The sequence below is a fragment of the Xenopus laevis genome, chromosome 4S, assembly GCF_017654675.1.
Source record: "Xenopus laevis strain J_2021 chromosome 4S, Xenopus_laevis_v10.1, whole genome shotgun sequence".
Taxonomy (NCBI): Eukaryota; Metazoa; Chordata; class Amphibia; order Anura; family Pipidae; genus Xenopus; species Xenopus laevis.
This window is the reverse complement of record NC_054378.1, coordinates 118,630,650-118,699,065: the sequence shown is the minus strand read 5'-3', so window position 1 is coordinate 118,699,065 and position 68,416 is coordinate 118,630,650. Positions and strand designations below refer to the sequence as shown.

Genomic DNA, 68,416 nt, shown 5'->3' with positions numbered 1-68,416 from the left:
GTGTAATGTTTTTAGTAGGGATGCACCGAATCCACTATTTTGGAATCGGCCGAATTGAATCCCAAATCCTAATTTGCATATGCAAATTAGGGGTGGGAAGGGGAATCACGTGACTTTTTGTCATAAAACAAGTTAAAAAAGTTTACTTCCTTGTTTTGTGACAAAAAGTCTTGTGACAAAAAGTCCCTCCCTGTCCCCGATTTGCATATGCAAATTAGGATTTGGATTCAGTTTGACGGGCAGAAGGATTCGGCCGAATCAGAATCCTGCTGAAATCCCGAACCGAATCCTGGATTCGGTGCATCCCAAGTTTTTAGGGGGAAAATAGTTTTCTTTGTGCATTGGATTTCCTCTTTCCTGTTTTGCTTAATGGCAGCCCATGGGTAATTTCTTGATCTGCACCTGACCCTTACCTGGTCCAACCCAGACAGAACTTTTTCTAAGACCTCTGTTCATACAACCCCTGCTGTTTGGAGTAACCAGCACCAGACTGGGTTCATTATGTGCATTAACATCCCCAGTGAGGAAGGACCCCACAAAAATATTGGCCATGATCTGCTCCTAATACAGGTATGGGATCCCTTACCCAGAAACCCAATATCCAGAAATCTCCAAATTACGTGATGGCTGTCTCCCATAGATTCCATTATAAGAAAACCATTCTGATTTGTAATAATAAAACAGTAGGGGATATTGCTGATATTGGCAAACCTAAGCCATGTTGATCCTTTATCCAGAAAACCAGGTCCCAAATATTCTGGATAATAGATCCTATACCTCTATTGGTATTTAGTTCAAAGACATGGTGCCTATGCATTTCTACAATTATTTGATGTTTACATTTCACACAGGCAAAATCTATTGCCCTGTATGGAGGCCCTGCTTTCACGCTGCTGCCTTTAATATACAGTAATTATTGGGGAAATAATTTGGGGCATTGGGAAAAGCAGGGAAATGCAATCTAAAATGTTTTTACCATAATTGTGGACCTATAAATGGCCAAACATACAATTTTCATATAAAAACTGATATGAACTGCGAAAGCTTGTTCTTCTTTTGATGCCGCTGCCTTTCTATCTAGTAATGTAATATGGCTCCATACTGCCTGCGCCCATAACTGAAGATAAGAATATTGCTGCTCCCAACCAACCAGTGGCTCCAGAGCAACAGATTGCCACATAGGGGCTACAAATAGCCAATTACAGCTTTTATTTGGCCTTTTTCATGTGTGCGTTGGGCCCCAAATATTTTAACACTGTAATGTGGTTCACATATAAAACAGGTTGGGGACCCCTGTTCTATATGTACAACAAAGACCAAATGTTAGATTCTTCAAAAGAATAAACTGAGTTAGTAAAAGGCCTAACGAGTTTTGTGCCTACACACCCCTGTACATTCCTTATATAGAGGATGTGGCCAATCAAAACCATGCATACATGAACCAATCACAATTGTGTAACCAAAGTAATCTAATATGGTTATGTTCAAACAATGCTTCTCTTTTAGTTTGTATGATATCACCATTTTCTTTTTTGCTTTATTTCACAATGTAGAAAGCCTGTGTTTGAACTTAAAGAGGTTGTTCACCTTTGAGTTAGTATGATGTAGAGAGTGATACTCTGAGAAAATGTTTTCATTTTTTATTATTCGTGTTATTTTTGTTTTAGCTATTTAGCTTTTTATTCGGCAGCTCTCCAGTTGGCAATTTCAACAATCTGGTTGCTAGGGTTCAAATTCCCCTAGCAACGATGCATGGATTTAAATAAGAGACTGGAATATGAACAGGAGAGGGCCTAATAAAAAGGTGAGTAATGGAAAGTAGCAATAAGAATACATTTGTAGCCTTACAGAGCATTTGTTTTTTAAACGGGGTCAGTGACCCCCATTTGAAAGCTAAAAAAAGAGTCCGAAGAAAAAGGCAAATAATTAAAAAAACTATAAAAAATAAACAATGAAGATCAGTTGAAAAGTTGCTTACAACTGGCCATTCTATAACATACTAAAAGTTAACTTAAAGATGAACCACCCCTTTACCCAAATTAGATTACTTTGGTTACACAATTGTGATTGTTTAATGTATGTATGGTTTTGATTGGCCACATCCTCTATATTAGAAATGTACAGGGGTGTGTCCATTAGCCTATGAGTAAGTGTCCCAGTAGGCACAAAATGTGTTAGGCCTTTTTTGTCTCTTATGTTCGAATAAATTTTTATTTTTATTTTTACTAACTCTGTTTAATCTTTTGAAGAATCTCACATTTGGGCTTTGTTGTACATATATATGCAGCCAGACTGGGCTGAACTGTGAGTTTTTCTCCTTATTTACTTTTGTTATTACATCACAATATATTTTGGCAGTGCTTATAGTTTTTCTGGCGCTTTGCACCATTTTCTAAATTTTTGAACTCTGTTCTATAGAGAAGCTGCTGGCAATCCTATTGGGTTCTTCGTTTTATTAATCTGTCCCGTTGTTTTCCAGAGGGACAGATTTCATTATCACCTGCCAGGCCAACCAGAGATACGATGAGCATGTGACCTATGAATGGGTTAATATATTCATAATCATGAGCATTTAAGCAATATAATAACATAAGATTTGAATGCCCTTTAATCCAGTGCATTAAGCATGATATAGACATCACACTTCTCTTACAATCTGTCCTCCGAAAGGAAGTGCTCTCTGGTTGTCAGGGTCGTCAACACCCGGCAACTAGAAAGCAGATTAATCCTGAGACTAGATTTGTATTGTTATTAATATTACTTATCATTCTGTACAGAGCCTCTTCTCTTCATCTCACAGTCACTGGTCCCAGCACAGTGGGGATCATTTATCAATGGGCAAATTTGCACTTGGGCAGTAACCCATAGCAACCAAGCCTGCAGCTGGTAGAACAATGTCTGCAACAATTTACAAGTATCATGTCCTTGCTATAACAGTGACAGGGATCAAGGTATCAGCTCAAGGGGGGTCGTCAGCTGCCAAAACTCTGCCCTCGTCTGGAGAAGCTTAAAATAAATTACTTAAAATACCACGCTTTCAGAAATACACTGTATATAAACGTTTATAATACACAAAAGCCGTGAATATCCTGTAAATGATATCCTTATAAACGATAATGATGTCATCAGTTATAAACGGAGCTTAGTGATGTCATTTCTGTCACATGACTCACGAAAACTTGTGTATTATAATAAATAAAGTGCCCCTTGTTGGAAAATATGAGGATATTCGAAGTAACTTATTATATCCTTATATATTACAATAGGGGGTACTTTATTCACTATATAAATGTGCTTTCTATGGTTTTAGGTTGGGTACCCCACAAACATAGTTCCTTCTTCAGCAGTCACAAAGGCCTGTCTGGACAAGGAAGAACAGTCCGTTGTCCTCTCTCTGTTGTTAGTGTAGGAAATGCAGGTTGTGTAACTGCAAGCAAAGTCTGCCTGTCTGCATGGGTCAGTGACCCCCTTAGCAACTAATTAGTGTAGTCCAATGTAGCCCAAACCCAACCCAACCGTAACACCGCTCCTCCCCCCTACCCCCCGCCAGCACGTCTGTTCTCTGCTTTTGCATTTGGGGCAGGGGAGAGCAGTGATCAGGTGCCCAATATAAAGTGCCCACAGGGAGCGGGTCTAAACCAGTGGGGCCCACCAGGTTTTCTCCCGGTATGTCATTGGCCCAGTCCATCTCTGTTAGTGATTTGGTTCAGGATTAATCCAGAATTCAGCCTTTATTTCAGCAAGTCCGAATCCAAGTGCCTGGCCAAACTGAATCCTTAAAATTAGGGATGCACTGAATGCAGGATTTGGCTTTTTTCAGCGGGATTCGGATTCGGCCGAATCCTTCTGCCTGACCGACTCCGAATCCTAATTTGCATATGCAATTTAGGGACAGGGAGGGAAATCGCGTGACTTTTTGTCACAAAACAAGGAAGTAAAAAATGTTTTCCTCTTCCCACTCCTAATTTGCATATTAGGTTCGGTATTCGGCGAAATGTTTCTAGAAGGATTCGACCGAATCCAAAATAGTGGATTTGGTGCATCCCTACTTAAAATCATGTGACACAGACCTCAAATTTATTTAAACCCTTCCATGTGCAAATTAGGTTTCAAATTTGGCTCAGGATTCAGATGAATAATAGTGGATTGGGTTCATCCCTCATATATATATATATATATATTTTTTTTTTTTTTGAGCTAATAACAGAGGTGCAGTCAGTGAAATTCGCTAACCAAATCCAGTGTTTGCCCATCTAACCATCCCCCAACTACAAGTTTTTGCAGGCAGCCATGAATGGTGGGAGATGTAGTCCTAGTCCTAAATGGAATAATAAGGTTTAGCTTGTGAGGTCCCTAAGCCCCAGCTCGTATGTAACTATAGATGCCATTAGACGGCAGTAGCAGGGGGCGATGCCATTCTGTACCCTCCACTCTGTGCCAGGGCTGCGTCTCAGCTGGCAGTTACTATGCGCGGCGCATGCGCGGTGAGGGCTGTTTTCAGCACCCTGGAGAGCGGCCACGGACTGCGCCCAAGGCACAACGGGAGAAGGAGAGCGGACAGTGCGGGGCTGGCGGCACCATCCGAACCGGGGCAGGAGGACTCACCGGATCCCGATCCAAATGTCAGAGTCCCCAGAGGGAGGAGGGGGTCGGGTGCTATGGGCAGGGGGGCGGCAGTAGGGGTGGCTGCTCTGTATTAGCGCCGTTTGCTGAGAAAACTCCTGTGCCCATTGGCAGCGGATACAAACTGTCAGTTTTACCCTACATGGGACAGCACAGTCCCTAGATAAGCCCCATAGTCTGTGTGCAGGGGGAGGCCAGGGAACGTGTCTATGTGCCCCCCAGGCACTGCCAGTCTTCCTCTACCCACAACTGTCTGCCAGCAGCTCACACCAATAAGAGACCCCTCTAAGCTCAGTTCCACTGGGATTCTGCAAGATCAGAACAGAGAGACATTGCAGAGCCTGGCACGTGCCCCAAGCAGGACAGAGACTGGATATGGTGAGTACTTCTCAGTGTATGGCAACACATCCAGCTCTGGGGCAGCAAGGGAAAAGCACAGGGGGGTAACTGATGATGATGATGATGATGATGAGGATGCTTGTACTGAAGTGTGATCCTCCAGCTGTGGCCAAAATGCACATTCACCATCCCATGCAGTTGTAGTTCAGCTGTTGGGGGGGGGGGGTAGTGCAACTAGAACAGCTTGCGCCTCCACTAGACCAGCTTGTGCCTCCAGTGTCAGACTGGGACACGGGCCCACCGAAGATCCTTAGACCAGGGGCCCACCCAAAAACCTTTAGACCAGGGGCCCACTCTAAGATTATTTTCTTCCTCTCCTCACTCCACCTCTATTCGCCTATTCTCTTTTCTTTACATACTATAACCTATTATTCCACCTATTTAGCCTCTTTATTCTCATAGAAATAGGAAATGGCCCTGAAATAAGCCAAAAGTTTAGGAGCAGGAGGGCCACTGACACCTGGGCCCACTGGGAGTTTTCCTGGTATCCCGGTGGGCCAGTCCGACACTGTGTGCCTCCATGCATAGTAACTTAGTAACAGTGGTGGAACTACAGGGAAAGTAGGGTGTGCAATTGGGCCAGGGTCCGCACCCCCTCAGGCCCCCCTGGCAGCTCACGCACCGCTGCTTCCGGCCAAAAAATCACATACAAATTATGTTACTGCTTAGTAAGTTAGTAACAGTTAGGTTGAAAAAAAGACAAATGTACATCAAGTTCAACCTTTTAAGTCAATTTATAACCTGCCTAACTGTCAGTTGATCCAAAGGAAGGCAAAAAAAAAATCCCTATTTGAAGCCTCTCCAATTTGCCCCAGAGGGGGGGAAAGAAACAGTCTAGGGAAGTGAGAAGGAACCATATGAGCCGAAATGGACAGAATTTATCTGTGTGAATGGAAAACTGGAATATGAATAGAACAGGCCTCAATAGAAATAATGAAATGTAACAATAACAATACATTTGTAGCATTGTTTTCTTTTGGGGGTTTTCACTGCCGCCGGGGTAAGTGACCCCCATTTGAAAGCTGAAAAGAGTCAGAAGAAGAAGGCAAGTAATTTCTCATTGCGTAACATTAACTTAAAGGCAAACAATTGCTTTAATGTACTGTATGACCTGCATTTCTCCCTGATGGGCATCTACTGTATTATTTTTCTGTTTCTTCTTATATTTGCCTTTTAGTCCAACGTCACACAGTTTCCAAGGACTGATATGTAAAGTTCTGTCTGGTTGCTAGGGTTAGTGGCTGCAGCAACCTGAAAGCAAATTTGAAAGCTGAATTTGTATTATGATGATTATTTATTGTTTATCTTTCATTTAGGCCTCCATCTTATTCACACTTCACTCCGAAATTCATACAGATAAGCGGGTTGCTATGAACAGTGTGGGTGGATACCAGTAAATAGTTTACATTCCTTCACTGAAGGCAAACTGCCTATTGAAAACAATTTGTTTCATAACTGGTAATGGAAACAAACAAATGACATTCTGTTATCAGACACATAGGGCAGTCCTAGCAGTTTGTAAACACACATAAAAGACCAGCCTTCCCAAAATTGGGAATCTACATCTCATGATGATGTTAAGGGCTACTGAATCATCAGATAGAGCTAAAGATATGTTTTTTTTTTATTCTTACCTGCATATCGGAGCTCTTAAAGGGATACTGTCATGGGGGAAAAAAAAAAATTCAAAACGCATCAATTAATAGTGCTGCTCCAGCAGAATTCTGCACTGAGATCCATTTCTCAAAAGAGCAAACAGATTTGTTTATATTCAATTTGGAAATCTGACATGGGGCTAGACATTTTGTCAATTTCCCAGCTGCCCCATGTCATGTGACTTGTGCCTGCACTTTAGGAGAGAAATGCTTTCTGGCAGGCTGCTGTTTTTCCTTCTCAATGTAACTGAATGTGTCTCAGTGAGACATGGGTTTTTACTATTGAGTGTTGTTCTTAGATCTACCAGGCAGTTGTTATATTGTGTTAGGGAGCTGCTATCTGGTTACCTTCCCATTGTTCTTTTGCTGGGGGGGGGGAGGGAGGGGGTGATATCACTCCAACTTGCAGTACAGCAGTAAAGAGTGATTGAAGTTGATCAGAGCACAAGTCACATGACTTGGGGCAGCTGGGAAATTGACAATATGTCTAGCCCCATGTCAGATTTCAAAATTGAATATAAAAAAATCAGTTTGCTCTTTTGAGAAATGGATTTCAGTGCAGAATTCTGCTGGAGCAGCACTATTTCTTGATTCATTTTGAAAAAAAATGTTTTTCCCATGACAGTATCCCTTTAACGTTAGTAAAGTGGATGAAAGATCCTTCACACGTCCAATGTTTGTGGGAAATATCGTAATTGTAGCGTGTATGGCCACTTTTAATCTTGTGCATGGGACCAAGCGCCGACCATATGCAAATTTCCATTCTTGCAGATCCAACAAATCAGATTGATTGTCTGGGACGGACATGATCCCATTGCACTGACACACTGGATGCCCAATAAGAAGCATTTCACTTGGACAGATGGTCAACAATCTGCAATTCTGCTCCGAGTGGGTGTGTGAGGTGCAAGTATCATGTGATCATTTGGACTCTTCATGCAGATCTCATTTGTTGGATCATGTTCAACGAGTGATGTCATGAGGCTCTTTGATGCTGGGGGCCTAGGCAAACTCATTTCAATCTGGCACTGAGGCCCGGTATGCCTGGTAACTCCAACATTTATGCAAATTAGGTTACATTACAATTTGATTTCTTCTGTTCTTGGACAAAATGATATAATGGTAGCGCATAACTAGTTGGACCATGTGTAGGAACCACCAACCTGCTGTCTGACTCTTCTCTACTCTATTCATTGCCTCACCAGATGTCACAGAGTGAGTGTCTCTCCCCTTGAGACAGATGGGTTTCTACATCAGCTCCCTGTCCAAGTCTCCCTGCACCAAGACCCAGGTGAGACATTATCAAGTGGCCCCCAGTTACAACTACAAGTGGACAGACATTCACTATGAGGCCAGCAGAGGGAACATGGAGAAGCTATGCGTTTTACTCAGCACCACAGGTTTGTGTTTATATTCGTGCTCTGCCTTTGATATATAGAATGTGAGATGGTCTCCCGATATACCTGATCCTACCTCAATGGGCTGTGGGTCGTGGGAGCATTATTACAGACCCTATGAAGCCCAATATGTGTGTGCGCAGAACAGATAATCTGCTGTGGGTATATGGAGTTAAAATGATCTCGCTGTGAGGCTCAGTCTCCCCTATTGTACAAACTTATTTAGGAAAAAAGTAGTTACAAGCCCTTCCATATCTGTCATGCAAAGCACCACTTATTTTACCAAGAATTCCATGGTTTAGGAGATGTCGGTTGGTGGAAGAAAGAAAGTACATATTGCCACTGGGCAATTTCAAAAGGTAAAAAGAGACGGCCAAATATACGAGTTACAAAAATAGGTCTTTATAGTCAAAAGTATAAATGCATCTCCATAGGCCCTACACGTTTCGTACCTACAAGGTACTTAATCAGGGCAGATCCCAAGTTCAGATCTGCTGCACCAACCTGCACAAGATGCCGTGTTGTTGCTGTGTAAATAGTTCAGTGTTTGTTGCGTGTTTGGTAATGGCCCTGGCCAAGCTACACGCCAGTGATTAATGCAATACAAAAGAATGCCAATACCTTTAAATGCTACACTGCAATCATGATGTAACATTTCGGGAACACGTAAATCACAGAGGTAGGGACAGGTGTTTATGAAAACGGAATGCTGTTATATATATTGTCCATAGAGATGCCAGCACTCTCGAAATAATGTAATCACTTGCCTGGGTGCAGAGCCACAGTAGCTTTATTCAATTTGAAAAGAAGTTCACACACTCAGGTCTTAAAGGGATCCTGTCATCAGAAAACATGTTTTTTTCAAAACACACCAGTTAATAGAGCTACTCCAGCAGAATTCTGCACTGAAATCCATTTCTCAAAAGAGCAAACGGATTTTTTTATATTCAATTTTGAAATCTGACATGGGGCTAGACATTTTGTAAATTTCCCAGCTGCCCCTAGTCATGCGACTTGTGCCTGCACTTTAGGAGAGAAATGCTTTCTGGCAGGCTGCTGTTTTTCCTTCTCAATGTAACTGAATGTGTCTCAGTGGGACCTGGATTTTACTATTGAGTGCTGTTCTTAGATCTACCAGGCAGCTGTTATCTTGTGTTTGGGAGCTGTTATCTGGTTACCTTTCCATTGTTCTTTTGTTTGGCTGCTGGGGGGAGAAAAGGGAGGGGGTGATATCACTCCAACTTGCAGTACAGCAGTAAAGAGTGATTGAAGTTTATCAGAGCACAAGTCACATGACTTTGGGCAGCTGGGAAATTGACAATATGTCTAGCCCCATGTCAGATTTCAAAATTGAAGTTAAAAAAATCTGTTTACTCTTTAGAGAAATGGATTTCAGGGCAGAATTCTGCTGGAGCAGCACTATTAACTGATTCATTTTGGAAAAATTTTTTTCCCCATGACAGTATCCCTTTAAAGAATAAAAAATATATATTTAAGTTTATTACTGGGAGACTAACGTTTTGCCAGTAACATTAGTCTCCCAGTAATAAACGTAAATATATTTTTTATTCTTTAAGACCATGAGTGTGCGAACTTCTTTTCGAATTATAAATATATATATATATATTTATTTCTTCATTTATATTGGTATAAGTCATGCTTTATGCCTGGTAGTGCATCTAACCCTACATGTATGTGTTATAATGATGACTCAGGAGACTTAGGAAAACACATGTATCTTCCTGTACGATTTCCATTGCTCTTGTCTCCAAGTGCACCACTAACCACAGGTTTCTCCCATTGGGTATTTCAGACAAGGAGTTGGTTGACAGGAAAGATTATTATGGAAAAACGCCGCTGTACTGGGCGGCATACAAGGGCCAGCGCCTCGCCATGGAGTTATTGCTGCACTACGGGGCAAACGTAAACAGCTGCTGTAAGCACGGCGGGACCCCACTCCATGCGGCCATCGGCTTGTTTCCAGACTGTGCCCTTTTGCTTATACAGGTGGGGCTCAATTTCTCATTCAGTTTATATTGCCCCTGCATGTGCCACACACCGGGAATAATTCAATCACCAGTGCAAAATTTGCTCCAGTTCTAATTCCCCAGAATAAACAATTAGCCGGTGCACCTGTGGGTTAATAGACTGGAACAAACATTGCACCTGTTCATATATTACCCTCTTAATGTTCTTTGTGTGTTAATTGTACCCAATACTGTATTTTCCCTATCTGCTTCCTAACGTGTGTAAAGTGGCTGCGTAATACTAGTCCTTTATTTCTATAGTGACAGTGCATTTACACAGATTGTTCATTGTTTATATCCGTCCCTGCCCCAGGGAACTTACAATCTATCTTCCTTATCACACAACAAACATACACATTATAAGGCAATTAACCCTCTTAGTGGCAGGTTCCTTATCTGGGCACAGATCTAGAAGAAGCTCATTGACCATGGGAAGGCTTCCATACACTGTGCTGTTGTCTTCTTCTGGCCGTAATGCCTTTGGACAAAACAGAGATTCTTTCGATTGTTATTTAATTGCATGGGATCTGTTATCAGGAAATCCGTTATCCAGAAAGACTCAATTTTATCCAAATAGTCCACATTTTTAAAAATTTGGACAAAACAGAGCTTCTTTCGATTGTTATTTAATTGTACAGGCATGGGATCTGTTATCAGGAAACCCGTTATCCAAATAGTCCACATTTTTAAAAATGATTTTCTTTTTTTCTGTAATACTAAAACAGTAGCTTGTACTTGATCCCAATTAAGTTATAATTAATCCTTGTTGGAAGCAAAACCAGCCTATTGGGTTTATTTAATGTTTACATGGTTTTCTACTAGACTCAAGGTATGAAGACCTAGATTACGGAAAGATCCATTATCCGGAAAGCCCCAGGTCCTGAGAATTCTGGATAACAGGTCCCATACCTGTGATAATAAAACAGTAGCTTGTACTTGATCCCAACAAAGATATAATTAATCCTTATTGGAAGCAAAACCAGCCTATTGGGTTTATTTAATGTTTACATGATTTCCTAGTATTAGCCGCTGGTGAGATGTCGCTGACGCCCACTAAAGTCTATGGGCATATAAAAAATGTTGGCGCGCCATACAAGTCTATGGGCGTCAGTTCTGTGGCGAAACAAGGCAAAAAAATTCGCCTATCACTACCTAGTATATTTAAGGTATGAAGATCCAAATTACAGAAAGATTCATCATCCAGAAACCCCCAGGTCCTGAGCATTCTGAATAACAGGTCCCATACCTGTATATAACATTTCTTGGAGCACCACAGCTGCTGTTAGATCAGAGGGTGCCCATCCCTACAAAACAGAATTCCTTTTTGCAATACTCCACTTGTACGCAGAGCCGAAAACCCAGTTTCCTATATTGTCCCTGTATGTGTTGCAAAATGACTGACAGATGGTCCGTAACATGGAAATTCTTCTTCTCCCCAACCAGCACGGTGCTGATGTCAACCTGCAGGATAACTGGGGGGTTACCCCAATGTATCTGGCCGCTTGCAGTGGGCAAATGGAGTGCATACGGCTCTTGGTGCAGGCCGGAGCTGACATCACTTATAAAAACAAGGTATGGAATGGATTGGTAAGGGTTAACTGCATATCCCTCGTATGAGTATCAACAACATGTGGAAAGCCTCCTTGTTGAGAACAGACCATAGTTTGAGAACCAACACACAAGTTCTTCATATACAGATATTTGACCTGCAGCCGCATGCCCACATCAGTCCGATCACTGAATTCCAGGGTTCCTCTTTATATTCTTATAGATGAAAGCTGGGGGAACAATATTGGTTTACCCAGCTCTGATCAATATGTGTTGCTCACTTCATTATGATCACATAGTCCATTGCCTGCCCGGTGTTTAAATGGATTCTGTTGTGATTTTTATGATCTGGTTTTTATTTCTAAATTATACTGTTTACACTGCAAATAATTCACTCTACCATTTAAATTTCATTCCAGAACTAACAAGTGTATTTTCTTTAGTTGTAATGTGTAATGTGTAGGTGCATCTCAGGTCATTTTGCCTGGTCATGTGATTTCAAAAAGAGCCAGCACTTTAGGATGGAACTGCTTTCTGACAGGCTGTTGTTTCTCTTACTCAATGTAACTGAATGTGTCACAGTGGGACCTGGATTTTACTATTGCGTGCTGTTCTTATATCTACCAGGCAGTTGTTATATTGTGTTAGGGAGGTGCTATCTGGTTACCTTCCCATTGTTCTGTTTTTAGGCTGCTGGGGGGAGCGGAGAGGGTGATATGACTCCAACTTGCAGTACAGCAGTAAAGAGTGACTGAAGTTTATCAGAGCACAAATCACATGACTGGGGGCAGCTGGGAAACTGACAACATGTCTAGCCCCATGTCAAATTTGATCATTAAGGGGGTTATTTATCAAGGTCCGAAGTATTTCTAACATAAAAATCCAATCAACTCCGACTGCCTGAACTGACCTTATTTATTAAAAAGAAGCCGAAAACTTCGGGCAAACTTCGGAGCTTTCCCTGAAAACTCAGAATTGTTCGGAGTTCTGCGCAAAAACTAAGATTTTTTTTGCACAGAAACTACAAACTCATCGGATACCGGTACAGACATCAGCGCAGACACTGGGACCTTCCCCATTGACTTATACAGGACCTCGAGAGCTTTTAGATGCCGGGGTTTTGGATTCAGACTCATCGGACATTCGTTGTTTTTTTTTTTAGTCCAAAAACCACGAATTATTAGAATTTCGGATATTCGGATCATGATAAATAACCCTCTAAATAGAAAAAAATCTGTTTGCTCTTTTGAGAAATGGATTTCAGTGCAGAATTCTGCTGGAGCAGCACTATTAACTGATGTGTTTTCAAAAAAACATGTTTTCCAATGATTGTCTCCCTTTAATACTTGTAATTGCTCCTTGCCTTTTAGAAAACAGGATTACCTCCCAAACGCCTCGCTTCCCAAGTTGGCTTCATTGCCTGGATTGAGTCTTGTTCACGGCAGCCCCACTCTCTGAAGCATCTCAGTCGTCTGCGGATCCGAGCCACCCTGGGACCCCAACGCCTCAGAGCTGCGAGGACTTTCAATTTGCCCGAATCCCTGAAGTGCTATCTTATGTTTGAGGACCTGGTACTACAGGAACCTGTCTAGCACTGGCCAATGTATTTACGGCTGCTTCTCTGCAGTTTAAGATGCCTCCAGGAATTGCTTTGTGTTGTAGCTATGCAGAGATGATACATTTCTATATTCAATTAAAGGGGAGACTACGGGAGAAAGTCCCATAGACCTGTGGGCAGAAGAACAACCATGTAAATTTAAAGAGGCCAGCCAGTGCCAGGGGACATGGATACACTAAGTGCCCTGTGGAATAATGAATTGTTCATAGTTGGATTTATCATGGAAGACGATCTTCCAAGCACACAAGTCACTGCAGCATCTGCAGAACCTCTTGGGATTCTTCAGCCAACTACATTGTCAGCTACAGTACAAAGTCATTGCCTTTTTGTTCAATGATGTTGACTATAACATGAACCTTAATGAATGGATTTCCCAGCACTTACTTATTTAATTATGTAATAATTGGTTTGTACCAGGTGAGAATAATGAATGACAGTAAAGGCTGTTCAATGGTGTGTCTATAGAGGTAATGGGTCACATGACTGTACTCACTCCACCCCCCTGTGTGGACCATGATCCCCTGAAGTAGTAGGACCCAAATATATAAATTGCTGGGGGTTCCATGGTCGTATGGAAGGAATTCATTTTGTTTGGACCATCATGCTCATCATCACACTGAATATTTCTTATGGAAAACACATTAGGGGGCTGTAATATAGTGCTAGGGGGAGCACATTATTCATTGTAACTTTGATAGACAGAAAAGTATAAGAATATCCCAATTTTCTGCCTTTAATGCCCCTTTTTTTTTGCATATTTGCCAGTAGAAAGCGGATTGCTAAATGGTTGGTATTGACAACCTCGCGTCATAAATGGGCCCTGTGGGCAGTAACAGCTGTATTCCTTGTCTCTGGCATTCTCCATTGACTGCAGGCAAATCACAGGGTCCATAGTGGTTGTTATTAGAGCATTTACTAAGCAGAATGCTACAGCTGCATAAGCAGTATGGCCGCTCCCATGCACATATGCAGAGAAGGAAGCCTCTGTTCATGCTGTATACTGTGCCTCTCAACTGTGCCGACGGAAAGTAGGGAAGTGACCCCCCCCTCCCCATTGTAGATTTTGCCATTAGCATACCTCCCAACTGTCCCGTTTTCAGCATGACAGTCCCGCTTTCAACAGATCAACCCGCAGACCCACGTTTGTACTGGAAAGTCCCGATTTTCTCTGCACTGAGCAGCTAAAAAAAGAAACAATGTTTCTAACTTAATTGGCTTTTGGCAGAGAGCCTGGAACAGCCGGGAGATTTAGATAAAATAATTCTGTAACAATTTTGAAAAGAGCAAATAAGTAATTGTAACAATATTACATATTACAGATCCCTTGGGAGAAGTTAGACTCACAGCTTAAAGGGCAATTCCCTTTCAAAACTGTAATAACTGAAAAAAACCACAGGAATATGCCAAATTTTGTAAAATTAACGTGGTAATTAGGGGGTGTGGCCACAAAAATGAGTGTGGTCAAAAAAAATTCGCTCCCCGCTACGGTGGCAAATTTTTTTGTCCCTCTTTTTATTTCCAAAATTTTGGGAGATATGCCATTAGTATTACCAACCATTTCTCTTGTTCATATGTTTCTACATCATGACTTCTACATGTGCTCCAGTGTGAGCATTTTTGGTGGTTTTGGCTCATCAATGTTTTGCATAATTTAACCCCCCCCCAGCTTTAATTTAATTGTGTTGTAAATAAGTTCCAAATTCATCTGGTGCATTCTTTCTTGCTTTATAGTAGTTGTGCAGAGAGCCCAGCACCCATATTCAAAGGGAATATGTGGAGTCGGATATCCCTATACAGGTATGGGACCTGTTAACCAGAATGCTCGGGACCTGGGGCTTTCCGAATAATGGATCTTTCCTTAATTTGGATCTTCATATTTTAACTCTACTACAAAATCATGTAAACATTAAATAAACCCAATAGGCTGATTTTGCTTCCAATAAGGATTAATTATATCTTAGTTGGAATCAAGTACAAGCTACTGTTTTATTATTACAGAGAAAAAAGGAAATAATGTTTAAAAATTTGGATTATTTTATTATAATGGAGTCTATGGGAGACGGCCTTTCCGTAATTCTGAGCTTTCTGGATAACGGGTTTACTGATAACGAATCCCATACCTGTACATCAAAAGCTAATGTGTTGGGCAGGCTTAGGGCCAATGGTTGCACCACCAGGTGTTGCTGTGCAGTCAAGTAGCTGTTTGTTCCCCTGTACTGACCAACTGCCATTCACTCGTCTAGAAGCAGACGTTGTACATCGCTCTCACTTCAGGGTTGCTATGTTAAAGAGGCATATTTGTTCATTAATGTTAACTAAGCCTTTCTTAAAGTCAGTGAGTAAAAGGGATTGAAATTTTAAAGTGATATTTTGGTATTAACACAGATACTGACCTCCAGAATTTACTTTACTTATCCATAGTACTTACCTACCATCATATAAATGTTAAGCTAAGAGTCTGTATATTTCCCCCTGCTTGTGTCGCCTCCAGACACTGGGATTGAAGGTTAACTGGCTCCTGATAAAACTGTAATAAACAGTATGTGAGTGTAATAGAGACATTAGAGTGCAAGGTCCATCGGGCAGAGAATAATGTAAATTCTGTATATTTTATTCAAAGCGCCGTGGAATATGTTGGCGCTATATAAATAAAAGATAATATTAATCTGACTCAGCTTGCTGGTTTTGCCACAGATGAGGTGCTACTCTCAGCCCCCACCATCTATTGCAAGTAAGATTGAGGTTGGATAGTTCTACTTAGTATGAATAATGATGCCCCCCCCCAACTATCCATGAATAGACCCTAAAAACTAACCATATTGGAACAGAAGCTGTATGCCAGAAAACAAGACTCAAAGTGTCAGAAAACAAGACTAACATTGCCAGAAAACAAGACTCAAAGGGGCAAATTCACTAAGATTCGTAGTTGCGCCAGGCGTAACTTCGCCACACTTCACCAGGCGTAGTTTCACCAGTGCTCCGCAAATTCACTAAAATCCGAAGTTGCGCTCAGGGGTAGCGTAAGGTTGCGAAGTTGCGCTAGCGTTGATTCGCTTAGCGAAGCGAAGTTACACTAGCAATGGTTAATTTGCATACGGCGCCAAATTCAAATTTCAATGAAGGAATACGTACAATCACTACAAATGCCTGGGAAACCTTCAAAACATCAAATAAAATTATTTTTTTCGCCCTACACATGTGCCCACTGTATAGTTAAGTTGCCATGAGTTAGGAAATGTAGGGGGGAAGGAGGGGAGCCCCAAAAAAATGTTCGATCTTTTTCAGCCTATCACCCATAATATAGAAAAAACGCCAGCGTTTTTTGGGACTTAGAAAAAATTTGAACTTTTTTTGAAGCAATCCCTATCTACTCTATTGCGCTTCGCCTGGTCTGAGGTGGCGAAGGAAGTCTAGCGTAAAAGGTAGCGTTCAGTACACTGCGCGCGTTAGTGAATTTGCGTAGTTACGTCCATTGTGCAAATTCGCCAGGTGTAAGGGTGAGAAGTAACACTAGTGAATTTACGCCAGCGTTCGTTGGTGAATTTGCGAAGTAACGAAAATGACCAATGCTAGCGAATTGACGCTAGCGTTAGGCGCTTCGGCGCTTAGTGAATTTGCCCCAAAGTGCCAGAAAACAAGACTCAAAAGTGCCAGAAAACAAGACTCAAAAGTGCCAGAAAACAAGACTCAAAAGTGCCAGAAAACAAGACTCAAAAGTGCCAGAAAACAAGACTCAAAAGTGCCAGAAAACAAGACTCAAAAGTGCCAGAAAACAAGACTCAAAGTTCCAAAAAAACAAGACTCAAAGTGTCAGAAAACAAGACTCAAAAGTGCCAGAAAACAAGACTCAAAAGTGCCAGAAAAAAAGGTTGAAATCGTTCACAAGAGCAAGTTGTGGTGTTTTGACATAATGCTGCGCAAGGCTCGTGTTACTGAGTTCCCTCGGGGAAGCAGCTGTTGATGTTGTTTGTACCCTAGAGCAATAGTCATGGTAACAGTCTAGTAATAACTGCCCCAGGGGTGAAGCAAATCTCCTGGGGGCCATAAACTCTCATGCACCCAACTTTACCTCTGTCCTGTTTCAGCTGCAGCCCACACATGAATGGGGGACTAAAAGAAGGTCCAACCAGACTTTAGTGTGTACCAGACGGCTGACTTGGGATCAACCAATCTACAGCAGTGACCGATACACTGATACTCTTTGGAAGCTGAAATGCTACTCCATTAAGGTCAGAACTGGGCCAGCATTGAAACGTGTAGAGGAATTGTGCCTAAAGCAGATGGATCTGATGCAGTCCATGGCCATTGGCCAATAAGCTGACAATTAAGTCAATAGTGTCCAACATGTGTGGGTGGTTGGGTACCTAATTTGCGGCTTAATTTCATGACCAAACCCCCATCAGCTGTAGTTTTGAGTTGGTGTGATGTATCTTATTACTGACAAACAGAATTAGCGCCATCATTTGGGCAGCACAGGGTATTGCATATCTAAATAACTAACAACGTGGCAGCTCCTTCTCACAGAAAATCCTTCATGTAAAAAGTAAATAATGGCCAATAAACATGATAGCATTACTAATTGTAAATGGTATATTATTGCTAGTTGTTGTTCAGAGTTTCTTGCTGACTTCTCCAGGGCCATAATTACAGAGGGAGCAGACACTGCAGTTGGGGGGGAAGGCAGTTGGGTCGGGGGCCTAGTAAGGTCCTAATAATGAGCAATTTCAACATATCTTAGGGAAAGGGCTCAACATACTAATGCTTTGGAGCCCTAAATTGATTTTGCTTTGTGGCCCAGTTACATCTAGTTACTCTCTAGCCTCAATACTCTCTGACCTCTCTATCCAGGGGTTTCTCTGTAGCATCAACTCTCATTCACCCCATGCAAAAGGGCTGATAAACCACCTGAAATCAGATCCAACAGGCTAAAGATATTTCACATGAAGGAGAATATTAGGAACATCCTTTGCTCAGCCAGCTGCCCTGCTTCTAACCCTTCCTCTCCTGCACTATAAATAGTCTGCTTCTCATAACACATGAACTCGGCTGTACAGAAATATTGGTAATTATTGACTTGTTGATAGGTTAAGTCACATCAGACATGGGCAGAATGTGGGTCGTCTGTCCATGCCCCTGATCGTCTCAATGATCTGCTAAAACCTCAACCCTTAAACAAAAAGTCACACCCTTCTGCAACAGCCCCTATTGAAACTCCTGTCTGCCCCACTCATCCCACCTAGTTGCTTTGTGCACAGACACAAGTGAATCCCTAAGCCACGTTTGGTGAGTATTAACCCATCAACAAGTCAATAATTACCAATATTTCGGTATAATTTGCCCTGAGTTCATGTGTTATGAGTAGCAGACTATTTATAGTGCAGGAGAGGAAGGGTTAGAAGCAGGGCAGCTGGCTGAGCAAAGGATGTTCCTAAAATTGCATTTCCCCTTCATGTGAAATCTCTTTAGCCTGTTGGATATGATTTCAGAGGTTTATCATCCGTTCTGTGTGGGGTGAATGAGGCTAATGCTTGCCTGGATCCCTGGATAGAGAGAGGGAAGCAAGAAACTCAGGGTGACAGCAAATGACATTACAGAAACATTCTATCAACTCTAAAATGATTTTGGCAGTACATAATTGTGAGGGGCTGGGAAAGCCGTCTTTATCCATGGAGGGGTGACATTGTGGGGAATTGGGAACCATTATGTATGAAAAGTAGGAAGAGCCAACCAATAGTACTTGCAGGGCCGCCATCAGAAATGAAGTGGCAACATTTTGGACAAAGGATTATGAAGCCTGCCACCACATCAAATACCACTATTGTTGGCCAGGAGATTCCTAACAGATTTTTTAAAAAAAACATTGGTGACCAAGGTCCCCTATAAGCAAAAGTAAAACATTGGTGGCCATGGCCCCTATAAAAGGAGGAGGGCCCAATACAATTAAAAAAAAAAGAAATATATAGATATATATATATTTGTGTGGCCAGGGTCCCCTTCTTAAAGCCCTCCACTGGCTTTCTTCGTTCTTCTCTAGCAGCTATCTTTGATCTTCTCCGGCAGCTATCTTCATTCTTCTTGATCAGCTTTCTGTGTTCTTCTCCAGTTGAACTTAGCTGAACTCCACCGGGCCCAGGACAACTGTACCCCTGTGCCCCCCAAGATGGTGTCCCTGAGTCCTAACATTCCTATATAGTCTGTAAGTGCTGGGAGGTGTTTATTAAAGCTGAAAAGCCACATACTTTTTCCATACTGCCCTACTAAACCTGTTATCCCATACTCCTTCTATCCAGTTGGAGCACCTCTATGTGCAGCACTCATGGAATTAAACCCTCCCCCCCCCAAAAGACATCAGTGGGTGCTGGAACCTTTCTTGAAGCCCCATATACAGCTCTGAAGAAAGTTGGCAGAGACACAAAAGTATAAATTATATTATTTGATGATGGGGACAAAGCAGCTGTATCAATAAAATCTTGAATTTCATCTGATTACATAGACACCCAATGATAATCTTTGTGCAGAATACATTGTAGAGTTGCCACTCATGTAGACCCTTGGGAGATCCTACAGAGTGAGCAACAGGACTCCCCATATGTGTCACATTCAGCAATGTGGGAATGGTACATTTATTCCTGAAGGCAGATCACTTAGACCCTTAATGTGTACTGCACATTGCCATGTTTCTATAGATTAGAGTGCATGGGTGGGATGGTATGGGGGAGGGTAGCAGAACAAGCTCAATAATGTGCATGCAATGGGGAGCAGAAGCTGAGCAGAGTTCAAATTGAGCAGCAGGAGAGAAGAGCTCCCATCAAGCTTTTAACATTGTGTAAAGGTGGCCATAGACGTGCAGATTTACCTTCAGATCGGATGAACGATCATTCGGTGCCATCTCCCGACCTGCCACTAACCATTCAGATGAAAATAAAGTAGTAAAAGAACAGATCAGACGATATTCTGCCCCTGACGGCAATCGTACAATAGTGTTGGCCGAACAAAGCTGGTGACAGTCTCCCACTGATATCGGCAATACATGCAGAGATATTATCGGTAGCCGACAGATATTTTCTAACCTGTCCGATCGACTGAACGACCGATCACCATGGCACAAAAAACTCCACACACGGCCCGAAAATCATACGAAACGGAGATTCGTACAATCAAATCTTTGCGTCTATGGCCGCCTTAAATATTATAAATATAGCATTTGGTAAGGTTGGAAGGGGATATAATATTTATAGGCAGAATCTGGTTGAAAACATTTAAAGAAACCATAGAAACACCATAGATCTGTGTATAGGTAGGACATTCCTGGGTCATTGTAAGGGCAGAGACACACGAAGATTTGGGGAGAAAAAGCTAGAATAGTGCAGTATAGTCGGTATATTTATAAATAACGGATAATGTCCACGCTTACCCCTCAGTTGTACGGTTGATGCTCAAAGAGGTATTACCGATTCGATTCACGAGTTGATCTTCTCAGCATTGTATTCAATCAGATGCGCTGGAATTCGGAGCAGCGCATCTGATTGAATGCAATGCTGAGAAGGTCAACTTTGTGAGTAGTTCCTAAACTATTGCGTCCTTGTTAGAGGGCTACTACACTATTGGGATTGCTTTTTCTTTTCAGATTTAGGGATCAAAACACTGCTGTTTAGCGCACCTACTCTCTTGACTTTTTCAATTTGCACGTGGCCCGGTGGACCCACTTACTATAGGTGCTGCTTGAATATTACCTTCGACGTAAGCGTGGTTTCTTCACCATTGTACATATAGACTAATCTCCCTGTACTGCCTTCCCGCAATGGCAATTTTCTAGATTTAGATTAAGATTCAGAGCGATTCATTTTCCGGAGTCGACCGAAGTTGCCTCACTAGGAAACCTTGGGCAAGGTTCTAGATGACGGGGAAATTGGTCGTCCGAAAAATAGGCGATTTGTCGCAGAGTGACTAAATCTCCATGAATCTCACGTATGTCTCTGCCCTTAAGGTACAATTAATGTAGCAGTATAGCCTGAGCAGGTGTCTTCAGGTATCTCATCTGCTTTCTCTCCTTCCCCATGTGACTTGCCCAGTGGATTAATGCACTTCCACAGAAACCCACCCTCATTCTCACAGTTGCCCCCTCTCCTCATAGATTTCCCTCTGTTCCAGCAGAACTTATACCTTACAGCTGTGGCTGCCACTGAGCCCTTATTTCCTCCCCTCACATGGCCTGACACTTATCAGCAATGCCGGAGATTGATCTTGGCACTCGGGTAAAGTACAAACTGCCAGGAGCAGATGCAGAACCACTACAGGGGCATTCAACTCACATGAACTCTTCATTTTGCATTTTCTTTCTTGCCTTTTCCCTCTGTCCTTCCTGTAGAACACATGGTGCTTGAAATTTTAGGGATCATTGATTAATGCTAAAGCCCAAATCTCCAGGTCTTTTACCCAGAATTCCAGCATAACACTGTTTGCTCCATTAATATCCAGCTCACTGTTCAGTGTGTTCCCAACACAACGTATGTCACTAAGAGCCACAATATAAGCCATATACTGCTTGGCGGCACATAAAAGTGGAAGGAAAATGTTATTCCCTGTACATATTGCACTGCTGCCCAAACAACAGCCATAAAAAGACCATTTATCAGCCTACTTCTCTCAATGGATAACTCAATATAAGATCATTCTACAGGGAGAAGCCACAATGGAATCTCATTACCTATATAATGCTTTGCACAGATACACTAGTTGGACTGGATAGGGATAGGGTTGCTGGACAGAGGTGCATTGCTCTGCTGGGCTGTGCAATGTGCTTGTGAGACAGGGGCAGTATTGGGATGTGCAATGTCCTGCAGAGTGGAATGTATTGGCAGGGCCGTCATCAGAAATCAAGGGAGCCCCATACAACAAAATTTTCTGCTCCCCTCCCATCTCTGCCGACCCCCAAGACCCACCCCACACCATAGTAAAAAGGCCACACAGACATCAGCTCTAAAACAGTAACACACCCACAAGTTATAAAAAGCCATTGGTAATCAGGGGCCCCTACAAGTTAAAAAAAAATTGGTGGCCTGGGACCCCTTCAAGTTAAAAAAACCATTGGTGGTCAACCCCCCCAAGATATTAAAAGCCTTTGGTTGTCAGAGCCCCCCTACAGATTAAAAAGAACATTCGTGGCCAGGGGTTAAAAAAAGACCATTGGTGTTCAGTGGAACTTATCTTTAAAGGTCTTCTTCGGTCTTCTTATCTGTGGGTCTGTTCGTTCAATTTCGAAAGCTTCTCCTCTTCTTCCGATCCATTCTATGGCTTTCAGCTCCTTAAGCAGCTTTCGGTGAATTCCAGCTGCTTTCGGCAACTTTGCGGATTCAAGGGGGAGAAAAGCTAATCCAGGAAGTTCATCAACGCCGGGCTCCCCTTAAACCACCAGGCCCAGTACAGTTGTGCCCCCTTTATGGCAGCCCTGTGTATTGGAATAGCCTGGCACTACTACAATGGGGATCTATAGGCCTGGAACAGGTAGAGCTTTACGGGAGGTGCATTAGAGATGAACAGAGCCCTAGGCAACCTGGCCAGCCGCGGCGACAGCTGAGTGCGCAAATGCACGGATTGGTGCTAGAGTTGCCACCCGGCCGGTATTTTACCGGCCTAGCCGGTAAAATACCTGCCAAGGCCGGGGCCGGTATTACAAATTTACCGGTAATTTGTAATACCCTTTAAAAAAAGCCCCTGGCCTGCCCCCAATTCGAAAAGAACTTACCTTTTTTCCAGCGCTGTGCGATGTTGCTCCGCCTCTTTTGCGGCACGCCACATAGCTCCGCCTCCTTTTAGCATCACAGACCGCCCCCTTTTGGTGCCCGCCTCCCACTGGCCGGTAAAATTTTTTAATCACCTTTACATTAACGTTTAGACTGACGTAGAGAGTGATATTCTGAGACCATTTGCAATTGGTTTTCATTTTTTATTATTTTTGGTTTTTGAGTTATTTAGCTTTTTATTCAGCAACTCTGCAGTTTGCAATTTCAGCCATCTGGTTGCCAGGGTCCAAATTACCCTAACAACCATGCACTGATTTGAATAAGAGACTGGAATATGAATAGGAGGGGGACTGAATAGAAAGATGAGTGAAAAAAGAATGAAAATTAGCAATAACAATACATTTGTAGCCTTACAGAGCGTTTGCTTTTTAGAAGGGGTATATATATATATATATATATATATTTATGCACAACCCCATCCCTGCATGGAACAACATTACAGGAACCTCATTCTTTGCTGCTTTTATTTGTTATCCTGAGACGATTTGCAATTGGTCGCTATCATTCAGGCTTGCAACTTCAACAGCTGTCTGGTTACTAAGGTCCCTCTGATTCTAAAAAAAATGCCATTTATCTTAGTTTTAAACATTATCACTTGGAAACCTAATCAGAAGCAATTGCACTAAAAAAGATTTAAAGAGGCAGTTCATCTTTAAGTTAGATTTTATTAAGTTATAGAATGGCCAATTCTAAGCAACTTTCTAATTGGTCTTCATTATTTATTTGTTATGGCTTTTGAATTATTTCTTCTATTCTTCTTCTGACTCTTTCCAGCTTTCGAATGGGGGTCACTGACCCCATCGCTACTTTTTATTACTCATCTTTCTATTCAGGCCTCTCCTATTCCAGTCTCTTATTCATATCAATGCATGGTTGCTAGGGTCATTTGCAAAGTGGAGAGCTGCTGCATAAAAAGCTAAATAACTCAAAAACAAATAATAAAAAATGAAAACCAGTTGCAAATTGTCAAGTAACTGACAGGGGAAATGTGCTGACCTGTAACTGTACTGCATTAAAGAGGTTGTTCACCTTTACATTAACGTTTAGACTGACGTAGAGAGTGATATTCTGAGACCATTTGCAATTGGTTTTCATTTTTTATTGTTTTTGGTTTTTGAGTTATTTAGCTTTTTATTCAGCAACTCTGCAGTTTGCAATTTCAGCCATCTGGTTGCCAGGGTCCAAATTACCCTAACAACCATGCACTGATTTGAATAAGAGACTGGAATATGAATAGGAGGGGGACTGAATAGAAAGATGAGTGAAAAAAGAATGAAAATTAGCAATAACAATACATTTGTAGCCTTACAGAGCGTTTGCTTTTTAGAAGGGGTCAGCGAAAAAGGCAAATAGCTCAAAAAGTATAATACATAAATATTGAAGTCCAATTGCAAAGTTGCTAGGAATTGGACATACTATAACATACTAAAGGTTGCCTCAAAGGTGGGGTCATTAATAAATGACCCCCAGTGTCTCCTAAACTGCAAAGAGTCAGAATTGGATGCAAATGATTAATAATGGGAATGTTTCTAGGAACGGGCCAGTCCCTATCCCAATAGTCAAACCTCCAGCTCTTGTGGAACAGTAGCCGAATATAAATATGCAGCTGGCTTATTCTTTTCCTTAACCTGGAAAGTCTTTTAATAGCAAACAAAACAGCAGCACTTACTGGAAAATCCCATTGTGTTCCATTTTTGGCTGCGCCAGTCCCTGCTTGCTAAATGTGTCCCTGTTCACACGTCCCTGATAAATAGGGGCCCGTGTATGATTCCCATTGAGCCCAAGGAATGCTACAGGAATGCTCCAGACACTCTCAGCACTTCCATGTACAGCCCAGGGAACTGCAAATATGCCCGGCGGCTACACAGGCAATGTCACACTTACAGCAGGGACACCAAAGGGGTGAATGCACCGTACCAGGACTGTCCTGAAGGGGGCGCCACACTGACTCCAATCTACCCAAAATCCAGCCCAATACCCTGCAAGACTCTTTGGGGCTGCCCTGCCCATCAGGCCAGGGTGCTTTCCAGTATAGGGGTTGTTCACCCTTACATTAACTTTTAGTATGATGTAGAGCGGTGATCCCCAACCAGTAGCTTATGAGTAACATGTTGCTCTCCAACCCCTTGGATGTTGCTCCCAGTGGCCTCAAAGCAGGTGCTTATTTTTGATCTCCAGGCTTGGAGGCAAGTTTTGGTTGTATAAAAACCAGGTGCACTGCCAAAGAGAGCTTCACTGTAGGTTGACAACTCACATAGGGGCGACTAAATGGCCAATCACAGCCCTTATTTCACACCCCAGGAAAAAATGTTCATGCTTGTGTTGCTCCCCAACTCCTTTTACTTCTGAATGTTGCTCATTGGTTCTAAATCCCTGATGTAGAGAGTGACATCCTGCAATTGTATTTCATTTTTTATTATTTGTGTTTTTTGAGTTATTTAACTTTTTATACAGCAGTCCAAATTACCCTAGCAACCATGCATTGATTTGAATAAGAGACTGGAATAGAAATAGAAGAGGCCTGAATAGAAAGATGAGTAATAAAAACAGTAGCAATAACAATACATTTGTAGCTTTAAATTTTTTTTTAAATATATATATATATATATATATATACACATACACACACACACACATATATATATATATATATATATACACATATGTATGTATATAAAGAAATAATGAAGGCCAATTGAAAAGTTGCTTAGAATTAGCCATTCTATATCATAAATCCTAAGCAGTGACAGGCTGACAGGAGCATTTTGTCCTTTACATGGTTGTGGGTACATTATACAATCAGGGGTACATTATTCCCTATATTACACAAATATCAGACGCCCTTCTGGTTTAAATCGACAGTACTGCTGGGAGAAGATGTGCAGCAACAGCTTGGGTCACATAATACTGTTATGTCTAAAACACATGTTCACTACATTTGGGCAACAATTTAGGGTAACTGACATGTCCTGGTCACAAGAGCTTGCAATTTAATTGTAAAAAGATTGAACTCTTTCATAAAAAGCTTTTCCAGGGCACTGACCGTGATCCATTGGATTCAGAGAGAGAGAAAGTCTGTGAAACAGGTGCAATGATAGGAAGAGCAGTAATCTGATGAGCAGCTGCCCCGCCACCATCCCCCCTAACTGCTGCTTCAAGTGGGCCAAACATGTAACTGATGCCTCCTCCCTTTCCTCGCTGTGTTCTCCTTGTGGGTCGGAGGGGAATCTCTCCACCCTCTGCCCTTCTGGAAACAACTCGGATAATTCAGCCCATTCCATCTCTCCAGCCGTGAGGACTTAATCAGAAGACCAACCGCAAGGATTTAATGTAGCGAATGACTCCCTAAAGGCTGCACAGGCATTTCAGGCTGATTGAAGGCAAGTTCCACGCTGCTCCTCTCTTTAATCTGATTGTATTGGAATCTGGGATGTGGGGGGGCAGTGGGCTCTGATAATTTGCTTTAGATATAATCAATATATTTTGTGATTTTACATTTAAATATTGGTTATCTTTTTACTTTTATTTGCATTTGGGTGTGGCTTGTTTTACTTTAGCTCTGTGCATCCAGGTACAACAAGTTTTGATTTGAACAGAACCAACCTGTAACCTATCAGAGCTGTGGAATATCCATGGGCTTAGACCAACTTGTAGCCAATAGAATATTCCCAGGGTTAAGGTTGCCATACACGTAGAGATCTGCTCGTTTGGCGATTCCGCAAACCATCGAATCTCTCCCCGATATGCACACATTGAGGGGCCCAATGATCGGATCTTAATGCTGGCAATACGGGAGGTCAGATTGCGGGACTGCATGCGGACGCGATCCGATCGGGGAAGCCTGTCGGAGGGCCCCACACATGGGCCAATAAGCTTTTATTGGCCCGTGTATGGCCGGCTTTAGACCAACCTGTTGAAAGAGCGTTCATAGAACTCAAGGCCTCTATAATAAATGGGAGTTTGTCCTGCCGGAATGGGGGCGTCTCCAGTCATTTCAAAAGCAATAGGTGGGATTTGGCTCATCAAAAAGTGCCGCAGAGCTGCCCAAGGGTACAGGCACTGCAGAATACCCGCACACTTCCAGAAATGTACAAATTTCTACCTGCAATACAGCCAGGGTCGGAACTAGGGGTAGACAGAAGAGGCACTTGCCTAAGGCGCAACAACAGAGGGGCGCCAGGCACATACCTCTAAAACCATCTCCTGCCTACCTCTAGTCCCTGTTCACTGGTCTGTGTTGTGCTCTCCCCTCCCATCAGACACTCTCCTCTGTGCTAATGCGCACGAGTGCGAAGGTTGCAGTCTGGCGCATGCACGAGCAAGTTGCGGACTCACGCGCTCGCGTTTAGACGTGTGCTCTGGACGTGGATCGGGCTGGCCGAGTTGCCTAGGGCGCCCGGTCGGCTTGGCCCAGCACTGAATACAGCAACATACACTAGGTCAGTTGCAGTGGTGTAACTAGATATTACTGGGCCCACAGCAAATCATTTTTCAGGCATCCAAAATGTCTAGAGGTTGACCTGTTTACCAATATTTATTGAAATTGTATATGAATTAGTGTCTCATGGGGCCCCTATACCTTCTGGGCCCCTCTGCAACCACAGTTATGCCCACTTGCATATCTGGGTTGACAGTAATCCCAGGGTTTCACTTCCAAAATCCTGTAAAGCAAGATTCAGTCCAATCCAAGAACCTGCCCAAACCAAATCCAAACCATATATAATTTAGAATATTAGACCCAAGAAGATAAATTAATTGATTTAAAAAAAATTGTTAAAAATGACCAAACATGGTTGTGGGTTAAAAACTGTAGTCACAATCCAAAGAATTAGATGGTAGAAATTGGAAAGAATAGATGGTGGAGAATTTATCTTCTTGGGTCTAATATTCTAAATTATTGCACTGCACTTTACTTAAATAATGAATTTTTCTATTTATGGATGAATTTATAGCGGCACTGGCACTTTAAAATTTTATTAAAATTTTTTAGGAATTATTGTCATTAAACAAGTAGGGTGCATCAACTTTTAGAATTTTTTTGATAACTTTAGAATCATAACTATTGGTGGGGTTTCTTTTTCTTTCTCTTAAAATTTTGTTTGTTGTTCTGACATCAGTCAGACCTCAACTAATAGTTGTGAAAGATATTTTCTGCGTTTGAATAAAGGCACCTTCTTTTAGGGTTACAATGTACGCCTGGGTAGTTATTTATCAAAAGCCAAAAATATCTCATTATTTTCTGAAAGCTCCTCCCACCCGTTTGGTTTTTTTTCTGAAAATTTCCTGTGCGGAAAAAAACTTGAAAAAAAGTTTTTTTTGGATATTTGCCTGAAAACCACATTCTTCAGATTATTGCACAAAACCCAGCGCAGATCAGGATATCTTCGGGACTTCTCCCATTGACTTATATACAACCTCGGCAGGTCTGAGATGCTGGATTTTAACATTTGGATTTTTTCCATCCTCGGGTTATAATAAAAGCCGAAAAATGTTAGTGTTTTTTTCACTAAAAATTTGGATTTTACAGAAAAAAAAAACTTGAATTTTTGAGTTTTTGGCATTCGGACTTCACTCAACCTCTATTCTCCTAGTCTCTTTTCTTTACATACTATAGTCTATTATTCGATCTATTTAGCCTCTTTGTTCTCATAGAAATAGGGAATGGAGATGAAATATGCAAATGTCTAGCAGCATGAGGGACCACTGACATCTGGATCCACTGGGACTTTTCCAGGTATCCCAGTGGGCCAGTCCGACACTGGACTGAATCCATCAGCAGGCAGGTGAATACACTGAGACTATTGTGCAACTAGTTCTCTTGGTGACACGGCGTGTGCTCTGCTTGTGAAACCCAAACTGTGATGTTGTCTAACTCAGGATAAGGTTCTTATTGGCAAATCAGCAGCACAACAACTGCCCATTACACACTGAAACAATGAAATTGGCAACTGCACTTAAAGGAGAAGCAAACCCAAAAGTTAAAACAAACCCTACATAGACCCCCCTCCCTCCTCCCCCCAGCCTAAGTGTTACCCCTGGCAAATGCCCCTAAGTCTTTACTTACCCCTCGGTGCAGATTCTGTCCAGCGGAGTTCACAGGCACCATCTTCTTCTCTTTTTGGTAATCTTCAGAATGAGACCGGTGGAGCGCATGCGCAGTTGGAGCAATTTTCTGTTTAGCGACAACTGCGCATGTGTCCAGGGCCGCTCCGGCCATGAGGCAAGGTGAGAATCTTGCCTCAGGCGGCACGGAGCGGCCAGTTACCAGGGGCGGCAAAAAGCCGCCTCTGGTAACTTTAAGAGCCGAATTTCCATTTTTTAAAACGGAAATTCGGCTCTTCTAGCGCAGCGAGCGCAATAGCGCTCACTGCACTAGCGATGCGGCCCCTCCTCCACCCGCTCCGACGCTGGTAGTTAGAAGAGCGGAGCAGGAGGAGGGGCGGCATTGGGGCTGCTGCCTCAGGCGGCAGCAGCCCCTGAAACGTGCCTGCATGTGTCGAAACTCAAGAAAATTGCAGAAGCACTGGTAGCGTTCCGAGATTACCGAAGGGGCTGAAGACGACGCCCATGAACTCCGATGCCTGAATCTGCACCGAGGGGTAAGTAAAAAGTAGGGATGCACAGAATTCACTATTTTGGATTCGGCCGAACCCCCAAATCCATTGTGAAAGATTCGGCCGAATACGGAACCAAATCTGAACCCTAATTTGTATATGCAAATTGGGGGTGGGAAGGGGACATTTTTTTTACTTCCTTGTTTCGGGACAAAAAGTCATTCGATTTCCCTCCCCATTTGCATATGCAAATTCGGATTCGGTTCGGCCGGGCAGAAGGATTCGGCCGAATCTGAATCCTGCTGAAAAAGGCTAAATCCTGGTCAAATCCCGAATTGAATCCTGGATTCGGTGCATCCCTAGTAAAAAGTTAGGGGCGTTTGCCCGGGGTAACACTTAGGCTGGGGGAGGAGGGGTCCTTAAAATTACGTATACATAAAAAACGCATATGGTGGAACGGTGATAACTAAATTAAATCGTTTTAAGGGTAGGGACACACTGGGTAATTGGGGAGATTTAGTCGCCTGGCGACTAATCGCAGCGACTTTTCTCCCCGAATGCCTCCCCTCACTCTGCGCCTGGATAAAATGAAAAATCGCCTGCGCTAATCACACACGGTGATTCGTTTTCCGAAGTCGCCCGAAGTTGCCTCACGAGGAAACTTCGGGCGACTTCGGAAAACGAATCACCGCGTGTGATTAGCGCAGGCGATTTTTCATTTTAGCCAGGCGCAGAGCGAGGGGAAGCATTCGGGGAAGATTGGTCGTGGAAAGTCGCGGCGATTAGTCGCCAGGCGACTAAATCTCCCCAAATCGCCCAGTGTGTCCCAGCCCTAAAGCTCAAGTATTTGTTAATTAGTCGCATTATAGTAATTAACAAATTGTCCATTCCCTCCCTTCTAAAGATCCCTCTTGCGCAGTATCTGTCTATGTACGTTAGGAACGAGTGGGAGATACTCACGCCACCGTCCACCTAGGAACCTCATTTTCTAGCCTCATTCATTTTTAAGGTTTAGTTATCCTTTAAAGTGGAGGCTGGAGAGTCACATGCAGGAATGTTGCTAAATACTAACTAATTGTCCTCTGCATCAAAGGGGCCCCTTACAGGAATCATTTAAATAACAAAATGTTTGTGTAGGGCTAAGCGAGTTGCTTGCCTGGGTCAAAAAAAATGCCAAATCAGCCAAAGATCCGGTTTGGTTCCAGAGAGCAGATCTATGGCCATTTGTGGTTCACCTTTAAGTAAATTATTAAAATAAAGTTATTGTTACTTTTTATTACTTATTGTTCTATTCAGGTCCTCTCCTAGTTATATGCCAGTCTCTCATTCAAACCACTCCCTGATTGCTAAGTTCATTTGAACCTTAGCAACCAAATGAGAGCTGCTCCGTCATTAAAAAAAAAACTACATATAATAAAAAATGAAGGCCAATTGTCTTATAATATTACTCTCTAAAGCATACTCAAAGTTAATTCAAAGGTGAACAACCCCTTTAAGAGAGCTGCCAACCAATCATAACAACAGATGCACTGGCGCCTGGGCAGACCACTGCAGAATAAAGATATTACTGTGTATGGATTGTAGTTCAATAATGGTTCAAAATCAATAAACCTCCAGAGATCTTTACAAAGTGCTGCCCTGGCATAACATTTATCCTATTCCCCCTGCAAATGTCTCCACTAGAGCCTCCACTTTCCCATGGGCACTGCCACTTGAAAACTAAAATAAGCCTCAGACTGTATGAAAGTGAAATCTCTTCTCTTCTTTTGCACTAAACCAGCTGGTAACTCCGACTTCTTTTTCACTATTGTTGGTTACACTAGACTAGGGGAAATAAACTGTATATGGGATCCGTTATAGGGAAACCGGTTATCCAGAAAGCTCCAAATTACAGAAAGGTTCCCATAGACTCCAGATTTGTAAAATGTATTTCCATTTTCTCTGTAATAATAAAACAGTAGCTTGTACTTGATCCCAACTAAGATTTAATTAATCCTTATTGGAGGCAAAAACTGCCTTTTGGACATATTTAATGTTTACATGATTTTCAAATAGACTTAAGGTATGAAGATCCAAATTATGGAAAGATCTGTTATCTGGAAAACCCCGGTTCCCAAGCATTCTGTATAACAGGTCCGTGTGTGTGTGTGTATGCATGCATGAGCCCACCCTAAAACAAATGTGGCATGCCCCCCAAATGCATTCTGTATAACAGGTCCCATACCTGTGTGTGTGTGTGTGTGTGTGTGTGTGTGTATATATATATATATATATATATATATATATATATATATATATATATATTATATAAATGTAACAGTTTGGCTTTTGAAGGCAATCTCACTTTAAAAAAAGTAAAAGTCGCTAGAGTTTTTGAGAATGGATATGATGTCACTGACATAATTGGGGATTGAGGAGGATGTAGCTTCATCTGATCAGTTTGTCAGGGTCTAAAGCTGGCCATAGACTCAAAGATCCGCTTGTTTGGCGACATTAGCAAACGAGCGGATCTTTCCCTGATATGCCACTAACGGCATGGCTATATCGGGGGTAATCCGAACGTTCCGCCGTATGGTCGAACGATAGGATTGCGATACGCCAAGGGGCTCCGACGGGTCGGTCGGGTAAAAATCAAACTTTCCCGATCGATATCGTGGCCAGATATAAATCGGGAAGACACATCTAAACGACCGATATGGACAGCTTTATCTGCCCGTGTATGGCCACCTTAAGGTGGCGAAGGAAACTCTGGTGAAAGATGTAACGTTCAGTAAAATTTGCATCTTTAGCGAATTTGCGGAGTAACGATTGTGCGCCTGAGCGAAAATGCGTCTGGCGATAGGGCACGAAACTGCACTAGAGACGGTCTCGTTCGCTAGCGAATTGTCCTCTACACCTGTTAGTAAATTGATGATGTCCCTGCAGGTGAGATTTCTGCCGAATTTTCATAGCAACGGCCACTTCGCCCTTTAGTAAATCTGCCCCAATGTGAGTCTCCTGATAAATGTCAATTAGTGGCATCTCACCAAGGAGCTGCTGACAGACACACAGCAGAAAATAGCTCGGCTATAGGAAAGATCTCTCACCCAATAGATAAGTCACGCATTGAATATGTCCAGCAGCCGCGCCAACAGGGTTCAATCACCACTTGAACCGTTGAGAAATGTTTCACTATACCCTGATTTACTATTATCCCATAGTTTCCTATTTTAGAACCTTTTTGAAAAATGCAGTGGACTTGTTTCCTTCGCCTTGTTAAGTTTTCTAATTTCCGTCACTCTCACAATGAATACTAATTAACGTTACAGGCTCAAGCTCCGGCAGTGATGCAACAATGGGTTTCATATAAAGCTGTGAAACTGGATGCAGCTGCCATATTGATAAAGTCACAGTTGATGCCCCTTATTCCTGGCTCAGTAATGATAATAATGAGTGCATGTTTTAACTAGGGATGCACCACATCCACTATTTTGGATTCGGCCAAATCTTCAAAACCTTCGTGAAAGATTCGGCCCAATAATGAACTAAGTCCTAATTTGCATATGCAAATTAGGGGCAGGAAAGGGAAAAAAATGGTGTAGGTCATAATGTATGGAGTCATAAGGAACCCACACGTTATCACTGAACTGAGGGATATGCAGTTTGAGGGGCAATTGCTAATTGCTAAAATTGCAAATTGCTAATTAGCAAACATAATCAGTAGCTGGAAAAAAAGGTTTCCCCTAGGTACTAGGGAAGCTGGGCCAAATAATATATATTAATACACAAAAGCTATGAATGTCTTGTAAATTATATCCTTATAAACGTTGACTAGTGATGTCATCAGTTATAAACGGTGAGTAGTGATGTCATTTCTGTCACATGACTCACTAAACTTGTGTATTATAATAAATAAAGTACACCTTGTTGGAAAATATGAGGATATTAGAAGCTACCTCGGAGTTCCGTGACCTGTATAAAACATTTGGCCTTCGGCCTTGTGGTTTTTATATGGTCATGAAACTCATCGGTAACATAATATCCTTACATTTTACAATAGGGGGTACTTTATTCACGAGATAAACTCCCAACCCTGCAGTTTCTATTGAACTACAAAAGCATCCAGTCTGCCAACAGGAGGTCCAACATCCCTGGTGTCTTATGACAAATGCAGTGATGTGGCCGTATGATTGGACCATTCGACGTGTCTGTTTTTTGGACATGACCCATAGGAAATAAGTCCTTAGACCCAGCACCAGCCTGAATATACTGCAAAACTATTCTGTAGATATAATGACTGCTAAAGCTGTCTAATTTTGTTGGTCACAGGGGTCAGTGACCCCTCCTAGCTACCAGACAGTATTTCAGCAGAATATAAAAATAAAGAGCCAGACTAAAATGTCGAATCATTCTAGAAATATACAAAACAAATTGAATTGAAAATTTGCTTAGAAAGGGGCCCTCTATAACAGGGTGGTCCAACTGGACAGATTTGGCCCTCCGACACATATATATGGTGCCCAGTATGCCCAAAATCGACATAATCTTTGTAAGACGTCATGGTTTTATAATAATCCTGGCCTTGGTTATGTGAAATACCAGATATCTGGGAAGATCTTGGATATAACATATAAAAAGTTTATGGAAAGGTGAACTTTCCCTTTAAAACACACAAGTAGTCATGAGCGAATCTGTCCTGTTTCGCTTTGCAGAAAAAATTTAGAAACTTGCGAAAAAAATGTGTGAAACAGCGAAATTCTGTGAAAATTTTTGACAAGTTTTTACGTGCGCGACAATTTTTCTCGCTCCAAATGCATTAAATTTAATGGCCATTTTTTATATTGACTTTTTTTGTCCTAATGCATTACAGTCAATGGGCATTTTTTCTTATGGCGACTTTTTCATCCTAATGCATTACGGTGGTGGCGTTTCGGTGCAACTAAAACCCCTCAAAGCCCGAAGTTGCATCAAGACTTCGGAAATCCCAAGTGAATTTGTATTAGGGATGCACCGAATCCAGGATTCGGCTCAGGAGTCTGACTTTTTCAGCCGGATTCGGATTCGACCGAATCCTTCTACCCAGCCGAACCGAATACGAATTTGCATATGCAAATTAGGGGTGGGGAGGGAAATCACGTGACTTTTGTCACAAAACAAGGAGGTAAAAAATGTTTTCCCCTTCCCACCCCTAATTTGCATATGTATATGTTCTGTATTCGGGTGAATCTTTCTAATAGGATTCGGGGGTTCGGCCAAATCCAAAATAGTGGATTCGGTGCATCCCTAATTGTATGCCATCCTGCCGGTGATTCGTATTCTTGCAGGTGGGAAGGCATTTTGGGGAGATTAGTCGGCCAGCAACAAATCTTCTCTTCTTCGGGCGACTAATCTCCCCCAAATCTTCACGTGCGCCTCCACCCTTAAACTCAATGGGCGTTTTTTCTCATGGGCGTTTTTATTCCCTGTGAATTTTCCCAATTGTCAACTACACCCCCAGCATCTACAGGCAGCATGCTGAGGATGCTGGGAGATTGCAATCATCAGCATTTGAGACATGAGGGTGAGAAGACTCATTTTCAAAACACATCAGTTAATAGTGCTGCTCCAACAGAATTCTGCACTGAAATCTGTTTCTCAAAAGAGCAAACAGTTTTTTTTATATTTCATTTTGAAATCTGGCATAGGGCTAGACATATTGTCAGTTTACCAGCTGCCCTCAGTCATGTGACTTGTGCACTGATAAACTTCAGTCACTCTTTACTGCTCTACTGCAACTTGGAGTGATGTCAACCCCCCCCCCCAGCAGCCTAACAACAGAACAATGGGAAGGTAACCAGATAACAGCTCCCTAACACAAGATAGCTGCCTGGTAGATCTAAGAACAACACTCAGTAGTAAAATCCAGGTCCCACTGAGACACATTCAGTTACATTGAGTAGGAGAAACAACAGCCTGCCAGAAAGCAGTTCCATCCTAAAGTGCTGGCTCTTTCTGAAAGCACATGACCAGGCAAAATGACCTGAGATGCACCTACACACCAATATTACAATCAAAAAAATACACTAGCTGGTTCAGGAATGACATTTTATATTGTAGAGTGAATTATTTGCAGTGTAAAGCGTGTAATTTAGAAATAAAAATGACACCATAAAAATAATGACAGAATCCCTTTAATGACCCAGAGGAGATAATGAGCCGTGGGTATAAGTGTGAGACTTATGAGGACACGTTCTCCAGTTTCATGGGAATGCTCTGGGTCAGGCTGAGATTGTGCCACAAGATAAAATGTAACATTAGATGCCCGACTGTAATAACTGGCACTGAGTGCAATGAAATGAGACCTGGCTGGGACATCAGGATTTGCAGGATACTAGATTGCTGTTTTGATCTCTCCGGATTAGAGTTAATATTCACCGATTAACCCAACAAAATGCAGGCGGCCTTAAGTCATTTATAAAATAATCCGCAATCTGTGCAGTCTCGTCAACTAACATATGTATAAACCCCAGACGGCATCTGATGGGCTTTGAAACTGACCTTGCAACAGTCTTATTATGGGCCCAGCCAATGGGAACAAAGATTATTTTGACAGTTAAATATGTGACAGCAATGATATAAACTGCAGCTATCCCTTTAAAATATAGGCATTCTTAAATCCACATATATCCATTCTGATGCATGCTGCTGGCTGCAATGATTCCTGTGCTGTTATACAGTATTATAAGCGTTAATTTACCACCCCCTACTGTAAATGATAAGGATATTATTAGTCACTGAGGGGTTGTTCTGTGACCATATAAAGGCACAAGGCTGCAGGCTGAGTTATACAGGGAACTCTGAGTATCACTCGTGTATTATAAGGGATAATGTACCCCCTACTGTAAATGATAAGGATATTAGAAGTCACTGAGGGGTTGTTCTGTGACCATATGAAGGCACAAGGCTGCAGGCTGAGTTATACAGGGAACTCTGAGTATCACTCATGTATTATAAGGGATAATGTACCCCCTACTGTAAATGATAAGGATATTAGAAGTCACTGAGGGGTTGTTCTGTGACCATATGAAGGCACAAGGCTGCAGGCTGAGTTATACAGGGAACTCTGAGTATCACTCATGTATTATAAGGGATAATGTACCCCCTACTGTAAATGATAAGGATATTAGAAGTCACTGAGGGGTTGTTCTGTGACCATATAAAGGCACAAGGCTGCAGGGTCAGTAATTCAAGTAATAATACGATAATTTACACAGAGGGAAAATAAATAGTTGGGGAGAACTGGGGCAAAGTAACTGTTTAAAAATGCGCCAGAACACACATCTGAAAAGAAATGAGAATGTTGTTCCCCCACATTTATCATTGTTATTATGAAGACTGTTATACCGCATTGGCTGAATGTGCGTTTGTGTAAGAGACTGCACGAGACGGCGCTGGGCTACAGGAGGGCCATTAGACATCAGCTCGGGGGCAGCGTGTGGGACTGTGGGATGATCAGTCCCGCTAATGTGAAGTCGCTGCGATCCCTGCAGTCGCCTCCTCCTCCCTCCCCGCAGCCCCGGGAGTCGCTCCAGCACATGAGGAGAAGCGTCAGGCCCTGGCACCAGTCTCTGCTCGTTAGCGCTCTCCCTATTTATACTTGTGAGCTGCACCCGGGGTCGGAGGAAATGCCAGGCCCATCTGCAGTCTTGGCACCCGCCTCATTTATCCCAAGGACCTGAGCGCAGGGTGAAAGGGCTGCCGGGGACATGAGACTCACTCAGACATGGTAAATAGGCGCAAGAGCAGCGCATCTCTCTCATTAGCGAATTGCCCCAACTGACGCTTCCCGGTTCCTTCCTTACAGGGACAAGTATTCGGCTTAAAGTCCAAGAGATCTTTCCCTATGACTGAGAAGGACAAGGATGTCTGGCAGGAGGACCCCGCGGAATACTGTCCAGGTCTGTGTCCCCCAAACCCACATGTGATCTACTGGGGAATAAAGGGGAGTCATAAATGTGGGGGTGCTGTATTGGGAATAAAGGGGAGAGAGCACATGAGGGGGTGCTGTATTGGGGAATAAAGGGGAGAGCACATGTGGGGCTGCTGTATTGGGGAATAAAGGGGAGAGAGCACATGTGGGGGTGCTGTATTGGGGAATAAAGGGGAGAGCGCACATGTGGGGGTGCTGTATTGGGAATAAAGGGGAGAGCGCACATGTGGGGGTGCTGTATTGGGAATAAAGGGGAGAGCGCACATGTGGGGGTGCTGTATTGGGAATAAAGGGGAGAGCGCACATGTGGGGGTGCTGTATTGGGGAATAAAGGGAGAGCGCACATGTGGGGGTGCTGTATTGGGAATAAAGGGGAGAGCGCACATGTGGGGGTGCTGTATTGGGAATAAAGGGGAGAGCGCACATGTGGGGGTGCTGTATTGGGAATAAAGGGGAGAGCGCACATGTGGGGGTGCTGTATTGGGAATAAAGGGGAGAGCGCACATGTGGGGGTGCTGTTTTGGGGAGTAAAGGGGAGAGAGCACATGTGGGGGTGCTGTTTTGGGGAGTAAAGGGGAGAGAGCACATGTGGGGGTGCTGTTTTGGGGAGTAAAGGGGAGAGTGCACATATATAAGCGCAGGTTTCTTATAAAAACACACATTTTAATTAAAGTATATTGGAGATAGGTTTCTTTTTCATTAAAGAAAGTAAAAATTGGATTTTATTTTTTTGCCTTTACATGCCCTTTAAGGTGTTTAAGTCTCAGTTACTCTGCATTAGTATCTTGCATAGCAGTGTTGGACTGGGCCAGCTGGAAAGCCTAAAAATTAGCTTCCAGCTTCCGTACACCCATGTACGGACTGGCAAACTGTAGATTCTGGCAAATGCCGGAGGGGCTGTTGAAAGTGCCATAGACAATCCCTATTTGGTGGGGGGCTACTTGAACCTCTGTGCCTCTAAGTCTTAGTCCAGGCCTGACTGCACCATAGGGATTGTGTTTCCCATTCATAAAAAGCTAAATGAAGAAGGGCAAGTATATGACGGGGTAATTGTGGCTACAGAGCTGTGTCCTCTGCTGAACAAGTGTTTGAGGCTACAGAAGGTCTCGTTGTTTCATAAGGAACAGACTAGGCTACAGGGGAAGGAACAATGTGCAACGCACAAGAGGTGCTCAAAGCCAATGCTCATATGCCCAGTTCCAGAGGGGGCTGTTTATCACACTATGGGCAACCTGTTATGTACTTTGTATCCTGTGATTGAATGGCTGCCCCCATGGCTACACAGCAGCTTGTTTATATAAACTATAGTAGTACTTATGTGATCTACTGTGTATCCTGTGCTTGAATGGCTGTCCCCGTGGCTACGCAGCAGCTTGTTTATATAAACTATAGTAGCACTTATCTGTTATCTACTGTGTATCCTGTGCTTGAATGGCTGTCCCCGTGGCTACGCAGCAGCTTGTTTATGATGAAGGGTAAGCAATCCTGGTTAGATGACCCCTGCCAAAAAGCAGGACATAACTGCTGCTGCTTGTCAAAAAAAAATTATTTTTCTCCCCCTCCCCTATTTTCAGGTGGTTACCACCCAGTGCAATCTGGAGATATGCTGAACAGAAGATACCAAGCCATTCACAAGGTGGGATGGGGCTACTTCTCTACTGTTTGGCTGTGTCACGATTTACAGTAAGTGCCATTGGCCTAAGTATTCTCCATGAGTAAAGTTATAGATGGACGGTACAAAGTGAATTATTGAATGATCTAGCAACGCAGTGCTGTGCATAGCATATGCAAGTATTATAGTGACCTTTATCCTAATACTAAAAGAGAGAATGTTTAAAGGGCAATCATTACAAAAAGACCAATCAGAATTATTTAAGCAAGCTCATAAAGCAGGGGTATAACTATAGTGGAAGCAGACCGGCTGCAGGGGGGCCCAGAAGGTATAGGGACCCCTAATTCATGTACAATTTCAATAAATAATAGTGAAACAGGTCAAAGCCTAGACATATTGGGGGCCTGAAAATGAATTTGCAGTGGGACCCAGTAACAACTAGTTATTCCTCTGGGAAACAGGAATTTAGCTTTATGAGTCCATTATGTGGATTGCTGAAGCTGTGTTCTGTATTCTGTACAGGGATTATCCATTTCCCGAGCTAATGACTCCCCTCTCTTTCTGTTACAGAAAAAAGAAGAAGGTGGCAGTGAAAATTTCCAAAAGTGGACGAAGGTTCAGCGAAGCGGCCCTGGATGAAATCTCTATTCTTAATTGTGTAGGGAAAATCTATCTGTATATTATATATAGGGCAAGAAGTGTAACCCGCATCCTCCACCACTTTCCCAGTACATAAAGCCAAAGCAGCACCTCGCTAAAGCCCTGCAATAATTGGGGTGCTCAAGGAAAGTGGTTGTGGTTTCCAGAAACATCCAAATTGTCCATTTGGAAATACTGGAAGGTTTGCGGAATAGTTCGGCAGGTTTCTGTGCAATTACACAGCACACAGACACCCAGCAGAGTGAAGTGTGAGGAATCATTTTAAAAGGGTTGTTCACCTTTAAATTAACTTTTAGTATGATGTAGAGAGAGATATTCTGAGACAGTTTGCATTTGGTTTTTATTTTTTATCGTTTTGGTCTTTGTTATTCAGCTCTTCAGAAGTTTTCCAGTTTTCAGTTTCAGCAATCTGGTTGCCAGGGTCCTAATTACCCTAGCAACCATGCACTGATTTGAATAAGTGACTGGAACGTGAATAGGCGAGGCCTGAATAGAAAGATGAGTAATAAAAAGTAGCAATAACAATAAATGTGTAGCCTTACCGAGCATTTGTTTTTTTAGACTGGGTCAGTGACCCCTGATTGAAAGCTGGAAAGAGTCAAATAATTAAAAAAATATTAAACTTAACTTAAAAGTGAGCCGCACCTTCAAACTCTAGCTGGGTTACTGTTTGTTGTTATCTCTTATACTGCAATGCCAATGGAGGATAAACCCCCACTCTGTGTATTTTCCTTTTATCACAAACTGCAACTCACATTATTTTCTATTCTATTTTAATCTTGCCAGGTAAATGGTGCACGGAAGAAAGAGTCTCAAGGGGAGAATGTCATCCAGCTTTTAGATGACTTTAAATTGATCGGAGAAAACGGCCTCCATATCCGTCTCATGGTGTCTGAGCACAAGGCGTCTGCTGATCTGATTTCTGCATTCAGTTCTTGGGTTCACTGTCCAGTCAGGTTCATTATAGGCCATTGTTTTAACTAAAATAATTCTGGTATGCACAGCTGAAGATCTTGGGGCTGGATGCAATATTGACACTCTATATGTTGAAAATCCTAACTAGGGATGCACCGAATCCACTATTTTGGATTTGGCCGAACCCCGAATCCTTCATGAAAGATTCTGCCGAATACCGAACCAAATCTAATTTGCATATGCAAATTAGGGGTGGGAAGGGGCAAAAAATTTTACTTCCTTGTTTTGTGACAGTCACGTGATTTCCCTCCCTGCCCCTAATTTGCATATGCAAATTAGGACAGGTGGCTCCTATAGAGGATAATATCAAGTGTTTAACGGGCTGTTCACCTTTGATTTATTTTTTTAGTATGATGTAGAGCGTGATATTCTGACACCATTTGCAATTGTTTTTCAAATTTTATTATTTGTGGTTTTTGAGTTATTTAGCTTTTTATTCAGCAGATCTCCAGTTTGCAATTTCAACAATCTGGTTGCTGGGGTTGCAAATTACCCTAGCAACCAAGCATTGATTTGAATAAGAGACTGGAATATGAAAAGAAGAGGCCTGATTAGAAGGTAAGTAGTACAAAGTAGCAATAACTGCATATGAAGCCTTACAGAGCATTTGTTTTTTTAGATAGGGTGAGTGACCCCCAATTATGAAAGCTGCAAAGAGTCAGAAGAAGGCAAATATTTTGAAAACGATAAAAAAAAAAATAGTGAAGACCAACTGAAAAGGTGCTTAGAATTGGCCATTCTGGAACATGCACTGCACCTCTGCATCAATTAGAATGAAAAGTGGGTGTGTGCCTTGAAAGACTTTGACGCCGGACGAATTTTCGCTGCAATTTCACAAATTTATCTACCGTCGGCGAAATGCATAAATTCGCCACAAATTCGTGCCTGGCAAATAAATTCGCCCATCACTATTTACCACCTGGAACGTCTCATTGCAGCACCCCCATTACATTGATAGCTTCCCCTGCTGTCCCCCCCCAACAGTGGAATAAACACTTGCAGAATGCTGCTACAGTGGCACCCACAGTTAAAATGCAATGGCGCAACTTTTAAGTTGCCCTTCTTTTTCTAAAATTGCTGATTAAACCCTATTGGCAAATCTTATTCTGCAAAGGCATCTTCATCAATATCAATAGAAGCAGTTATTCCAACTCGTCTTGAAACAACAAGTTCTGGGCTTTATGAAGGGCCCATAGGGCAGGAGCAGGGATGAGGGATTTGAAGCAACATTTCTCCAACTGATTGGCTGACACGAGAGTGTAGCCCATGGGAATTAGATACGTTTTTATTATGCCTTTGTTCAGCAGTGTCTGATCTTGGCTTCTCCTTGAGGGAATGAGAAATAGTAAAGATGGAAATGATTTTCTGGACTAGAATGAAGTGGGGGAATTCTGTTATGCAGAAAAACAGATCCCCATGTGGGAGAGGTGGGATACATCTGGCAATCCGGCATCTCCAGCTTGTGATCCTCCGGCTCTTGCTGACATGCACATCCCTGCAACTCTACCTGTGTTTGTATAGGAAATAATGCAACCCTTACTGCAATGATCCCCAACCAGTGGATCATGAGCAACATGTTTCTCACCAACCAATTGGATATTGCCCCAGTGACCTCAAAGCAGGTGATTATTTTTGAATTCCAGGCTTGGAGGCAAGTTTTGATTGTATGAAAAACCAGCTATAGTGCCAAACAGAGCCTCCTATAGGCTGCTGGTCCACATACGGGCTACCAAATAGCCAATCACAGCACTTCTTTTGCACCACCCAGTATCATTTTTCATGATTGCGCTGATCCCCAACACTTTTTACATCTGAATGTGGCTCACGGGTAGAAAAAAGTTGGGGACCCCTGCCTTATTGTAAAATATAAGGATGTTAGAAGACAATAAACAGTTCCATGACAATATAAAGGGACATGGTGATGGAATGACTTGGTGAAGGAATTCCAAGGTGACTGATAGCCTCATATTTACAACATGGGATACATTATTTTTTATGATACAAAAGTTTTAGTCATATGACACAAATTAGATCCCTGATCGATGACATCACTTAGCTCTATTTATATAGTGAATAAAGTACCCCCTGTTGTAAAATATAAGGATATTATAAGTCACAGAGGAGTTCCATGACCATATAACGAGGCTGAAGGCCGAGTGCTTTTATACAGATCATGGAACTCCAAGGTTACTTCTAATATCTTCATATTTTCCAACAAGGGGTACTTTATTATTATACACAAGTTTTAGTGAGTCATACAAAAAAATGACATCACTACTCACCGTTTATTACTGATGATATCACTAGTCACCGTTTATAAGGATATAATTTACAAGCTATTCAGTGCTTTTGTGTATTATAAGGATATAATGGACAGGATATTCATTCAAGTTGCAATTTAGGGAATTATGTTGCTTTACAAACATGCTGCCATGTTGTGCATAGACTTAACCTGACTTATAATGTTATCCTTAACTCGGTTCCAAATGTGTGTCTGGTATTTGAATTGCTGGGACCATCTCTCCTGCATTTAATGAGGAATCACGGCCCGGAAGGCCTGCCTCTAACGTGTGTGCGTAGGGTTCTCCAGCAGGTAAGGAGAAGACATTTTTCAGCAGATCTGAAAATGATCAATTCTTAAAAGATATGGGCCCAGAAGATCAAACCATTGCTCAAACCTGCTGCAGCTGGAACCACAGGCCCTAAGTACAGAATCTTAGCTCTGCCCAGTGGAACCAACTGTGGATTTCCAAGCCAAACTGGAGAGGGCAATATTTGATGATGTCATTGACACCTTAATGGTCAGCAGACATCATCAAAATGAATATTCATACATCAGAGATCTTCTAGTCCAGCAAGACTTGACTAAGCCATAGTTGAGTGACTGCATCTCCTCTAATCACTTATTGGTTTGTTGAAGGTGCTGCAAGGCCTTAACTTTCTTCACAAGAGGTGCCGCATTATCCATACAGACATCAAACCAGAAAACATCCTTGTGTGTGTGAAGGCGGACAATCTGCAGCAGTGCATGGCTGAAGCTGCTATCTGGAGTGAGAATAAAGCTGGTGACCGTACGGAGCATGGTAAGGAATATTACATTGGTTAATGCACAGCCATGCAACAGTCTTAAAATGTTACATGATAATGACAAGCCCCTTCTTTAGTTTGAGACTAGTGAAGGCTGCTTTGTAACTTATAGGTATTCCCAGCAGCTACAGGAACAACCAAGGGTCTAATGAAAAGTGTAATAGTGACACAGAAACCAAATAGCTGATCCAACTCCCCCCCCCCCCAACAATAAAACATTATGGGGCAGATTTATTAAGGGTCGAACTCGAAGGGGAAAATTTGAATTTTCAAATTCTTTTTGCTCAAAAATTTCAAATTCGAATTGTGAATTATCCAAGCTCGATTTGAGTTTTAATTCGCGTTTGAGATTTATCATACTTTGGGACCTTTAAAAACTCTTAATTTGACTAGTCGCCACCTAAAACCTGCCGAATTACTGTATAAGTCAATGGGAGAGGTCTAGGGATCAAATTTGGTGATGTTTGTAGCCTTCCTGACATTCCTGACAGTTTTTTAAATTCGAATTGAGTTTTTCTAATTAGAATCAAATTAGATTCGAGTATTTGGGTCGATTCAATTCATCCAAGCAGAGAAAATTCGAATTTATTAATAAATTCCGATTGGTCGAATTTCGAAAGTTTTAAAAATGAATTCAAAATTCGACCCTTGATAAATATGCCTCTACAATATTGGTTCCACAAACATATTTTGTTTCTGTGTCTAAAATATACCCAAAGCACTTATATTGATCAGTTAGTGACAACCTACTCAATATTTAATCACCTGCTAGAGAAAGAGAGAGACTTTGGAGTTCCCAGTGGAGGGAGGGGTCATAGTCTCAGAGGGAACCCATATTGTCTATTGTCTCAGCCCATTCTCCCCATAACTTTTCATATATTTGGGGGTACCCCCTCACAGTGTAGGTGAGTTTTATCAGAAGGAGAAGGGCTCTGAGTAGGCGGAGAGTTGGGGTGGAGTGTGCCATCCATTGAAGGAGGTTATTTCCTTGCATAGAACAATAGGTTTAGAAAAAGAATACGTGTTGTAGATTCAAAAATATTATCATCCACAATGCCAAACCTGGTGTGTAAGTATTTTAGGCAGGGATGTTGTGTTCTAAATCAAGTCTAGGACCTGTTTCCAAAAGTGGTGTACCTGTGGGCATAGCTATATTAGATGGAGGTAATCCGCCATAAAGGCAACTTTTTGCCACCTACCACAATTCTCCCTTTTTTTCTTTAAACAGGTGTTGATGTGAACTTCCTAACTCACCTGTTTGAGACTGGAAATTCCGACATGCTGGGAGTGAAAATCGCAGACCTGGGCAGCAGTTGCTGGACTGTAAGCATGGCTTTAGACTAGGCAGCATGGTTATGGACTAGAAGGCATGGATACGCACTAGTAAGCATGGTTATATACTAGGCAACTAGGTACAGTTATGGACTAATAAGCATGGTTATGGGCTTCTAAATAAACTTTACTTGTTCCTTTAAAGCTGGGATCTACTGTATAAATGTACTTTCCCAGTTGTGCAACACAGTCTTCTCGAGGAGAAGAGCCCTTACCTCCAGGCAGCATGGCTCAATTGAAATCCCAGGAGATTGAGGCATTTTGAGCAACAAGGTTCTCCTCCAGAGGACAGCTGGGTGCTGGCCTAGATGTTTCTGTAAGCAGAGCCTGAAGGCCAATAATCTTGAAACTATGAATAGTGTTCTGACAATGTTGGATCACAAAGTATGGCTTGAACCAAAACCAAGCAACCCACCTAGCATCATTTTTACTGACAGATATATTTAAGACAGCGACATTTTGTGCATACTGCTACTAAAAAATGCCTTACCCTTTAAACAAAACAGGGATTGTTTGTCCATATATTGCAATATATTTAAGCTGGCCAACTACGTCAAAGTCATCCCATATCTGGCCAGTCCTATGCTCAATTTTATCTGATTCATTAAGAATTCTATTGCTTCATTTTACAAAGGGACTAGGTATTACCTGCAACTTAACTTGCTGCTTTCAAAGTAAACCTCCATACTTGGCTGCCCTTTTATTAGACACCAGTGGGATCACCTGACTATAGCTGGGAAGGGTGGGAGCTACAACATGGAGCTGGTCACTGCTCCTGTATAAACTATAACAAACACAGTATATAGTTTATACAGGAGCAGTGACCAGCTCCATGTTGTAGCTCCCACCCTTCCCAGCTATAGTCAGGTGATCCCACTGGTGTCTAATAAAAGGGCAGCCAAGTATGGAGGTTTACTTTGAAAGCAGCAAGTTAAGTTGCAGGTAATACCTAGTCCCTTTGTAAAATGTATAATGAAGCAATGGAATTCTTAATGAATCAGATAAAATTGAGCATAGGACTGGCCAGATATGGGATGACTTTGACGTAGTTGTTCAGCTTAAATATATTGCAATATATGGACAAACAATCCCTGTGTTGTTTAAAGGGTAAGGCATTTTTTAGTAGCAGTATGCACAAAATGTCTCTGTCTTAAATATATTGATAATGGGTTGAGTGCAGAGGACTCTTGTATTTGACTATATGTATTTTGTGGTCACAGCCTCATTGCACCCCCGCCTAATGGTTTTAAAAAATAGTGGTGAGCACAACTTTCCCTTGTTTGTTATCATTTTTACTGACCAGGTGGTAGCCCTAAACGTAACGCTACTCTACCTCAAGAAACTACTAATCTCTTGTGTGTGTGTGTGTGTGTGTGGCAAAAGCCTTAATGGGGGAGTCTGTCAACCATAGAACTGATCAACTTGCTGGTTTCTCAGAAGAAACCATCTCCCATTCCCCTTTTCTCATCCTTAGTATCTTTGTTGCAGTATAAAGCCTTTTCTGAGGAAATCCAAACCCAACAGTACAGGGCACCGGAGGTTCTTTTGGGCTCAACCTATAGCACTTCTGTGGATATATGGAGCACAGCCTGCATGGTAGGTCCCACAGCAGTGAAATGACCTTCGATATCAAGATTAAAGCACCAGCTCCTTTTGCCAACCCTCCTTTATTTTAGGGATGCACCGAATATACTTTTTTGGATTTGGCCGAACCCCCGAATCCTTCGTGAAAGATTGGCCGAATGCCGAACCGAACCCTAATTTGCATATGCAAATTAGTGAGCGGGAGGTTGAAAGAGAACATTTTTTAAAAAGTAAAGTAAAAACAATTTTACTTCCTTGTTTTGTGATGAAAACTCGCATGATTTTAAGGATTCAGATTCGGTTCGGAAAGGCACAAGGATTCGCCCAAATCCGAATCCTGCTGAAAATGGCCGAATCCTGGCTGAATACCGAGCCAAATCCTGAATTCGGTGCATCCCTACTTTATTTACAGGGATCTGACCCAACTCATTTGCAACAATGAAATAGCAAAACGTAAGCTCTAAGAATGTATTGGACAGGTTGAGGTCCAAGAAGATCTGCTGGAGCAGTTGAGTGTAGCAGTAGCACTACAGATGTTGTTGTACTTCAATTTCTCCCTCCAGAGAACTAAAGCCTAACTAAAGAAGTAGCTACAAATGTTGTACATGATGTTTTGTGCTTCTGTACCAGCCCAAGGCAACCACAGCTCTTTAGCAGTAAAGATCTGTGTCTCCAAAGATGCCACAGTAGCTCCCCATCTTCTTTTCTGCTGATTCACTGCACATGCTCTGTGCTGCTGTCACTTACTGAGCTTAGGGACCCACTCACAATATACAGTACATATAGAATAGAAATGTCACAATATAAGGCTGATTAGTAATTAATACAGATAATTACTACATGGCAGCACAGAAACCAGTGCAATTCGCATCAGAAGGAAATGTGTTTTTTTTAAAAACTAATTATTTGAGTAAAGTGGAGTCTATGGGAAATGGCCTTCCTGTAATTTGGAGCTTTCTGGATAATGGATTTAACAATTACTGGATCCCATACCTGTAATAAGTAAAGCACGGTATTTCTTTTCCACTACAGGCATTTGAAATGGCCACGTCATACTATCTGTTTGAGCCCCACGCTGGAAAAACCTTCACCAGAGAGGATGGTAGGGTCCCACGAAGTGACTTAGGGAGCAGTTAGAGGTCTGTAATACCCTGTAAGTCATTTCTTCCTCTTGTCTTTAGATCACATTGCCTGTATAATGGAACTGCTGGGGCGCATCCCACCCAAAGTTATTTCTTCTGGGAGAAAATCACCTGCGTTCTTCAATAAACAAGGTAAGAAGCAAATGGCTTGGAATCATTGCATATACACAGGACTGCCATCAGAATTCGAGGGGGCCCCACACAACAACAAAAAAATAACATTGGTGGCCAGATACCTGTACAAGTAAAAAAAAAATAAAAAAATACCCTTGGTGGGCAGCCCCCCTCCCGCCCAATGGTTTACTAAAAAAGGAAGGCCATTGGTGTTAAGTGGAACCAGGGCCGCTGCTGCCATGAGGCAAGGTGAGATTCTTGAGTCAGGCGGCAACGAACGGGCAGTTGCAAGGTGTGGCAAAGATCCGCCTCTTGTAACTTTAAGAGCCGAATTTCCGGGTTTTAACACGGACATTCGGCACCGGTAGTGCAAAGAGCATAATTGCTCAGGCAGCAGCCCCAGAATCGCCGCTGAGTGGAACTTAACTTTCTTCTTCCTCGGCTCCTTTCTGTGGCTTTGGTTCTTTTCTGTGGCTTTGGTTCCTTTCTGTGGCTTTGGTTCCTTTCTGTGGCTTTGGTTCCATTCTGTGGCTTTGGTTCCATTCTGTGGCTTTGGTTCCTTTCTGTGGCTTTGGCTCCTTTCTGTGGCTTTGGCTCCTACTTCAGCAGCGGCTCATACTTCGGCTCCTTCTTTAGCACAACTCGGCTCCTTCTTTAGCACAACTCTGCTCCTACTTTAGCATTACTCGGCTCCTACTTTAACGCAACTCGGCTCCTACTTCAGCGCAAATCGGTTCCTTCTCTGGTGCAATTCAGCTCCTACTTCGGAGCAACTCGGCTCCTACTTTGGCACACCTCAGCTCCTTCTTTGGCTCAAGTCGGCTTCTACTTCAGTGCAACCCAGCAACTACTTTGGCGCAACTCTGCTTCTACTTGGCGCAACTCGGCTCCTACTTCGGCACAACCCAGCTCCTTCTTTGCCATAACTTAGCTCCTACTTCAGTGCAAGTTGGCTCGACTCCTACTTCAGCGCAACTCGGCTCCTACTTTGGCGCAACTCGGCTCGTTCTTTGGCACAACTTGTCTCCTACTTCTGCGCAACTCGGCTCCTACTTCGGCAGCTCAAGGGGGCCCGGCTATTCCACAAAATGCAGCATGGCCGGGCCCCGTTAACATATAGAAGCCATCCAGCTCTACACTAACACATGCCACTAACACATATTCCCAGGTGTCATAATTGTGTCCCTTCATTTACATTACATTTACAAATAACTTAAAAACCATTGATTTTGAATTTATATTGGAATGATATTTATATGTTTAACCCTGCCTGCTCTTTTCCTTTCATTCTGCCCCACAGGGGATCTGCTCCGTATCCCTCAGCTGTACCCCTGTGGGCTTTACGACACCCTCGTGAGAGGGCACAGATGGCAGAAGAATGAGGCCCTTACATTTGCCAGCTTTCTCCTGCCCATGCTGGAATATGTCTGTGAAAAACGGGCAACCGCTGAAACGTGTCTTCAACACCCGTGGCTCCAGTGCTGAGAGCGAGAGAGACTGTATTTCTCTGCACATCATAGGTTATTTTTTTATATGAATCACTCCTTACCTTGGAAGTGGATCTCTCTGCCAGAATGTCATTTGCTTTAATGCACCACGTGAGTGCCAGGATGGTGCCCTCCCAGCATGCTTAGCAGCCCCGCTATCAGTGATTAGGTGAAATGCAGAAAGGACATCAGAATTGTAGAAGACAAGGCATATAATGAATTTCCCCAGGGTGCATTGCTGCTAATCATCAAATCATTGTACCTTGCAGGTCACATGGGAATTAGAATTTGTAATATAGGGGTTTTCTCCTGTATATTCTCCACTTGGTTAAACTTGATGAAACTTTTTCAGCCTTGTCCACTATGTTGTTGTAAATACATTCTTGTAACCAACAGAACCCTATTTTCCATGAAATAACAATAAAGCATCATCTCACCGCTTATATACACATTTATACATATAAGGAGTAGGAGCTACCATAATAATTGTCTGCACTTACTACCATACTAAGGGGGTTATTTATTAAAGTCTAAGTGACAAAAACTCGAAAAACCTGATTTTTTTTTTTCTATAAAATCTGAATTTTTAGTGAAAATTTTTTTTTTGGGATTTATTATACCCAAAGGATAGAAAAGGTCAGAATCCGAAAATCCAGCATCTCAGACCTGCCAAGGTTGTATATAAGTCAATGGGAGAAGTCCCGGATATCCTGATCTGTTCTGGGATCAGTACAATAATCTGAAGATTTAATGGTTTTTGGGCAAAAATCCGAAAAAAATCTGATTTTTTTTTGGGGTGGAAAATCCAAAAAAATCATACGATTCGAATTTTCCTACAATTTTCGTGATTTTTCGATAAATAAGGGGAAATAACCCGTGCGGATTTGGTCGGAGTAGATTTCAGAAAAGAGATGAATTTGGATTTTGATAAATAACCCCCTAATTGTCTGCACTTACTCTTCATGGATTAATATGTTGTTAGCTGGTGTCATGTGCAATAGTTCCACACCTTGACCTGAATTTGTAGTTCTTTATTAAAAGGGATTCAAACCCAAGAATAAAATGTAATTCTAAGTCACTTTCCAATATACATTCATTACACATTTTCAGCGGAAGTTATTTGTTCAATGTGATTGCTATTGAAAGCAGTGTCTGTAACAGACCCGTGAAGAAGGAGGAAAGGACGACTTCTGCGCCATTGTTTCATGAGTCAGAACTAGCGCAACATAAAGGGGCACAGAAACTGCTTTTGTTTCAACAGCAATAACATTTACAAAACAGGTATGGGACCTGCTATCCAGAATGCTCAGGACCTGGGGTTTTCCGGATAACGGATCTTTCCATAATTTGGATCTTCATACCTTAAGTCTACTAGAAATGTAAACATTAAATAAACCCAATAGGCTGTTTTTGCCTCCAATAAGGATTAATTATATCTTAGTTGGGATCAAGTACAATGAATTGTTTTATTATTAAAGAGAAAAAGGATTTGTATAAAATGGAGTCTATGGGAGACGGCCTTTCTGTAATTCGGACCTTTCTGGATATCAGATCCCATACCTGTACATTTTTTTTAAAACCACTGAATATTTATTATGGCTGTATATTGGAAAGTTGTTTAGTGACATTTTCTTACATTAGTCAAAATTGCATTTTTGGGTTTACACTTTTTTTTTTAACATGTGACGTTGCAACGCTACATGTGTTATTTACTTTTAACCGGGTCCATAACTGATAAATGCAGCTATTCATGTGCAGCTTTAAATGCAATGTTTAAATGCTAAGCACATTTCCCTTGGCCCCAGCATCCAAGGGGCCCCTTATGACCAATGGGCTAATAATTGCCCTGCTAACTTACCTAGTACAGGTACTGGACCTGTTATCCAGATTGCTCTGGACCTGGGGTTTTCCAGATAATGGATCTTTCTAAATTTTGGATCTTCATACCTTAAGTCTACTAGAAAATCATGTAAACAGTAAAGGGATCCTGTCATCGGAAAACATGTTTTTTTCAAAACACACCAGTTAATAGTGCTACTCCAGCAGAATTCTGCACTGAAATCCATTTCTCAAAAGAGCAAACAGATTTTTTTTATATTCAATTTTAAAATCTGACATTGGGCTAGACATTTTGTCAATTTCCCAGCTGCCCCTGGTCATGTGACATGTGCCTGCACTTTAGGAGAGAAATGCTTTCTGGCAGGCTGCTGTTTTTCCTTCTCAATGTAACTGAATGTGTCTCAGTGGGACATGGGTTTTTACTATTGAGTGTTGTTCTTAGATCTACCAGGCAGCTGTTATCTTGTGTTAGGGAGCTGTTATCTGGTTACCTTCCCATTGTTCTTTTGTTTGGCTGCTGGGGGAAAAAAGGGAGGGGAAGATATCACTCCAACTTGCAGTACAGCAGTAAAGAGTGATTGAAGTTTATCAGAGCACAAGTCACGTGACTTGGGGCAGCTGGGAAATTGACAATATGTCTAGCCCCATGTCAGATGTCAAAATTGAATATAAAAAAATCTGTTTGCTCTTTTGAGAAATGGATTTCAGTGCAGAATTCTGCTGGAGCAGCACTATTAACTGATTCATTTTGAAAAAATTTTTTTTCCCATGACCGTATCCCTTTAAATAAACCCAACAGGCTGTTTTTGCCTCCCAATAAGGATTAATTATATTTTAGTTGGGATCAAGTACAAGGTACTGTTTTATTATTACAGAGAGAGAACGGATATCATTATTTAAAATGTGGGTTATTTGGATAAAATGGAGTCTTTGGGAAATGGCCTTTCTGTAATCCGGAGCTTTCCAGATGACAAGTTTCCAGATAACGGATCCCATAGCTGACCTGAGCAGCTCTAAGTGGGGCTATACATGATAAAACATACAGCAGCCCTGCCATCACATATATGTTAGGTTCAAGTACATTTTAAAAAGTATATCAAGATTCCACAAAGTCCATTGCAGCCTTTTTTTTGCACTTGTACACTGTATCCTGCAATGTGTAAGCTGCCACAGGCCTGTCCCTCCTTGGATACAGATCTGCTATCCACGACGGATGGGAGGAGAAAAATAGACGAACCCTCCACCTGCCCCCTAACTTGGGCATCATTGAAAGTATAATGAGCATCAGGAGGCGCAGATTGCATTGGGCCTGTGCTTATTGCCCTAAGGACTCTATATAGAGAATTATTGGGATCTATTGAGATGCACTTCTTGGCCTCTTCACTGTCTGTATACTTCATTCAAAATATAGAGGGGAGGGAGTCTGTACCCGTAGTTTTCCATTGGGGTCCTCCCACACTTTATTCACGGTGCAAAATAGACATGCGTCAGGACAGGGCTCTGCCTCCTGATACTGCTCTCTTAGAGTAGAACTAAACGAGCATTTTCGGTCCGATCCGACTCGCTCCGGCAAAACGCAGGCATCAAGTCGGATGCGCCGAAAATAAAGTAAGAGAAAGAAATGTTGGATGAAGTCGCAGAATCTGCATCTGACAGTCGTGTTGTATGACTGCTGTGACTTCATCCAACATTTCTATCTTTTTCCGGTGCATCCGACTTGACCCCTGCGTTTTGTTGGAGCGAGTCGGATTGGACCGAAAACGCTTGTTTATTTCTGCCCTAAGGGGCAGATTTATCAAGGGTCGTATTTCGAAGTGGAAAATACTTCGAAATTCGACCATCGAATTGAATACTACGAAATTCGAAGTAGAATTCTTAGGATTTTTTGCATCATACGATCGTACTTCGAATTGTACGATTCGAACGATTTTATCGTACGAACGTACGATTTTCCTTCGAATACAAAAAACTTAGAAATATGCTCTGGAAGGTCCCCATAGGCTAACATAGCACTTCGGCAGGTTTAAGTTGGCGAAGTATTGAAGTCAAAGTTTTTTTTTAAAGAGACAGTACTTTGATTATCGAATGGTCAAATAGTCGAAGTAAATTCAAAGTCGTAGTATCCTATTCGATGGTCAAAGTATCCAAAAAATAACTTTGAATTTAGAATTTTTTTTACTTCGAAAATTCCCTCTAATTGACTTCGACCCTTGATAAATCTGCCCTTAAGTGTTGGATTTTTGCTCCAGTATTCAGTGCAAAGAGAAGTGCTCCCGGGGCACAAGTGCTCAGTAATTTGATGGTTAAAGTTAGCTGCACATGCATGGCAGGATTAAGGACCAACAGGCCTAAGGGCCATCCATTTACTGGCACTACATTTAGGGGGTTGTTTATCCAAACCCTGAAAATGTATTAAAATGTATTAAATTTATTATAAAGCGCTTGTGCTTGTCTATATAAAGATCACAATGACTAAGGTAAAAGATAAGGTTGATACAATTTAACATTCACAGGAATTCCTGTGAAAGGAGCTTGTGTTTTTTAATCTTTTACCTTAGTCATTGTGGAATTTATGAACTTAAATAATTGATAATTGGCACAACAATCTATTTCACATTAGTTAATTTAATCCCCTAACAATATGTTTTTATCTTGATGACTTGTTATTATAATAAGTCATATGAAAATTAATTTAATTATACAGAGAATTAATTAAGAAACTGATTCGATTAATCAAATTCATTGGGTGTTTTTTACCCCAATGAGAAGAAAATCGGACTTTAATAAATAACCCCCTTAGTGTTAATACAATGATACAGTCCCCAGCCCTCAGACACACTCCGTGCCCGAATCCTATACCTGCCACCAAACTCCATGTCATGGCCTTTGCTTATCTTGAATTGTTACAGAAGTATCCAAGTGCACCTGCTGAGTGTTTTGGGCTCTCTGTCTAAAGCCAATTATGTTTTAGAAACGTTGTTTCTTTTTCTGCCTGTTCAGTGAAGGAGATCAAAGAGAAAGTCGGGACATTTTAGTAACAATTCAGGACTGCGGGTTGAGTTGTCAAAATCGGGACAATTGGGAGGTATGGACTTAGGGTTGCCACCCAGCCGGTATTTTACCGGCCTAGCCGGTGAAACACCTGCCAGGGCCGGGGCCATGTTACCAGCAATGTAGCTGCCGGTAATTTGTAATACCCTTAAAGGGGTGGTTCACCTTTCAGAAAATTTTAGTAGGATGTAGAGAGTGATATTCTAAGCCAATTTGCAATTGGTTTTCATTTTTTATTATTTAAGGTTTTTGAGTTATTTAGCTTTTTATTCAGCAGCTCTTCAATTTGCATTTTAAGCAATCTGGTAGCTACGGTCCCAATTCCCCTAGAACCATGCACTGATTTGAATAAGAGACTGGAATATGAATAGGAGAGGGACTGAATAGAAAGATAATAAAAAGTAACAATAACAATACATTCGTAGCCTTACAGAGCATTTGCTTTTTAGAAGGCGTCAGTGACGCAATGTATATCCATTGGAAAGCTGCAAAGAGGCAAAAAAGAAAAATAACTATAAATCTATAAAAAATAAATAATGAAAACCAATTGAAAAGTTGATTAGAATTGGCCATTCTATAACATAATAAAAGTTACCTTAAAGGTGAACCACCCCTTTAACAAAAGCCCTTGGTCCTCCAGCAGAAACTCACCTTTCCTTCGTCTTCTACCCCCCTCGCGATGTGGCCCGCCCCTTTTGTGTCATGTTTCCCATGGCTCCGCACTGTTTATGTCACAACCCGCCCATTTACCTGTGGCTCCGCCCCTTTTTACAGCCCAGGACTGATACTAGGCCTTGTTAAAGGACCAGTAACATCAAAAAAAAATTTTTTAATTTGTTAGTATACCACGAAAAAAACCCACCATGACAAATTAAACTTTAAAATCGCAAAGCCGTTATTAAGAAATAACTAAGCGAAACTCTGCTTGCGCTCTTCAGAAAAGGTGATCCGCCGATCCATCGTTCGATTTCTCCTCCCTGCCTTTCTTGTAGGAGATATCCAGGGAGGAGAAATCGAATGTTGCACGATGGATTGTTGCCGCGCCGCGTTTCGGTAAGTTATTTCTTAATAAAGGCTGTGTGATTTTAAAGTTTTATTTGTCTTGTTGTTTTTTTCCGTGGTATATTAATGAATTTTTAAAAACAAATGTTTGATGTTACCAGTCCTTTAAAGGTTCACCTTCAGATTAACTTTTAGTATGTCATTAAATGGCCTGTTTTTAGCAACTTTCTAATTGGTCTACATTTTTTATAGTTTTTTAATTATTTCCCTTCCTCTTTTGCATCTTTCCAGCTTTCAAATGGGGGTCACTGAACCAGCATCCAAAAAATCCAAAAAAAAACATTGCTCTCTGGGGGCCACAGTTTTATTATCCTTGCTTTTTATTACTTATCTTTCTATTTAGGCCCTCCACTATTCACATCCCTGTCCCTCTGTCAAACCATTGCCTGGTTGCTAGGTTAACTTGGACCCTAGCAACCAGAGCTGCTGCAATTTAAACTGGGGAGCTGCTGAACAAAAAGCTCTAAAAAACAAGGCTACACAATTTTTTTAACTCATGTTTCTATTCAGGTCTCTCCTATTCATATTCCAGTCTCATATTCAAATCAATGCAGGGTTGCTAGGGGAATTTGGGCCCTAGTAACCAGACTGCTGAACTACAAACTGGAGAGCTGCTGAATAAAAAGCTAAATAACTCAAAAAGCACAAATAGTAAAAAATGAAAACCAATGGCACATTGTCTGGGAATATCTCTCTCTGGATCACACTAAAGGACACTGTAAAAGTAACGCGCAGTCAGTGGGTTAGTAATTAGTAATCCCCTCCTGCCGCTGGGTGGCGCTGCCGGAATTAAGTGACGCTACACTTCCGCCGCCGCCGCAGCGTGTGTTCTTCCGGACACGTGGTTACTGATTGTACCGGCGCATCACAAAGAAGGCGCGATCCGGCAGAGAACGAGTTTTTTTTAGTGGAGAATTAAATACAGATGGTAAGCGTGCGCGGCCTCGGTGGTGTGTGCGTGCGCGTAACCTGTGAAGTGGCCCTGCAGCTGTTAGTGTCCGTGAGTGACTGGCGTTCAGCTGCAGCGCCTATTGATTCCATGTGTCTGCCTTCAACTGAGTAATCCGTCATTGGGGGGAAGGTTTGTACTGAGGCGGCAGCAGAGAAGGGGAGAGAATAGTGGCGGTGGGAATTGAACTCGGCACCAGTTGTAACTCTGTACAGATAAAAAGCCCCCCCCCCGCACAACAGTAGAGTGTATAGAGCAATTGTGCCTTTTACACAGTGTTTGGTGCTGGGGGTAGTGCAGGCCCTGTAGTAAAACAATACAATACAGGCTAACACTAGACAATGCTACTTCTAATACAAGCTAGAGCTCACACAGCGACTTAAACAGCCAGTTAAACCGGGGTCATACCCCTGGTGCTTTTATTGCGTCACAACGTTTCGTCAGGTGACGAAGGGGGAACGCCCCCGAAACGTTGTGACGCAATAAACACACCAGGAGTATGACCCCGGTTTAACTGGCTGTGTGTGCTAGCCTGTATTGCTTTACTACTTGCAATTTGGGGGTGCCGTCTCCCTTAGCCGTTTAGCACCAAGTGGAACCAGCGCTGAAGGGCCTGAGTGAGCACATGACCTGTCTGTAAAGTGCAGGCCCTGCCCATTAGAACTTGCAATCTAAAAGATATATATATAGATATATATATATGTACCTCTGTTCTCATTGCCGCACCTCTGCTCTCTAGTTATCTAATCTCTAGTTGCATGATCTCTAGCCTGATTTCTAACCTAATCTTTAGTTGTCTGATCTCTAACCTGATCTCTAGCCTGATCTCTAGTTGTCTGATCTCTAGCCTGATCTCTAGTTGTCTGATCTCTTGTTGAATCTCTAGTTGTCTGATCTCTAGTTGTCTGATCTCTAGCCTAATCTCTAGTCTAATCTCCTGTCTGATCTCTAGTCGAATCTCTAGTTGTCTGATCTCTAGCCTGATATCTAGTCTAATCTCTAGTCTGATCTCTAGCCTGATCTCTAGTCTAATCTCTAATCTAATCTCGAGTTGTCTGGTCTCTAAACTGATCTCTAGTTGCCTGATCTCTAGTTGCCTGATCTCTAGTTGCCTGATCTCTAGCCTAATCTCTAGTTGTCTGATCTCTAGTGTGATGGAGACCTGTGAGCCAGAAAGCACAGAGGAAGCCCAGGGAGCTATAGAGGTGAATATGGAGTATTTACTGCAGCTGAAGGAACTTGATATCCCAGAAGAAGAAGCAAAAAAGGTAAATATCCTCTTTCTGAAAGCACACGACCAGGCAAAATGACCTGATATGCTGCTACACTCCAATAGTACAACTAAATACACTTGCTGGTTCAGGAATTATTTGCAGTGTAAACAATGGCATTTAGAAATAAAAACTACATCATAAAAATCATGACAGAATCCCTTTAAGCTTTTCAACAGCCAAAATGTAGAGCCAATTATGGCGTTCAGGAGCGCAAGTGGATTTGAGCAAAGGGAGCCAGTGTTGCACTCTCCTTAGATAAAAAAAAAGCTTGAACTTGATGGACGTGTCATTTTCAATCTACTATGTTTCTAGGAATGACATTGTCTAGTTCTAGCATGGGATCTGTTATTTATGTTTGGGATCTGTTATTTATGTTTGGGATCTGGGGTTTTCTGGATAGTTTTTTTTTTTCCTGTTATTTGGATCAGCATACCATAAGGCTACTATATAACCTTACATTTCTTTTTAAAATCCGAGTAGGATTCTTTTAGTACCAATATGGATTTGTTCACCTTTGTTACCATCAAGTACAAGGAACAGTTTTATTACTATTTGCTGGATACTATGTTGCCAGATAAGTGATCTCATAGCTGTACTAAGTATATTTTTGAGGCTATAGTGCCTTTAGCTTCTGTTTTCTTGTCAATCTACATATTCTAGCTGTACAATTGAAGGAATTATTTTTTTTCTCTCCCCTCCCCTTTGATTCTAGGCCCTTATTGTGACCGGAAACATCTCGGCAGAAGAAGCGGCAATATTTTATTTTGAGAACCTGGAGAGGATGAATGAGGTGACTATTGTAGAGTGTTCAATGAACTGTGAGCTCTTCTATAAATCGTAATGATCAGTGGTATGAAAGGTAAAATCACTGGGGAGTTTTGGGGACATCATAGTGATTCTACTTGTTACGCTAGAGTGGCGCTCCTTTATTTCAAAGCAACCCCCAGGCCAGAGTACTGTTCATGCCACATTTTCTTTCATTCTCCCAGGTGTTCCTGGCTGGACTTCTAGTAGGGCACGTGCAGTACAGAGATTTCTTAGAGTTTTTTTTTACTGCATTTGTCCAAGTTTAATGGCGGGGGTCCCCAACCTTTTTTACTTGTGAGCCACATTTAAATGTAAAAAAGAGTTGGAGAACAACTCAAGCATGGAAACGTCCATGGGGATGTCAAATAAGGGCTTTGATTGGCTGTATGCTAGCCCCTATATGGACTGGTAGCCTACAAGAGACTCTGTTTGGCAGGACACCTGGTTTTTATACAACCACAACTTGCCTTCTAGCCAGGAATTCAAAAATAAGCCCCTGCTTTGAGGCCACTGGGAGCAACATCCAAGGGGTTGGAGAGCAACTTGTTACTCATGAGTCACTGGTTGGGGATCACTTCCTAACAGGGATACCTGAAAGACCAAAAGAACATGGCAGTGTGGTGCTTAGGGATGAAGCTTTTAAAGAAGAGAATCTCCAACAAGCAATTAAATTATAACAAACCCCCCGCCAAAGAGAAAGTCCCCATCCATTATCTCCCCCCATTCAACCTCTTTTCCGCTTCGGCTGCTATTTAAACAATTGTCCATGAATGTAACACGCACCTCTTCATGCAGAGTAGCGCAGCTCCGGGGTGCCATCTTTGGTATTTTCGGATACTTTCACTAAAGGACAGCCAACACTTAGAGGCAAATTTACCTAGGGTCGAATATCGAGGGTTAATTAACCCTCTATATTCGACTGCAGAATTGAAATCCTTCGAATGTCGAAGGATTTAGCGCTATTCCTACGATCAAACAAATAATCGTTAGATCGAACGATTAAATCCTTCGAATCGAACGATTTGAAGGATTTTAATCCATCGATCGAAGGATATTCCTTATATCAGAAAATTGTTAGGAAGTCTTTGGGGACCTTCCCCACAGGCTAACATTGGCCTCGGTAGGTTTTAGGTGGCGAACTAGGGGGGTCGAAGAATTTTTTAAAGAGACAGTACTTCGACTATCGAATAGTTGAACGATTTTTACGTCGAGTCGTTCGATTCGAAGTAGAGGTAACCAATTCGATGGTCGAAGTAGCCATATTGACCATTCGAAATTCGAAGTATTTTTTCTTCTATTCCTTCACTCAAGCTAAGTAAAACTGCCCCTTAGCTTTTTTTTGCGCATGCGCAGTTGCAGCCAGTTTGGTATTCGTACCTACTGTGCAGGGCCACCATCAGAAATCACAGGGCCACCATCAGATATCACAGGGCCCCATACAAGAAAATGTTATGGGTCCCTGCCAACCCCAAGCCCCACCCCAGATCCCACCCACCCCACACCACAGTAAAAAGGCCACACAGACATTGCTAAAACGGTAACACACACACAAGTTTTGAAACAAGTATATAAGTTATAAAAAGCCATTGATGGTCAGGACCCCATTATAAGTAAAAAAAAAATTATTGGAGTCCAGGGTCCCACATTAAAGTTTCAAAAAAAAAAAAAAAACACATTGGTGGCCATGGCCCCCGTTACAAGTTAAAAGGAAACTGGTGGTCAGGAGCCACACATAATATTTTTTAAAAAACATTAGTGGCAGAGCCCTTTATAAAACAATACATTGGTGGCCAGGGGTTTAATAAAAAAAAAAAAAGAATACATTGGTGTACAGTGAAACTTACCTTGGGCTGCTTTTGGGACTTCGGCAGTGTCAAGGGGGGTCCGGATAATTTGAAAAGTGCAGCACAGCTGGGCCCCCCCTTTACACCTGGGCCCAGTACAGATGTGCCGCCATTATGGCGGTTCTGCTACTCTACTTGCACAAGAAAGGATCCGAAGACATAGATCTCAAACTCCACTGCTCTACTCTGTAGAGAGGTCTGTGCAATTCCATTAAAGGTTTAGTTCTCCCTTAATGAAGGGTAACTATATGCAGACCAGACAGCTACAGGAAGAATCCGTTCCATTGGTTGATATGGGTTACTCTACTAGGGCAAATTTGACTACTGTTCTCTATAACTAAAATCACCATTGTGGGTGTAGGGCCTACAGTTATATCGAAATGTTTGGGAACCCCTCTTAATTCTTTGCAGTTTTATCATTGGCTGAGCTTTCAAAGTAGCAACTTCCTTTTAATATATAACATGCCTTATGGCAGTGACGTAAAGTTTATTGGATTAACAGACAATATCCTATATGCATCATAACAAAATTAGACCGGTGCATAAATGTGGGCACCCCAACAGAGATATTACATCAATACTTAGTTAAGCCTCCTTTTGCAAATGTAACAGCCTCTGAAGAATCCCATTGTATACTACAGAGCTTATCTGTTATCTGCTGTGTATCCTGTGCTTGAATGGCTGCCCCTATGACTACACACCAGCTTGTTTATATAAACTATAGTAGTACTTATCTGTTATCTACTGTGTATCCTGTGCTTGAATGGCTGCCCCCATGGATACACAGCATCTTGTTTATATCAACTATAGTAGTACTTATCTGTTATCTACTGTGTATCCTGTGCTTGAATGGCTGCCCCCATGGCTACACACCAGCTTGTGTATATAAACTATAGTAGTACTTATCTGTTATCTACTGTGTATTCTGTGCTTGAATGGCTGCCCCCATGGCTACACACCAGCTTGTTTATATAAACTATAGTAGTACTTATATGTTATCTACTGTGTATCCTGTGCTTGAATGGCTGCCCCCATGGCTACACACCAGCTTGTTTATATAAACTATAGTAGTACTTATCTGTTATCTACTGTGTATCCTGTGCTTGAATGGCTGCCCCCATGGCTACATAGCAGCTTGTTTATATAAACTATAGTAGTACTTATCTGTTATCTACTGTGTATTCTGTGCTTGAATGGCTGCCCCCATGGCTACACAGCAGCTTGTTTATATAAACTATAGTAGTACTTATCTGTTATCTACTGTGTATCCTGTGCTTGAATGGCTGCCCCCATGGCTACACACCAGCTTGTTTATATAAACTATAGTAGTACATATGTTATCTACTGTGTATCCTGTGCTTGAATGGCTGCCCCCATTGCTACACAGCAGCTTGTTTATATAAACTATAGTAGTACTTATCTGTTATCTGCTGTGTATCCTGTGCTTGAATGGCTGCCGGATACATGAGATGGGGCCTTGAGATAAGCGAGGTCATTGGATGTAGTGGCCCCATGTTTTGGAACCAAAAGCACCTGTTGACTGAGAATGAGAGGATGTTTCCTGAGAGGTACCAAACAATTAAGGACTTCATTACTGCCCAACCAGAAAAATCATTCCTTCGATATCTCTTTGCAGGAAGTGGAAGACGAAGAGAATTATCACAAAATGGTATTTGTAGTGAATATGGAGTTGCCAATGGGCGTGGGAAAGGTAACTCTAAATATTCTAATTCTGTAGAAATATCAGGTTCTTGCTTCCAGTATACATGTCCCTGATCAGGAATCTCTGTAGTGGAGTTTGGGGTAGTTCTCTTTTAACTTTTACAAACCCTGGTCAGCAAGCCCATGTGTCTTTTCTGTTTTGTTTTTGAAACAATGCTATCAATTACGCGCCATTTTGCCTATTAATCTGTAAAGAACTCCTGCACAAAATTGTGTTTTTCAGCATTAATATGTAATCTTATTAAAGAGGTGTTTCATCTGTAAGTTAACTTTTAGTATGTTCTACAATGGCTAATTTTATGTACCTTTGGGATCCTGTCATGGGAAAACATGTTTTTTTTTCAAAACACATCAGTTAGAAGTGCTGCTCCAGCAGAATCCTGCACTGAAATCCATTTCTCAAAAGAGAAAACAGATTTTTTTATATTCAATTTTGAAATCTGACACGGGGCTAGACATATTGTCAATTTCCCAGCTGCCCCTGGTCATGTGACTTGTGCCTGCACTTTAGGATGGAACTGCTTTCTGGCAGGCTGTTATTTCTCCTACTTAATGTAACTGAATGTGTCTCAGTGGGACTTGGCTTTTACTATTGAGTGCTGTTCTTAGATCTACCAGGCAGCTTGTTATCTTGTGTTAGGGAGCTGCTATCTGGTTACCTTCCCATTGTTCTGTTGTTAGGCTGAGGCAGGGGGTGATATCACTCCAACTTGCAGTAAAGAGTGACTAAAGTTTATCGGAGCACAAGTAACATGACTGGGGGCAGCTGGGGAACCGACAATATGTCTAGCCCCATGTCAGATTTCAAAATTGAATATAGAAAAATCTGTTTGCTCTTTTGAGAAATGGATTTCAGTGCAGAATTCTGCTGGAGCAGCACTATTAACTGATATGTTTTGGAAAAAAACATGTTTTCCCATGGCAGTATCCCTTTAAATTTTTATTTTTTTATAGTCTCTAAATTATTTGCCGCCATTCTTAATTTTTCCAGTTTTCAAATGGGGGTCACTGACCCCATCTAAAAACAAATGCTCTTTAAGGCTACACATTTATTGTCATTGTCACGTTCAATCCCTCTCCTATTCATATTCCAATCAAATCTTGTAATTTGGGCCCTAGCAACCGGATTGCTGGAATTGCAAATTGAAGAGCTGCTAAATAACTCAAAATCCACAAATAATAAAAAATGAAACCCGATTACAAATTGTCTCAGAATATCTCTCTCTACATCATACTAAAAGTTAATTGAAAGGTGAACAACCCCTTTAACAATTTACCCCTGTAGTTAGATATATTCTTTTAGGGTAACAAGTTTCTTTTTTTACAAATATGAGGTTTATAATTCAAGCAGCAATTCTACTTGTTTCCTTTACTTTTAAGAAACACTTTCCCAGTAATTAGCAGGAGTTAGTCGTTTAACATTAGCCTAATGATGATATAAATAGCAGGCAAGAATTGTCAGCTCTTCTTTTCTCAGATTGCAGCACAAGTGGCGCATGCAGCTGTTGGCTTGTATCAGATTCTAATCAAGGAATCCAAGACAAGAGAGATGGCCTACAAGTGGGATAATTATGGGTAGGTCTGATGCCATTTCCATTAAATGTCATATTATAGTGCTGGACATACACACAAACTGTAGATGCTTAAAGGAGAACTAAAGCCTAACTAAAGAAGTAGCTAGAAATGTTGTCCATTATGTTTTGTGCTTCTGTACCAGCCCAAGGCAACCACAGCCCTTTAGCAGTAAAGATCTGTGTCTCCAAAGATGCCCCAGTAGCTCCCCATCTTCTTTTCTGCTGATTCACTGCACATGCTCAGTGCTGCTGTCACTTACTGAGCTTAGGGACCCACTCACAATATACAGTACACATAGAATAGAAATGTCACAATATAAGGCTGATTAGTAATTAATACAGATAATTACTACATGGCAGCACAGAAACCAGTGCAATTAGCATGAGAATTTAATAATCAGCAAACCTGTAGCATCAGCTTATATTACAGGGGAAGCTCATTTTGTGCTGGATAATTAGTGACGAGCCCTAAGCTTAGCTTCTCAACAGCCAATCAGAGCCCACTGAGCATGTGAGTGTCACAGACACTTTCCAAGATGGTGACCCCCTGTGACAAGTTTGAAGTCCTGGATCATTGCTGCTATTGACAAGCTCAAACTTTAGCCTCGTGCAATAAGTTCACTATATAAAATATGAAATTTTTAGCAACATTAATTTTTAGGGTTTAGTTCTTCTTAAATAATGTGTGGTTGTAGGTTTAGTTACTACATCTTATTGTTTTTGAGATATAAATGGTCAGTTGGCATGGTTTTCCTACTGCTAACCTGGTAACTCATTCTACATTTTATAGTTATTAGTTCATTTTAAATTTCTGTCTCATGCTGCAATCCGCCAGTTTGAGCAGGTGAAATCTGTCAATGACTCACAGCAAGAATGTATTGGCTGCAGCTGAAAAGAAAGCTTAGGTTGAATGTTGCTGAAGTCTCTTTATGTTGCATCAGAATTACGGCTACCTACAGAGTTTCATATAACCTTCAAAGTTCGAGTGAAACTGAAAACATACCTTACGCTTTTCTATATTAATGGGATACTGTTATGGGAAACCATGTTTTTTTTCTAAACACATCGGTTAATAGTGCTGCTCCAGCAGAATTCTGCACTGAAATCCAATTCTCAAAAGAGCAAACAGATTTTTTTATATTCAATTTTGAAATCTGACATGGGGCTAGACATATTGTCAGTTTCCCAGCTGCCCCCAGTCATGTGACTTGTGCTCTGATAAACGTCAGTCACTCTTTACTGCTTTACTGAAAGTTGGAGTGATATCACCCCCCTCCGTCTCCCCCCCAGCCCCAGCAGCCAAACAAAAGAACAATGGGAAGGTAACCAGATAACAGCTCCCTAACACAAGATAACAGCTGCCTGGTAGATCTAAGAACAACACTCAATAGTAAAAACCCATGTCTCACTGAGACACATTCAGTTACATTGAGAAGGAAAAACAGCAGCCTGCCAGAAAGCATTTCTCTCCTAAATTGCAGGCACAATTTGAATTTGGCTGAATCCTTGTGCCTGGCCAATCCGAATCCTAATTTGCATATGTAAATTAGGGACAATGTAGGGAAATCACATGACTTTCCATCACAAAAGAAGAATTTTTTTCCATTTTTTCTCTTCCTGCCCCTAATTTGAATATGCAAATGAGGATTTAGTTCAGTATTCAGCCGAATCTTTCACCAAGGATTCGGGGATTTGGCCAAATTCCAAATAGTGGAAGCGGTGCATCCCTAATATTAACATTGTTATTGGGGCAAACTATTATAAATTCCTGATAACTTTCTCATATATCCTGAATGGCAATCCCCTTTGTTACAGGGGGTAATACACGTTTTTGAGTAGCAGTAAAACAGGGTAATTTAGGTTGCTTTGTAGCTGTGTGGGGAAGGAAGCCAAAAACTCACAATAGCCATCTGCTGTTTTCCTTCCCTGGATCCTGATTCCTAATAGAAACCCAGCAGGCCTGTCTTTCTTTATGGCTCAGATGCCAGCTACAGACTGACAGTTGGCCCTGAATGTACTGCTGTTAAATTGACATTTATCCCATACAGGGTTTGTTTTGCTTTCTGTTTTGTAGTGCAAAGAAGGTTGTACTTCAGGGATCTAGTACGGCTCATTTATTGGAACTGCAGGCATTGGCCTTAAGCATGAATTTACCCAATTACTTGGTGCAGGATGCTGGCAGAACCCAGGTAATCAAACTATGAAGCAAACAAATGTTTCAGTTATGTTTTGGTGATGATTCGTGTGTCTTAATTACACTATGTGGAACCGTAGCAAAGGCAAAATATCCCCCCCCCCTGTTTGGCATGAGCATATTCAAATACACTTGTAAGGCCAAGTGCAGATGGAGCATATTTTTGTCAGACTGGGAGAAGGGCGTCTGCTTGAGTGGAGTCACAGGCAGCCACGGTCAACTCAAATACGCAAAAGCAACTTTTTTAGGCTGCCATCCTCTCCCCTGTGTGTGTGATTTCATGGAAGTGGATCTCATCCGAATCAAGGTGGGGCACAGATCAGATCTGCTTCTTTCAGCCTGAAAAAATGTGCAGGCTGAGAGCAGGGGAACCCATGCTCACCCTGCCCTTGGCTTAAAGGAAGAAAAGAAAAACTATTTTTGCCTAATAAAAGAAAACATAATTCTAAGCAACTTTGCAATATACCACATTTTGTATGGTGGAGAAACCATCCCTGGCACCACCTGCCTACTACATACAATGCTGTCCTAACATCTGTACCCCGGCAGTTGCAGAACACTAAACACATCCATTCGTGCAACTTTTACAAGTAACACCAGTATGCAACTGTGGAGTTGCATGATGCTTGGTAATCCTGTCGCAATAACCCCCACTGAATCACACCTCTGTGAGTTTCAGATGTCTCCTCTCTAAAGAGTTACAATGTGCCGTTGTGATTGGATTAGTGGAAGAGTTTATATGCTTCCCACACCAGTCAGTTGAACTGAAGAAGCTGCTCGGATGAGTAACGTCTTCAGTTGATTACTCGGCCTATGAGTAAATGCCCCAAAACGCATAAGGCGGGCATCTGTATGTCCTAATAAACGATTTGAATTTTTAATCATAATTTTGGTCTTTACTTTTGGAGAAAACACAACTTTTTGCTGTTTTTGATTTTTGCGCCCATGGACTGGGGTGAACTGCTGGTATTTTTCTCCCTTCATTAATTGTTTTGGATACTTTTTCTTTTGATTAATATTGGTACAATTATTGGCACTGCGCACCTGGATGAATGAAAATCTTCATAGTCATATTGCTTATAATTTTTTTTGTTTTCTTTTATTAGGCAAAAAAACATTTTTTGGGTCCTTTTAAGGTAAAAAAAAGACAAATTTAACACAGTCTCTTAATATGCATCAGAGAAGTAAAATCTGTTCTGGCTCCAAAACTGTCAGTCTGACCGGTCAGTTGATCTTCTAAAAAGTAGGGATGCACCGAATCCAGGATTCAGTTCGGGATTCGGCCAGGATTCAGCTTTTTTCAGCAGGATTCAGATTCGGCCGAATCCTTCTGCGGGCCGAACCAATCTGGACCCTAATTTGCTTATACAAATTAGGGCAGGGAGGGAAATCACGTGACTATAGTCACAAAATAGGGAACTAAAAAATGTTTTTCCCATCACTAATTTGCATATGCAAATTCTGATTCGGTTCAGTATTCAGCCAAATCTTCCGCGAAGGATTCGGGGGTTCGGCTGAATCCAAAATAGTGGATTCGGTGCATCCCTACTAAAAAGGCATCAGCCCTTTTCTCTAGAAACGAACTATTGTATCTGTCAGTATGAACTCTTCAACTTCTCAGTGAATCCGTCCTAATCTGAATGTTTCCTAATCCTCATTGTGTGTGTGTGTGTTACACAGATTGCAGCCGGATCCTACACCGTCCTTTCCATTATGGGCGAAGAAGAAAGCGTTAACAAGGTCACCGGGAAACTGAAGCTGCTGAACTGAGAAGAGCAGAGCGATGAATGTGGGTGTGGTCGCCACTTATCGATTGTGACGTCATTGAGAGGAGCTCTGGCGACATGTTTCCAAACACTTCCCCAAAAAATCACCTCCATGTTAAGAGGGAGGGCGTGAGCAAACTTGAATAGTCAGCTCCTGAGCAACATGTTGAGCACAACCTTGTCATGTCATTATTCATTATTGGGAACCTTAAAAACTGCAAAGGTGTTAGCAAGAAAACAGCCACGTTGCTGAGAGTGGTCAATGGAGAATTTCAGTCTGGAATCTTCTGAAAAAAGTATGTTTTTAATCCCTAATCTCCTCAATCATGGTTGAAGCAAAGGGATATCCTACAGATAACGCCTGGCTTGGAACCAATTATTTGTTGCACAGAAAAAGCCACACAGTAGTGTTCAAAGCTGAGTTTTTTTGTGCTTGTGACTATTAGTCATTGTTCTATAAAATGACATTATTATTATTACCTGCTTAAAACAATTGGCTCACGCAATCCAGTCATTTTCTGTTGCAAACACCAGCTGAACACCCAAATATATATATATATACATTTACAGGTATGGGACCTCTTATCCAAAATGCTTTGGACCTGGGGCTTTCCGTAATTTGGACCTTCATACCAAGTCTATTAGAAAATCGTGTAAACATTAAATAAACCCAATAGGCTGGTTCCAATAAGGATTAATAAAATCTTCGTTGGGATTAAGTATAAGATACTGTTTTATTATTATTATAGAGAAAAAGGAACTCATTATA

The 68,416-nt window shown here is 41.8% G+C and overlaps 3 protein-coding genes across 9 annotated transcripts; all 3 read left to right on the top strand.

Moving 5' to 3' along the window:
* Positions 1 to 4,256: 4,256 nt before the first annotated feature.
* Positions 4,257 to 14,607, top strand: LOC108715047 (ankyrin repeat domain-containing protein 10). The gene is made up of 5 exons (XM_041561764.1): positions 4,257 to 5,001; positions 7,883 to 8,077; positions 9,888 to 10,081; positions 11,545 to 11,673; positions 13,020 to 14,607. Exons 2-5 carry the CDS (start codon positions 7,918 to 7,920, stop codon positions 13,239 to 13,241), a joined length of 705 nt encoding a protein of 234 aa, XP_041417698.1. The 5' UTR covers positions 4,257 to 5,001; positions 7,883 to 7,917; the 3' UTR covers positions 13,242 to 14,607.
* An 11,626-nt stretch (positions 14,608 to 26,233) lies between these two features.
* XB5772073.S (provisional ortholog of SRSF protein kinase 1 S homeolog) lies at positions 26,234 to 50,008 on the top strand. Of its 3 annotated transcripts, none has more exon segments than NM_001096585.2 (12): positions 26,285 to 26,450; positions 37,447 to 37,540; positions 39,147 to 39,255; positions 39,755 to 39,842; positions 40,631 to 40,718; positions 43,306 to 43,412; positions 43,740 to 43,902; positions 45,135 to 45,229; positions 46,727 to 46,834; positions 47,855 to 47,924; positions 48,004 to 48,096; positions 49,379 to 50,008. In NM_001096585.2, coding segments are annotated over 11 exon segments (1,161 nt in total). In that variant the 5' UTR covers positions 26,285 to 26,450; positions 37,447 to 37,485; the 3' UTR covers positions 49,564 to 50,008.
* A 6,277-nt stretch (positions 50,009 to 56,285) lies between these two features.
* LOC108715906 (probable peptidyl-tRNA hydrolase 2) lies at positions 56,286 to 68,137 on the top strand. Of its 5 annotated transcripts, none has more exons than XM_018261449.2 (7): positions 56,286 to 56,445; positions 57,617 to 57,734; positions 58,453 to 58,530; positions 62,028 to 62,102; positions 63,576 to 63,688; positions 65,762 to 65,876; positions 67,562 to 68,137. In XM_018261449.2, the coding sequence occupies exons 2-7, from the start codon at positions 57,621 to 57,623 to the stop codon at positions 67,649 to 67,651; spliced, it is 585 nt and encodes a 194-aa protein (XP_018116938.1). In that variant the 5' UTR covers positions 56,286 to 56,445; positions 57,617 to 57,620; the 3' UTR covers positions 67,652 to 68,137. The 5 variants fall into 5 exon arrangements, with proteins under 5 accessions (XP_018116938.1, XP_018116943.1, XP_018116942.1 ...); XM_018261453.2 differs by having other exon boundaries at positions 56,287 to 56,445; positions 63,591 to 63,688; XM_018261450.2 differs by lacking the exon at positions 56,286 to 56,445 and adding an exon at positions 56,456 to 56,598.
* The last annotated feature ends 279 nt before the right edge of the window (positions 68,138 to 68,416 follow it).

Coding starts and splice junctions, on each gene's coding strand:
- LOC108715047 (XM_041561764.1), top strand. CDS start 7,918: ATGGGTTTCTACATCAGCTCCCTGTCCAAGTCTCCCTGCACCAAGACC. Junction 8,078..9,887: donor CGTTTTACTCAGCACCACAG/GTTTGTGTTTAT, acceptor TGGGTATTTCAG/ACAAGGAGTTGGTTGACAGG. Junction 10,082..11,544: donor GTGCCCTTTTGCTTATACAG/GTGGGGCTCAAT, acceptor CTCCCCAACCAG/CACGGTGCTGATGTCAACCT.
- XB5772073.S (XM_018259777.2), top strand. Junction 39,256..39,754: donor TGGCTGTGTCACGATTTACA/GTAAGTGCCATT, acceptor TTTCTGTTACAG/AAAAAAGAAGAAGGTGGCAG. Junction 46,835..47,854: donor TATGGAGCACAGCCTGCATG/GTAGGTCCCACA, acceptor TTTCCACTACAG/GCATTTGAAATGGCCACGTC.
- LOC108715906 (XM_018261449.2), top strand. CDS start 57,621: ATGGAGACCTGTGAGCCAGAAAGCACAGAGGAAGCCCAGGGAGCTATA. Junction 57,735..58,452: donor CAGAAGAAGAAGCAAAAAAG/GTAAATATCCTC, acceptor CTTTGATTCTAG/GCCCTTATTGTGACCGGAAA. Junction 62,103..63,575: donor TGCCAATGGGCGTGGGAAAG/GTAACTCTAAAT, acceptor AAGAATTGTCAG/CTCTTCTTTTCTCAGATTGC.